Source organism: Ostrea edulis, chromosome 7 (assembly GCF_947568905.1).
Source record: "Ostrea edulis chromosome 7, xbOstEdul1.1, whole genome shotgun sequence".
In the NCBI taxonomy this organism is placed as follows: domain Eukaryota; kingdom Metazoa; phylum Mollusca; class Bivalvia; order Ostreida; family Ostreidae; genus Ostrea; species Ostrea edulis.
This window is the reverse complement of record NC_079170.1, coordinates 60,266-132,354: the sequence shown is the minus strand read 5'-3', so window position 1 is coordinate 132,354 and position 72,089 is coordinate 60,266. Positions and strand designations below refer to the sequence as shown.

Genomic DNA, 72,089 nt, shown 5'->3' with positions numbered 1-72,089 from the left:
AGAACGGCCTAACAATCAGTATGAAACATGTCAGACAGCATTTAACCCAAAGATATGTTGTATTGACGAGCTAGATCGTTAAAACGACCATAGAATTTGCGAAACGCTGACTTCAATCACGACTGTTAAAACCCCTGTATCATGAACTTGTTTATTGTCAATGAGGAACTCCAGCATAATGTATAGGTTATCGTTCTTCTAGTAGTTGCCCTTTTCCCTGTTGATAAAGTTTTGATTTTTTTAAGGAAAATGGGGACGGTATTGGTGTGATCTAGATACGTTGACCCCTTAACTTGAATGATATGACCAGGGTCATACACTGAATTTTGAACCATTTGGAAATATCGTAAAACACAATTGTGAATATGAACGAGAATAGGGGATGCTTACTCCTCCTAGGCACCTGATCCCGCTTTTGGTATGTCCAGGGGTCCAACTATCTATTTTGTATTGCTTGTAGGAGTTATGAGATTGATCAGTGTTCGTTATATTCGCCTTTCATAAGGGGATTTGCAAATTGTAAACAGCAAGCAAATTATTCTGCGCAAGATTTCCAATGTAAGTCTTCAGCATACATGTTACTATGTCTTAGTACAACCTGGACTTTTCAAAGTACAATGACTGAGTCTAGTCAGGGAGGGGGGGGGGGGGGGTGCGTAGCTTGCTAAAATAAGATAACCCAGATTGTAAGATGCAACGGTGTTGATAGAAAGTGTTTAAATATCAAGTATGACACGAAATATACAAGTTTGATAGGATTGAAACCACGGTATTAGACCCTGCAAAAAGAGTGAGAAAATTCAATGTAGTGTCATACAATTTCCTGGTAATATTAGTATTGGAGTAACAAGAACTCTTAGGGCCTACGTTGTAAATCACTTACAGAAATAATTCAGGAATTCTTGTTGATTATTTTTCCACTGACTCCGGGAATACCGTCCAGAAACGAGACCGTTGCTATCGAGAAAGGGAATCAGTTTTAACATAATACCGGCCTGTGATATGCAAGGTGAAGATAACGAACAGTGATCAATCTCATAACTCCTACAAGTAAAACAAAATAGATAGTTGGGCAAACACAGACCCCTGGACACACCAGAGGTGGGATCAGGTGCCTAGGAGGAGTAAGCATCCCCTGTTGCGTCGCCTTAAACTGAATGTTGTACATTAACCTATCTTTGCAGAACCAACTTCCTAAGCAAAATGTATGACAATGATTTGGATGTTCAGGAAATGGGATACAGGGGTTTATTTAAGGATGTACGGGACTGACGATTTGAAATTACCGCGCAACTCCGAATGACGTGAATAAATCCAATGTCGTTCGCATCTCCTGTTTGATTCTGAGTATATCTTAGATAATATCTACAATGAAATTAATTTTATAGATATATTTTACATAAACTATGAGAAAAATATCATTAGAATCGAAATAAAAAAAAAATCGCGTAAATTTTACGACTTTAATTACTTTTCGGCAATGTAAACATAGTGAGATTTTTGACACATTGAAATGCGGGGAAAACGCAGATTTCAGTCAGCTAAAGCGATTTAGCGTTACAGCAAGGTTTCTTTGACCCAAAGAAGACGATGGAAAGCTACCTCACCAAGAGACCAGACGCTGCATCATCTATATCCGCAATCACAGACGCATGACATGTGTTCAGTACAGACGCATGACACGTGTTCAGTACAGATGCATGACACGTGTTCAGTACAGACGCATGACATGTGTTCAGTACAGACGCATGACACGTGTTCAGTACATACGCATGACATGTGTTCAGTACAGATGCATGACATGTGTTCAGTACAGACGCATGACATGTGTTCAGTACAGACGCATGCCATGTGTTCAGTACAGACGCATGACACGTGTTCAGTACAGACGCATGACACGTGTTCAGTACAGACGCATGACATGTGTTCAGTACAGACGCATGCCATGTGTTCAGTACATACGCATGACATGTGTTCAGTACAGACGCATGACACGTGTTCAGTACAGACGCATGACATGTGTTCAGTACAGACGCATGACATGTGTTCAGGTTTGTCAATCACTGTTAACAGGTTAATAAATCAATGCAGAGTACGCACGTACGTCAAATAAAAAGAAAACAAATTTCAAGTGCAAATCTTCCCAAAAATTCCATGAAAATCGATGCTTGAAAACAATATTGAAATAAGGTATGAATTAACCGGTGCTTATTAAATTGTCAATGTCAGCTGATTGTTCATATACTTTGTAGATCTAGACCAAGCTAAATTATTTAGCGTAACATACAAAGTGTATGATACAAGCATCTGAGTATGAATATGTTCAAGTATTTGTCAAGGTTTAATATACATTTCTAAAAATTTAAATATCTTTTGGAGGGGTTATACATGTATAAAGCTAGGATATACACAATAAATCAGTGGTGGATCTTTGGTTTTACATAAATTGATGAGTGAGATTTTTCTTCCTTAATTGATGTGTGCAATACAGAAAACAGAGACAGGACATTATAAAAAAAATACCACCACATACAAATTATACAAACCCAGTGACATGCTTTGATTTATTTTCACTTTGAGCAACATATACAGCATAATGTCATAAATGGATCAACTTTGTTTTATTTTACTATATAATTGATTTTGAAATCATTTTCATCTACTTATTAAAATTCAATTCATAGTAACCTTTACACCATTAACAGACAAATATCTTCAGTATCTTGTTTCAGTGTCTTATTTTTTTCCCCTGAACATTGCAGCCATGCACATATCATATGACTGTGTTCCACTCTTACAAAGGAATATATAAGGAAATGGAATGATAAATTTCATTAATCATGCATGTTTTCTGCATCTAATTTTGCTAAAAGTTTTTGAAATCATGAATAGAATTCATGTCCAGATCAAATGTTTTTTTGATAAATGTTTTAGATTTCATAAAAAATGATTTTAGAATGATTATTTAACAAAGGTTATTTTTCAATGAGTTGCAGGCCATTAGGCCTAGCATAAGATGTGGAAGTTGACTCATTTACGGCAGTATACTGCAATTGTATGCCAGCATGAATGTGTTGAACAATAAAAAGAATATGAATTATCACTCAGTTTCCTTAGGCCCCAATATTAACACTTCATGTAAATAGCCGAGGTTCATTGATGTATCAGTATTGTTTTTCAGTTCAGTAATTCAAATACCCCTCCCCGAGTAACAAAAAAAGTAATTTTATTGCAAAGGAATAGTAATACAGTAATTGATAGCTGATTACAATAAAATCGTAAGATAACCATGACCTTTTTCGATCATGCAGGAAGATAGACGCTAGATATTTTCTTCCAATTAAGTCTTTAAATTCAGCCCAACAATTCCAACACTATGTCACTACTATTATACATGTACAACACTAAATATTTTTTTTACCAAGACGTTTCATTAAAGAAATGTATTTAAAATCATTACTTTTCTATTCACCTAATGTATTATCTAGTTTCTTTGGGCTGAAGTGCCCACTATCAAATGTCAGGTACACCATGTAGACAAATTCAATGATGAAATCTAGTTGTATTCACCTTTTTTGTGTTACACATACCATGTGAGAGTAAAATATAATTGACCTATCTATGCGCAAATGATAGTCATATTGTCTGCACGTGCGTGCATGCACATGCATAACATTTTTCGTACATGGATTTGTAATCAATGTAACTTTTTTGTTGCTCATTCGAATGGTTTGATATTCATATCATAGGTAGGTATTGAGATCCTTAACTGATCTGCATTGTTAAAATTACCAATCTGCACGCGCATGCACGTGCGCTTCTTTTTGATTGGATAATACATCTACTAAAACATCTGTAACTCTCTTATTAATGAAGCGAATGAGTTCATATTCACATCATAGGTAGATGATATGTGTATCTATATATTGGTGTAACAAAAAATGCCAATGCACATGCATCATATTTCAAAAGTTAATTTTTTGAAAGACGATAATGTTTTTGTTTTTCATCAAATTCTTTTGATTTTGAGGTTTTAGGTGTGTCTTGGTACTCCTTACAAACTGCTGTGGTTAAAATTACTGGTCAGCACGTGCACACACGTGTGCTGATTTCTGATTGGATGATTTTATGGGTATATGGTAAAAAGGCCTGTACTAGAATGACATCAACAAAAGTACGGAATCATCCTCGTGTGTGCATGTATGCACGTGCATTGCTTTCTTTTATTTCTTTGCACTGAAATGACCATAGTAAACGTACTACATGTAAATAAAGGCTAAAATAAAATGATTTTTGTTATAGGTTTACAATGACATTACTGGTTAACCGGGGGAGGTTTGGGGAACATATGTAATGGTCCCCGTTACAGTCGTACCTTTCCATTTTTTACAGGTTTTGAACATGATGTCTCCAGCAAGGATATGTTTGATGACGGTTACCAAGGACACGAACTCACGGACCTATGCCAAAAATGTCTTTTTCTGATAAAATAAATATGATCCTGTCCATTTCATTCAATTTTAGAATTTTTTAAATTATTCTGATGTCAGCCATACATTTCCGGGTTCTCTACAGGTTTTATATATGATGTCTCCAGCAAGTATATGTTTGATGATGGTTACCATGGAAACGAACTCACAAGACCTATTTAAAAATGACTTTTTTCTGTTAAATTAAAACTAATTCTAATTACTTTAATCACTTTAGTAATTTTTTCATTGTTCTGATGTCAGTTCCATTCCCCCTTTTAGACAAATAATAAATTTCAGTAAATTATGATGTCTCTAGCAAGGATATCTTTAATGTTCGTTACCATGGAAACGAACTCACGAACCTATCTAAAAATGTCTTTTTTCGATAAAATGAGTACAATACTATCTATTTCACTCATTTTAAGGATTTTTTGATTACTCTGATGTCAGTCCCATACATCCTTAAGTGTATGTAGAATTACACGCTTGCCAGCAAATTTCTTACCCCAAATATCGAAGGCCATAGCTATTGGTACTAACTCGAGGAATACATGTATACTATTTTTATCTTTCCGACGATTTCTACTGTACTGACCAACGCACAAATGCCCATTGCTTACCTAAACTAGCACCACAACATTAGTTCACACCTTCTGCACTATCAATAAACAAAGACAATGTAAAATCATTTGTACAATCAAATATTCTTTTCAATGTGACTCCATTAAAACATTCTAGAAATATTATGCAAGTTTGAATGTCCGCCATCATTTCTAAACTGGCCTTGCGCTTGTTGTTTGATCTTGACATTATTGCATAAGTAGGATCACAACCCTACCAGTTGGGATTACCCTAATACAAAACTTGGTGCTCTTTCAGTTTGACCTTGCATTTCATTTATATGTTATATTATATATGTATCTTTTTCCATATTTAAAGGAGGGACAAACTTTCAATCTCAGGAAGAACTCTTAGAGCCATAATTCATGTACATAAGCAACACATTCAAGTACCTGAATACCTGAGTACCATGTCCATCCAAATTTCATAGAAAACCCAATTCCCGAGTCAACAGATGCAAAGATCCCCGGTGTGGAACTTGTCCATATTTAAAGGAGGGACGAAATTTCAATTTCAACGGAAAGAAATTCACCGTAAATGTGGGTGTGTCTTGTGGCTTTAAGAATTAAATATATGTTATTACATGCAAGGCGAAGACAACGAACAGTGATCAATCTCACAACTCCTACAAGCAATACAAAATAGATAGTTGGGCACACACGGACCCCTGGACACACCAGAGGTGGGATCAGGTGCCTAGAAGGAGTAAGCATTCCCTGTTGACCGGTCACACCCGCCGTGAGTCCCATATCCTGATCAGGTAGACGGAGTTTTCCACAGTCAAAATCAGTGTGCCAAGAACGGCTTAACAATCGGTATGAAACACATCAGACAGCATTTGACCCAATGCGAGGTTGTATTGACGAACTAGATCGTTATAACGACCATAGAATTTGCGAAATGCTGACTTCAATCGAGACTGTTGAAATCCCTGTACCATCAACTTGTTTGTCAGTAGCTTACCTCGATTTAAAAACTGACTATACCCAGAACAAGCTCTTGCATATCGAATCAGTTGAGATATATAAACACCATATGCAGGTGATAATGGAATATTGCTAAATAAATGTGGGAAGTTGACGATATAGAAGCTGAAATCATCTCGTTTGTCATACAGTTGAGTTGTCAGTTTGCCGTTAATGTCTACTTTCAATAAAATATCTAAGTATGAAGCAGAAGTGGACGACTTTTTGGTGTCCTTTATTTCGAGCTCACAGGGATATATCAAATCGACATATGAATGAAAGCTAGCATTGTTCATAGACAGAACGTCATCGATTTATCTAAAAGTCGAATTGAAGGTCACAGCGAGAGATTTTGTCTTCTCACGTAGAAGTTTTTGAATAAATTCTGCTTCATATGAATATAAAAATAGGTCAGCTAACAAAGGAGCACAATTCGTGCCCATGGGAATTCCAACAGACTGTTGGAAGACCTGATCACCAAAGACCACGAAGATATTGTCAATGAGGAACTCTAGCATATTTTTTATTTCAACTTCAGAGTACTTGTGCGTGGAATCAGAGTGGTGTTCAACAAAGTAAGTTTTTGAATAACTGATCACTAGATATGAATATTTCCGTTTTCCTTTTTTGTTGACGAAGCAACTGTCTATGATGTCAAAAAGTCTAGTCTTTAATTTATCGTGAGGAATGGTCGTGTATAGTGTTGAAAAGTCATACATGTAGCGGATATAGGGAAATCTATATCGGAGAGATGGAAACAACTTTCAGAGTCATAATTCGTGTTGAACTTGTTGACTCGAAATCGACTTCAACCTGCACTGGTCCTATCCAACTTCCATTGGTCCTAACGCCAATGCCTAGAATTTTTTTTATAATTGATATTTGCACAGTTAGGCCTATTATATCATTGAGTAATTAGACAACGTGAATTTCAAAATTGTGTCTCAACACATATTCAGTGAAAATTTAAATTTAAAATTATATATTGCAATATGAGATTGGCATGTTTTCATAAAGTGCCATAGACTCTGAACATATCTGTTTTCTATACAAAATGTGGGTCAAGAGAAGAACATACACGTAATATACACATTCTACTTATACATACAATACATACATTTGCCTTTGAGGGGGCACATTCATACTTGTAATTAATTTACATTATACAACTGTATTGAAGTTTTGTCACCCTACATGTTTGTGTGAAACTCGAAATCTCAGGATTGATATATTTCTTAGGTCACCGAAATTTCAAATTTCTAAGTAGCACAGAGAATTATAATTTAACACATGTCCCCTTCCACTTTCTATCCGGTTCCCCAATACCCCGAGATAGTACACAGATATTTGTTTTTCATTACGTTGATGCATGTAGTTCAAAATATGTTGATTTAATAACGATATTTTCATAATGAAAGAGACAAACTTGTGAGACCCCGTGTTTACAAATGTGGTATACATCACCATAACATCTGTTTACAATTACATGGACAGGTGGGAGTTATATTAGGCACACATGGAATACATAAATACATACAAAATACGTCCACTGTATGTCGTTTGTTCAAACTATGAATCGCGTTGTGAAATATCAGAGGAAATGTGAGTTGAACTGTTGAATATAAATTTATTGCATTTTTTCACTTACCAAACGAAATAAAGATTTCGATGTCCTAGTTGAATGTAACTACCAAATTTCTTTTCTTGGAAGAAACTTTTTTTAGCCTCTCAATAACTGCAAAACAGTATTTGTTTTGACAGCATGCAGCACTCGAACATTACGATGCATTAATCAACAACTTTGTTTACGTAGCACATCTATATATGGATTGGTGGGTTAACATTTCGTTTGGCAAAATGTTCCACACAGGTGAAACATTTGATCTACCATTATTACTGACATCTAGTTCGTCAATACAACCTATCATTGGGTCAAATGCTGTCTGACGTGTTTCATACCGATTGTTAGGCCATTCTTGACACACTGATTTTGACTACGAATAACTCCGTTTGCCTATTCAGGATATATGGCTCACGGTGGGTGTGACAGGTCGACAGGGGATACTTATTCCTCCCAGGACCCTGATGTCATCTCTTGTGTGTCCAAGGGTCCGTGTTTGCCCAACTCTATTTTGTATTGCTTATAGGAGGTATGATATTGATCACTGTTCGTTATCTTCACCTTTCATTAGCAACTTGATATATTTCTTAACAGAATCCTAACACAGATGTCAATATAGCCAATAAACATCTCATATGTATTTTACAACATTCCATTATCAAAGGTGTTTATTCTATCTCAACGGATTTGATACGGGAGAACTTGCTCTCCGTATGACGAATGTCTAAACCGAGGCAGTCTTCAGATAAATGCGTTGGTGTTACAGGAGTTTCAACACTCGCGTTTAATAACATCATTTCGCAAATTCTCTGTTCATTATGATGACCTTCTTTGCAAAAACAACCTATCATTTGATGAAATCTTGTATGATGTTTTTTATGACAGGGTAAGTGTCTAAGTCTATGTTTTGATGTACGTTACAATACGACCGTGACAGAAGCAAATCCAAGGAGTTCGTTTTATGGAACAAAAAGAAAAAAATCTTTGCTTTTTCCGCGCCAAAAAATAAGAATTGCACAAATATATTGACCAGTTTTAAATCCTTGGCACGTCCTGCTATTGAGACAGAACATCGAGCCTCCACACTTCCCAGGAGTCACTTAAATTCAGGATAAAATATTAATGTTACTTGTATCGAGAAGTCTCATTTTAAAAATCATAATCTTTAAATAAAAAAAAAATCGCTTTCTTATTAAATTTATTGAATTAACATTGCATTTTGTTCACTTTATGTGCACTATATTTTGACGTGCAAGTTCACATTCCAGGACGCTGTTCCGATAAGCAAATCGCCCCGATGAATATTTCTTGACTGATTCATTAAATAAATATAAACATAAGAATTGAACAGCACTTTTGAGCTGTTCATGGTCACTATGAACGGATTTGGATTTGAGGCAAATCCTCTGTGAATCTTGCGTGACTCACCGAATTTGCCTCAAATCCAAATTCCTAGACATTAACCTTGAATAGTTCAAAACTGTTGCTCAATTCTTAAATATGTGTTTCAGATGAAGATCACATTGGTGGTTATTGCATGCCTCGTCTGTGGAATCATCGCTGAAGACCGCTGCTCAGAGAGAGACTACAGAAAGGCTTCTGGTTGGTAAACGACACATGAAGTTCAATGTTTTAGATTTACATTCCCAGTTGGTTGCAGTTAAATTGATCAAGAAAATGAAATCTAATTGAGTCACACCGAGAGTATGAATATGGATGGGTTATTTCGTTCTAATGAACATTCTATCAAAATTATTTCTTTCTTTATGGTAATAGATAATCATGTATATCGGTTTAACAGTCCTGTTGACAGATAGTAGCTCTACTATAGAAAAATGTGAAGAACGGACAGTTCGATAATGTGGAGTGCAACGGAATATGGGGGATTGTTTTGAGAACAGAACAGAGCTAATCGAAGCTAAAGTTCATACCTTTATGAGTCGTGTTCAAGCTGTCCTGCCACAACCAGTGCATACTAAGGTACGTGTCCAACAAATTCAGAGAAAATCTGGCAAATATTCTTCCTGGAATATGTGAATTTAAGGACATTTAGAATTGAACACTCCTCTAAAGTAGAACCATATTGTTGGAGGTTTAGCATTGCTTATCTGTTGCTTGTTTTTCTTCATACATCCATTCATAAACATTGTAAAGGCAGACAATTGAACACTAATATAAAGGCAAAAAATTCAAATAAAAATAACAATTATCAAATATCATATATGAAGAACACTAAATCGAAATAAGGAATAACACGGATCATTGGAGGATATCTAAGGTTGGATCAGGTGCCTAGGAGGAGTAAGCATCTCTTGTTGACCGGTCACACCACCGTGAAGCCTTTGTCTTGATCAGATGAACTAAGTAATTTGTAATCAAAGTTTGTACGAAAAGAACTCCCTAAATAGTAATATAAAGAACAAAACATGTTCTAATGTATCGAAACTGTTGGGGGACATATTGAGAATGCTCAGTTTCACATTATTATCAGGTGACTTATGGAAGGGAAAACTATTGATATCACTGATATAGTACAGACCCGCAAATTTGATATTACTCTGCTTGCAAAGAACGATACGAAACGATTCTATTAGTGACCGATGAGGACAGACCTATGATAGCTAAGCAGGAAACGCTGTTCACTAAACTCGGCCGACTTTGGTAACGGTGTGAACAGATTCAGCTTCAACAAGTCGTTTGGCCTGATTTGTGAAATGTTCAATTTAAACGAGACTGTTGAAACCCCTGCACTATCAGCTTGTTTGTCAGTAATCTGCTTCGATTTTAAAAACTCAGAACCAGCTCTTGCGTATAGAATCAGTTGAGATATATAAACACCACATGCAGGTGATAATGGAATATTGCTACATCAATATGGTTCAGTTTATCATAAAGTTAAGTTGCTAGTTTGCTGTTAATATAGATTTTCAATTAAATAAACACTATCTTTTTAATTGAGCATTTCGAAAATATATTGTCAAATGCTGTCTGACGTGTTTCATACCAATTGTTAGGCCGTTCTTGGCACACTGAATTCTCCTACGAAATACTCTGTTTACCTGATCAAGATATAGGGCTCATGGCAGGTGTGAGTGGTCGACAGGGGATGTTTCCTCCTCCAAGGACCTGATCCCACCTCTGGTATTTTCAGGAGTCCGTGTTTCCCCAACTATCTATTTTGTATTCCTTTTAGGAGTTATATGATTGACCCTGTTCGTTATTTTCACCATTTCATTTATGACATGAGTTGGATCTCATTGAAATTATCAAAATATATTGTGCATAATTTTTGTTATACTCGTCGCCACCATATTGATGCAAGGTGAAGATAACGAACAGTGATCAATCTCATAACTCCTATAAGCAATACAAAATAGATAGTTGTGCAAATACGGACCCCTGGACACACCAGAGGTGGGATCAGGTGCCTATAAGGAGTAAGCATCCCCTGTTGACCGATCACACCCGCTGTGAGCCCTATATCCTGATCAGGTAAACGGAGTTATCCGCAGTCAAAATCAGTGTGCCAAGAACGGCTTAACAATCGGTATGAAACACGTCAGACAGCATTTGCTGCAGCACATGAGTGTTTAAAAAATGGGGAAAAAACTTTCCAATATGATCATCCAGATCTTTTTACAAATAGTTTGATGAATGTAGAAATTCCTTATATATTTTTGGATCAATGTTTAAAATATCAAATATCACATTCACCTGATGTTCTGCATAATTTTGTGCATGTGACATGAACAAATGTTTTGTTAAAAGTGCTTCTTGCACGGGAGAAGTTTTGCACAAGAAAGTTGGCTCGAAAAGCTGAAAGATCTACCAACTGTTTGTACGGAATGATAAGACGTTTTCACAGAACGAAGTGGAGCTTTGTAGGTATAGTAGCATGCTTCGTTTTCATTGATTGATATAGTAATCAAACATGCCTACTAATAAAACAAAAGCATGAAAAACTAGTTCTAATTGTAACGGGGACCGTTACATATGTTCCCCAAACCTCCCCCAATTAAAAAGTGATGTCCTTGTGAATCTATAGCAAAAAATCATTTTATTTTAGCCTTTAATTACATGTAGTACGTTCAATATGATAATTTCAGTACCAAAACATGAAAGAAAGCGTTACACGTGCATACACGCGCACGCGTGTATGATTCCGAATTTGTGTTGATGTCGTTCAACAGGCATGTGTATCATATACCCACAGTGTAAATTTCATAACGTTTCCACCAAATATAAGGAAATTATAGCGATTTTAAAATCGTCCAATCAGAATTCAGCAAACGTGCATGCACGTGCTGAGCAGTAGTTCTAACCACAGCAATTTGTAAGGAGTACCAAGACACATTTAAACCATTAATATCAATAGAATTTGATGAAAAACAAAAACGTTATCGTCCTTTAAAAATTGAACATTTAAAAAACGTTGCACGCGCATGTGCGTGTGAGTTGGCATTTTTTGTTAATCAATATATAGATACACATATTGTCTACGTATGCTGTGACTATCATCTGATTCGCTTCATAAATAAGATAGTTACAAACGTTTTAATATTATCCAATCAAAATGAAGCGCACGTGCATACGCGTGCAAATTGGTAATTTTGACCATGCAAATCAGTTAAGGGTCTTAATATCTACCTATGATATGAATTTCAAGCCATTTCAATGAACAACAAAAAAGTTAGACTGATTCCAAAGTTAGTGTACAAATTTTGTAATGTGCGTGCATGTGCATGCGTGCGCGTGCTGACAAAATAACTATTATTATTCATATGTACAAATGATATACTATCATCCTATTTAGGTCTTATATCGCTTCCTTCAATATTCTGATTTCGTGCATGCACGTGCAGACAAAATGAATATCACTATGCACATCTACAAACGCTATACTATCATCCTGGAAAGTTTCATATCGATCCCTTTTGTAGTTTCTGAGAACACTACCGGACAAAAAAGTACCGGAGAAAAAGAATAATAACTAGACACTCATTACTAGTAATGAGTAGGTCTTCCGTTAGACCACTTCCGGTAAAGAGCTTTCTATTCCTACGAAAACCATTTAAATGTATCAGAAAACGTGCCTTAACAATCAATGAGAAATGTATTATCGAATATTTTACTCCTTTCTCGTAACTTCCGGTGACGACCGGAAGTACTATTCAGATGCGTTTTCCTATAAATGACAACGACTCTTTACTGTCTATATTCCCTGAAAATTTCACGTCTCTATCTGAAAGAGTTCTCAACAAAAAGAAGTAGACTAAAGAAAGAAAAAGTAGTAGGTTACTACCGACCGGAAGTCAATTTTGAAAAACAAAATTATCAAAACTTTAGAAGTTGATACTTTTATTAAGACATGTGAAAATCATATGAAAGACTTCAAATCTAAGGGAGATTTATGGGGACAAAGAGACGAAAAGTAAAAAGGTATTTTATCAAGAAACCGGAAGTAGTCGTTTTGACTACCGACAGAGTCAATATTCTTTTGACACTTTGAAAGAGAGTTAAGAAACTAGTATAGGTTTCAATTTAGAGGAAAAAGTTTGAAATTTGCGATTCTTTCCATCACTTCCGGTGACGACAGGAAGTGACGGTCGACATGTTCAACCCCCTACTGCACGCTTACAAACGGAGATTCATCATCCCTGAATATTTGATGAACCTATATTTGACCTCTTGCAAGGAAAATGCTGGACAAAATTCCTTTTGAGAAACAGAAAATCGGCCATATTTTCTGACCGGAAGTGAATTTTTTAAAAACAAAAATAATTATAGTAAGGTCATTTCATAAGACATTATTCCTGAAAATTTCAAGAAAATATATCCAGCCATCTCTGAGAAATCACTCGAAGAATTTGGAAAATTGATTTTTTTTTAAATACTTCCGGTATAGACCGGAAGTGACGGACAAAAAAATTGAATGTAGGTGTACAATGGACTCATGTTAGTTGATCAACTCTACAAGTTTCAAGCGTCTATCTATATTCACTATTGAGAAACTGAAAAACAAGGTTTGAATATGTCCACCCCATATCTCACGACCGGAAGTGAATTTTACAAAAATATTTAAATATACTCTAGACATTTACAGTGTCTATAACATATGTAAAATTCAAATCATTAACTTGTTTTATGACCGATTTATGGCACTGAAAAATGAGAGAATTAATAATCTTTCTTTGATATAACCGGAAGTTGGAGATTCAACTTCCGGTGGGGTCAACATTTTTTGAGAATTAGAACGAGACCTAATAAACCAATATAGGTTTCAATTTGAAAGAAAAAAGTTTGAAATTTATGATTTATTAATCACTTCCGGTGACGACCGGAAGTGACGGCCGACATTCTTAACCGCCTACTGCACGCCTACAAAGTGGGATCTATTAACTATGAAAATTTGGTGACTCTATCTTTTACCGTTTCTGAGAAAAACGCTGGACAACGAAAACAGCTAATACGCCGTATTTGCCGACCGGAAGTGAATTTTACAAAAATGTTTAAAATTACTCTAGACATTTATAGTGACTATAATATATGTAAAACTCAACTCATTAACTAGTTTCATGACCGATATTTATGACACTGAAAAATGAGAGAATGAATAGTCTTTCTTTGATATAACCGGAAGTTGGAGATTCAACTTCCGGTGGGGTCAACATTTTTTGAGAATTAGAACGAGATATAGTAAACCGAAATAGGTTTCAATTTGAAAGAAAAAAGTTTGAAATTGATGATTCATTTAATCACTTCCGGTGACGACCGGAAGTGACGGCGACAAAAAATATTACGTGCATGCACCATAGAGAAAATAGATCTATCATCCCTGAAAGTTTCAATCGATTATCTTTAGTGGTTTTGAAGTTTACCCTCGGACAAAGTTGCTGACAAAAACCGGAAAATCGGACGAATCTCACGAACGGAAGTGAATTTTGAAAAAATGAAAAAAATTCCTCGAGGTACACTCGTTCTCTTCAATCTGTAAAAGTTTCAGGAAAGTCCATCCAACGGTCTCGGAGACGAAAGGGGAAAAAAAAATAAACAGTAGAATCACTAGAAGGTCTTCCGTTGGTAACGGAAGACCTTAATAATAATCATTCATTACTAGTAATGAGTAGGTCTTCCGTTAGACCACTTCCGGTAAAGAGCTTTCTATTCCTACGAAAACCATATAAATGTATCAGAAAAGGTGCCTTAACAATCAATGAGAAATGTATTATCGAATTTTTTACTCCTTTCTCGTAACTTCCGGTGATGACCGGAAGTACTATTCAGATGCGTTTTCCTATAAATGACAGCGACTCTTTACTGTCTATATTCCCTGAAAATTTCACGTCTCTATCTGAAAGAGTTCTCAACAAAAAGAAGTAGACTAAAGAAAGAAAAAGTAGTAGGTTACTACCGACCGGAAGTCAATTTTGAAAAACAAAATTATCAAAACTTTAGAAGTTAATACTTTTATTAAGACATGTGAAAATCATATGAAAGACTTCAAATCTAAGGGAGATTTATGGGGACAAAGAGACGAAAAGTAAAAAGGTATTTTATCAAGAAACCGGAAGTAGTCGTTTTGACTACCGACAGAGTCAATATTCTTTTGACACTTTGAAAGAGAGTTAAGAAACTAGTATAGGGTTCAATTTAAAGGAAAAAGTTTGAAATTTGCGATTCTTTCCATCACTTCCGGTGACGACAGGAAGTGACGGTCGACATGTTCAACCCCCTACTGCACGCTTACAAACGGAGATTCATCATCCCTGAATATTTGATGAACCTATATTTGACCTTTTGCAAGAAAAATGCTGGACAAAATTCCTTTTGAGAAACAGAAAATCGGCCATATTTTCCGACCGGAAGTGAATTTTGTAAAAACAAAAATAATTATAGCAAGGTCATTTCATAAGATATTATTCCTGAAAATTTCAAGAAAATATATCCAGCCATCTCTGAGAAATCACTGGAAGAAATCGGAAAATCAACATTTTTTCGAATACTTCCGGTATAGACCGGAAGTGACGGACAAAAAAATTGAATGTATGTGTACAATGGACTGATGTTAGTTGATCAACTCTACAAGTTTCAAGAGTCTATCTATATTAATTATTGAGAAACTGAAAAAACAAGGTTTGAATATGTTCACCCCATATCTCACGACCGGAAGTGAATTTTACAAAAATATTTAAATATACTCTAGACATTTACTGGACGCCTACAAAATGAGATCTATTAACTCTGAAAATTTGATGAGTCTATCTTTTACCGTTTCTGAGAAAAACGCTGGACAACGAAAACAGTTAATAAGCCGTATTTGCCGACCGGAAGTGAATTTTACCAAAATATTTAACGTTACTCTAGACATTTATAGTGACTATAATATATGTAAAACTGAACTCATTAACTAGTTTCATGACCGAGATTTATGGCACTGAAAAAATGAGAGAATGAATAGTCTTTCTTTGATATAACCGGAAGTTGGAGATTCAACTTCCGGTGGGATCAACATTTTTTGAGAATTAGAACGAGACCTAGTAAACCGATATAGGTTTCAATTTGAAAGAAAAAAGTTTGAAATTGATGATTTATTTGATCACTTCCGGTGACGACCGGAAGTGACGGCGACAAAAAATATCACGTGCATTCACCGTAGAGAAAATAGATCTATCATCCCTGAAAGTTTCATTCGATTATCTGTAGTGGTTTTGAAGTTTACCCCCGGACAAAGTTTCTTTCAAAAACCGGAAAATCGGACGTATCTCACGACCGGAAGTGAATTTTGAAAAAATGAAAAAAAAAGTCCTCGAAGTACTATCGTTCTCTATAAGCTGTGAAAGTTTCAGGAAAATCCATCCAACGGTCTCGGAGACGAAAGGGGAAAAAAATAATAATAACGAGCTATAACTGTGTTGGGATGCCAACACAAATGTCTCCGAACACCTCACCATGTCAGAAATGGCTTTTGATGCCAGATCAGGATTCTCAAAAAACCCTAGAAACTAAATTTGGTTGAAATCCGACGGACTTGATTTTTTGGCCGCCATTTTCTTTAATGGCGGCCATTTTGAAAAATCTGAAAATAGATTGGAAGGAAATACTGAAGCTAGATATGAATTGTGGACCCTCCATTTACCCCAGAACCCAAATGTTGTACAGATTTTAACACTTTCAAATATTTCAGTATATGGCGGCCATTTTGAAAATGGCGGCTCAAAAAAAAAATTGATGGTGGAAATGGACTCGGGGTCACCAAAATACCCTAGAAATAGAATTTGGTTGAAATCCGACAACCTTAATTTTTTGACGTTTTTTGGCCGCCATTTTGAAACGGCGGCCATTTTGAAAATTTGGAAAGTTGATTGCACCCCTCCTCATGACCCCCTATCAGTTCACATAGTTTGAAGTGGGTCTGTCGAAACACTTTCATACAATCGAGCGGACAAATTTCTCAGGAAAGAAGAGGAATAATAAGAAGAATAAGAAAAAGAAGAAGAAAATAAGAATAATAAGAAACGGAGCAAAAACAATATGTCTCCGACACTTTGTGTTCGGAGACATAATAATAAAAAACAGTAGAATCACTAGAAGGTCTTCCGTTGGTAACGGAAGACCTTAATAATAATAAGAAACAGAGTAAAAACAATATGTTCCCAAACTTTGTTTGGGGAACATAATTATCCGTGCTGCTAGACTGAAGTTCTGATGCACACAAAAAATGCTGACTTCTGATCTAAGAATCTTTTTTAACCATCGTGATCATATGTAGTTTTTTATGTTTTGCCATACAGATCAACAAAAGTTTTTATAATGAATGTTGATTTCTTTGTACAGCCAATAGAGAGATAATGTATTTAAGAGAAGACGAATGCTGGACCAAGCTCAGTTTATTCTCGTTGTAATCAATATCAACTGGAAGAAAGAGATACAAAACTACACATGAATGATTCAAATTTGGTAAAATAAAGAACCACATCTGTTTCGATACAAGTATGACCTAGAAATAATCACTGTAAGTTGTAATAAATTGCTTTTCATCATGAAAAATTGCTTCATGTAAATCAAAACTTCCTATAAAATGTATATTGTTCACATGATAACACCAAAGGCTGGAAAATGGGCATTGGGGGGGGGGGGGGGTTAAAAGTGCTCGTGCATCAGAATTTATTGCAAAATTCTTGATATTTAAAAATCTTTGCTTTGTCGATTTTATGATCTAAAGAAGATTGAAATTATTTCCCATTACGTCCGTTGAACTAGGGTAGATCGCATTATAGATTTATGATAGTTTTGTGTAGGAATATATTTGACATCTTCACTATATTTTCTCAAGACATAGAAGGATTCGTAATTTCTTAAATTTCCTAATTTTTGACCACAGGGGATGCTTACTCCTCCTAGGCACCTGATCCCACCTCTGGTGTGTCCATCGATCACACCCGCCGTGAGCCCTATATCACTGTTCGTTATCTTCACCTTTCACTTTATATACAAAATGCAGCTGTTAAAATCAAGGATGTAATGGTTATTTCCGTAATTGTAAGTGGTACTAGGTATAACAACAAGGAAGCGAGCGTGTTTGGCACGTAGAAATATTCATAATTCAAATTTGGATGTGGATATGTTTACGTTTTGCCATATAATGAATAAATGATACTCTAGATTAGACAGACAGCCATGATGAGAGGAATGGAGTTAGTCGGTAAGTAACTGGTTATCTCAATACAGTTACTTTGTTTTAGTAATATCTATCAACGTAGGTCTAATTCAACCGAAAATCTAATACATTGTATCTCTATAAAACTCTGTTCTGCAAAATTTCTTTCAATAGTTTTACTTAATCACACTTATAAATTGTCACAAAATGAACTGAAGATATTGATCAGCGATGAATCTAAAAAATTCCATCGAATGCAAAATTAAGAGAAGGGCAAATTCAGAACGTGGTTATGCCAGAGATGGGATCAAGTACCTAGTAGGAGCAAGCATTCACTTTTGACCAGTCACATCCGCCGAGATTATGTCAACAGAGTATTCCGCAGTCAAACGCAAACTCAAATTAGATCATCATCATGTGTAAATGTATTTTTATTAAACACCATTATGAGAAATTTACATAACGCAATATATTGTTGAGTATTGATATCTAAGCACCGAATGTGATTAAGCCAGGATATACGGATCAAGGCGGGTTTGACCGTTGAACAATGGATGCATACACCTCCTAGGCACCTGTTCCAAACTCTGTTCTTTTCAGGCACCGTGTTTGATTTTTTATATCGATCCCTGTTTTTTAACTTCACTTTATTCAAACTAAATTTTACAAGAATATGTTATTTGTGATTACAAAATATTACAATTTTAATTTCGAGTTTGATATTTAATGACGAAAGCCCTTACAATTAAACTTGCTTTATCTCCACTTCGCAAAGATGTTTGACAGATTTTGCATATTTGTTCGAGTTTTACATTTATGTCAAGTCATATTTATTTCATTGTTTCCTTGTCGATTTACAGATATATTTCTATTCTTGATCGGTCTGAATGGGATTTTATTGTCGACCAGCTCGATGTTTTCTCTGCATTTCCAAAGGTAAGAGTTTCCTTTGAAATACCTTGTTTAAAGAATTTTTATTTTTCGTACACATTGATACTAAATGTTTCAAAATCGTCGATGGACAATATAAAACAAAAAGGGGATATTTAATTAATTTGTGCCGAAGCTGCATCAGGGATCCACGACATGATAAACAATTCTTGCATTTGAAGGAAATTCAGCATTCAAGACATTATCCGGTTTGTACAGAGCGATCAAAGTTGTGATTTTTTTCTACAGGAAATTCCATCACTAATTCGACAAGGTATTGTGTAATAACAAATAAAATACAAAAAAAAAAAAGAAATGATAAATGATATTTAGGTGTTTAAAAATCTCTACACCATGTTACACACCATTCTTAACATTCCAGACAACTTGACATCTGATCAAAATGAGGGGACTTGCATACTTCTCACTTCGTTCGACAATTCGTCATCAAATGAAACGATCCGGCTTAGCAGTGTTGTTGTGAAGGTTTATGCCAATGTAAAGAAATACGAATTTTCTGTGATGCCTAACCAATGCAAAGGAAATAATTCCTTCAACGAAATTCAGATTCACGTCTTATGTCTACTTACAGAAAGTAATTTATACACATGCATTATCCTAATAACGATTCAGAATATACATATATATGAAATTAGATTCATGCATTTGCATTATACCATTGTGTTGACGTCCTTTCCTTGTATTGCAGTATATAACGTAACTATATGCGATGATGTAACAAGTTGTAACGCTGAAAAAGAATTCTGCAGAAAGCTATTTGAAGGTGGAAATGAAATAGGGCTTTGCATTGGTACATAATACTTTATCATTGACTATTTGAATTAATATATTATAGAATCATAGTTAGATTGTGACTCATCAAAGTGTTTGAAATCAAACCGTGAATTGCCAACATAAAGTTTAGTCGATAGTAAATTTCTTGGGAAGATACTTTATGTTCGTTTTTGATGATTTGTTTTTTTTAGTGAGAGGTGAAAATATGATAAAGCCATTCTTTATCCCTATCACTGATCAATACTATACAGACACATCTATTTAGCCCGCTAAGGAAGAGTGCGCAAGGTTTTCAATACTTTAATTCTTATTTTGATATAAGCACAGCGCAATCTCTTTGAATCCTGTGACGAGGATATGATATGTACACAGACCACTAAATGCGAGAATAGGACATGTCACTGCAAGAACGGATTTGAAGTAATGGGTGGTACATGCTTGCCTGGTTAGTAGAAACTACACATAAAGAGAACAAAAGATATGAACCAGTGTTCTGTTATGTTTATTTGCAAGTTTGGAAGTAAAACAATTCCTGAAATAAACATAATGGTTTTTATTTTTTTACCTTGTACAGTTGGGATGTCTTTAAATGAATCATGCTCTCACGACCGTCAGTGCACTGGTACTACAAACGCCGGGAGGTGTCTACAGAATAACCAGAGACCAGGTGGTGTCTGTTCCTGTAATCCAGGATTCCTGCAAGAGGGTTTCGATTGTTTACAAAGTTTGTTTGTTTTAAAGACACTATCTTTTAACAGTTTTTAGTAAGGAAACATACCCATGTGGACACATATTGGACGGTAATTTACTTGCATGCTACTTCTGTGATGCTATGTTTATGCTATATATAGTATTTTACAATATGATATGACGATAATTTCTTTAGATCATGAAATGCGATCACCAATATATGTAAGATTTCATGTATTGTACATGTAAATATTATGATAACAAATGACACCGATCTTCAATAGTTTGCAGTAGAAAATTGAACTTTAAATAGTATTTACCGTGGAGGATCATAGTATCATAAACAAAATGGCATCATCGCATTATTAGCTATAAATATATCCCTTTGAACCCCCAGCAAGTTAGTGAATATGAATGAATGAAAGGCTAAGGTAACGAACCGTGACCAATCTCATGCCTCCTATAAGCAATACAAAATAGAGAGTTGGGCAAACACGGACCCCTGTATTTACCAGATGTGGGATCAGGTGCATAGGAAGAGTAATCGTCCACTGTTGACCGGTCACACCCGCCGTGAGCCCTATATCTTGATCAGGTAAACGGAGTAATCTGTAGTCAAAGTCAATGTGCCAAGAACGGCCTAACAATTAGCACGAAACACGTCAGACAGCATTTGACTGATGGAATATTGAAATTATAAAATATGAATTAATTGAAATAGATAAAAGTTACCTAGTACATGTACATGTACTTTTTGATAGACTCCTCTGATTGTATTATCTTGACAATTCGTCTAGAAAGTGACTTGTATAAGTTCTCTAGATTATGAATAGGAATAGATGTCCATAATCGTAGAATAACACAATTTTGGATTATTCTTTAAAACAATAACCAGCAGTTTTCAATGATATTAGTATCCAATGATTGTATTGGCCACAACATACTACGAATATCATTCCGATTTATGACACCTGGTATTCGATGCATTTGCGCATTGTCGTCTTGAAAAGTAGTCATGGGGGAATTTCCGACCACAAATTGTTATATGTCATTATACAGGTATATAGGAATCTCTCTGTCTGTATGTTTGTCCGTTTGTCCGTCCGTCCGTCTGTCTGTGCAGATTCGTGACCGGACCATAACTTCTTTGTTCTTTGATTTAGGCATACCATATTTGGCACACATGTGAATCACCATGAGACGATGTGTCGAGTACCTTCATGGCCTCTATATGACCATGACCCTTGACCTTAAGGTCAAAATTAAAGGGTTTTTTTTAATGGATTCGTGTCCGGACCATAACTTCTTTGTTCTTTGACATAGGCAAACCACATTTGACAAATGAGTGTATCACCATGAGACGATGTGTCATGTACGTTCATGACCTCTTTATGACCTTGACATTTGATCTCAAGGTCAAAATTATAGGGTTATGCCATGGATTTGTGTTCGGACTATCTCTTACATTTTCTTCAACAAATGCATACCATATTTTCACAATCAGGAAAGAGGTAATTTAAACCCTTTGGGAGATTGGGGTAAGCGGGGATATTCTTAGTGAGCACTGCTCACAATACCTCTTGTTATATAATCTATTATCTTTATATACTTTTGGACATTTGAATGACCTTTATCAGCTACCAAAGAATGATAACAGATACAACTCCAAACACAATGTTGAATTTTTGAGACGTGACCAGGAATGACTTATTGAAAAAATGTTAATATAACCATTAGTAATCAATCTCATAACTCCTATAAGAATTATGAAATAAGAGTATGGTAAGAGCGGACCCCTGGACATACCAGAGGTGGAATCAGGTGTTTAGGAGGAGTAAGCATCCCCTGTTGACCGGTCACACCCGCCGTGAGCCCTGTATCTTAATATGGTAAACGTAATTATCTGTAGTCATACTGGGTGCCAAGAATGGCATAGCAATCGGTATGAAACACGTCAGACGGCATTTGACCCAATGATATGTTGTTTTGGCAAACTAGATCGTTAAAACGACCATATAATTTCTGAATTGCTGACGTTGAATGAGATTGTTGACACCTGTACCATAAACTTATTTGTCAGTATCTTGTCTTTATTCAAAAACTGACCATACGCAGAACAAGGTCTTGTGTATCGAATCAGTTGATATTTCGGATTTCAAACATTTCGGTTGAGCATCACTGAAGAGACATTATTTGTTGAAATGCGCATCTGGTGCATCAAAATTGGTACCGTATAAGTTTTACATATATAAACACCATATGCAGTTGATAATGGAATATTGCTACATGAATATGGAAAGTTCACTATGGAGAAGCTGAAATGATCCCGTTTGTCATAAAGATGAGTTGTTAGTTTGCCGTTTATATCTACTTTCAATAGAATATTTAAGTATGAAGCAGAAGTGAACGACTCTGTGGTGTCTTTTATTTCCAGTTCAATGGGATATATTTAATATATGAATAAAAATTATTATTGTTAATAGATAAAACGTCGTCTATATATAAGTGTGTCGCATTGAATGCCACAATATATTTTTCTTCTCACGTAGAAGTTTTTGAAATTATTCTGCTTCATAGGAATATACAAACAGGTCAGCTAACAAAGGGGCGCAATTTATGCCCATGGGAATTCCAACCGACTGTTGGAAGACCTGATCACCAAAGACTACGCAGATAATGTCAATGAGGAACCCCAGCATTTTATAAAATTTCAACGTCAGAGAACTTGTGCGTGAAATCAGAGTGTTGTTTAACAAAGTAATGTTTTGAATGACTGATCACTAGATATGAATATTTTCGTATTCCATTTTGTTGAAGAAGCAACTGTCTATGATGTCGAAAAGTCTAGTCTTTGATTTATCATGAAGAATGGTCCTGTAAAGTGTTGAAAATTTATCCGTCTTGATATTCATTTGTCAGAGAATTTGTTATTGATGTTTTTATGAAGGAATGTTTTTTAGTAATGAAAAAGGGCTAATATGACATGATTAAGATCCCGTTGTAATATCACACGATTTCCCCATATCGCATTAATCACCCCGTATTCATGATAAGGATTCATTCGTTGTATAAATTGTCATACAGGTATAATTCTGTAATAATGCTAAACGAATCTAGGGGCTGTTAGCTCGCAAACCAGATGACGCGAAATTTGAGTACTTCCGGTGGTCATTGCTGATCATTGCTGATATAAGACCAATTCACAGCCGAATAATCATACATTAAAGGAGTTTTTAAAAAAATGTTTAATGTAAAATATAATTGTGCAATAATGGAATACCGACAAAATTGGATGGGTATCGTAAAATTATACCAAAGTATAATGATTGTAAAGGTAAATATTCGTTCATATTTGTTCAAGTGTTAACAGTTAAGTCAGTCGTAGGGGAATCTTGTATACCTGATAACTGTAAAGAATGTACCGGTACATAAATAGAGGGTGTGTGTTATAGCAAATTTATAGAAGTTCATACAGCGCGTGCGATGAATGATTGCTACAAAAAGTTCAAGTTGTCTACTAGGTGAAATAGTTTAGATATATGGTATTTTTGTCGATTTTAATGTGGAGAATTTCCACCTTTTGAAAGCTGTTCATTTCATGATTTACAGTTAACAAAACGCTTTTTGAGACCTGTGAAGTAGACAATCAGTGCAATGTCACATTGGGTTTGGGGATATGCAACACAGTTGGTGTTAGAAAAGTGTGTGTCTGTGGACCTCAATACACAGAGAATACCACCTCCTTAACGTGTCAGAAAGGTATTGCAAAGAATATTAGAAACACACAATATTGTTCAGTTTATTTCCATATATAAGTAGCAGGTTGATTAGATCAAAAATATATTTCTTGAATGATATGACAATATGCATGCCAAATTCATCCTAAATCTAATGAAAATAAAAATATAACTGATGATAGGGAACTCAGTCGTATGGTATTGTCGGTTAAATTATGCAGTTTTAACATTTACTCCCTTTTCAATTTCAGAACAAGGTCTATGTCTTTAATGCCCCGGTCACAAAGTGGTCGGGATATAGTTTTATCCTTGTCCGTCTTTCTATCATTCTGTCCTTCTGCGAACCCCACTTCTTTCTAAATGTCTTAAGATATTGAAAAGTGCTTTTTTTTAATGTAGATGTATATTGATGCATTACGGACCGAGTTTGAATTTTTACCCGATTTCTTGATTGTTGGAGGAGTTGTGCCCCTTTAACGTAGAAAAATTAAAGCCAGGACCAGTTTTCCGGACTTTTTTGTAAATGCCTTGAGATATCGATTTTTTTTTTTTGCATACAAGTATAGGTTGCTAAGTTACAGATAAAATTTGAGTTTTGTTCTGGTTCATTGATTGTTGATGGAGTTGGGTCCCTTTAACGTAGAAAAGATCAATGTTAGAACCAATTTTTCGGAATTTTCTAAACGCCTTAAAATATTGAACTGGTGTTTTTTTAAATGTATTTATTGTAGTTATAGTTACATGTGTGCATATCGAACACGTGCTTTGTTTATATATTTACCGGAAACCAAATTTCATTGGTTTCTATTTAAGTTTCTGTTACCTGTTATACAGGTACTTAAATTAGAGAAACATGACTTCTCGTGATTTTGCAAGTAAGGAATTGGCCCCATTCGAAGGCACTCTTCCTGTACGTTTTAACCTGGCACCCACCCACCCAGAAAGCATTCATGAATTGTTTTATTACTGATCTTATTTTCTCATTTCTTCTTTTGTTATTAAACATAACATTTGATTTTTGATGTCAATAAACTGCATTCTTGAGAGCGCTTCTGTGCCTTCACACTGTTTATTATAGTATAAATCATCTATGTTCGGTTGAGTGTAACGAATTAGAACATAAACAGGTGTATATAGATGAGTTACAGATCGCATACGAGATCTGTTCTGGTTCGATGATTGTGATGGAGTTGTACCCCTTTTATAAAGTATGTATTTACTCTATATGATGACAAAACATATACAAGATTATCCTAGAGTTCTGCTCTGTACTAAAAGCGTGTTACACACAATATGAATACCACATTCAATGCTATATGTCGATGAATTTCACTGTACTGGATGCGGAGGCATATATCTAGTATGAATTATAAAATCAATGTAACATTATCTACAATTTATTTCGATAACAAACTTAAGGTAAAAACAATGTTAAAGCATTATTACTATACATTATCAATGCAATATAATTAAATGTAGTGGTTTCTGGCCATTGTTTTATTGTGATTTAGAAAAAACAATGGAAAAAATCGTTTATTCAGCATCTCGCATCAATTTGTATACTAGGCATTGTGACCTTAACCAGGTCTGTCTCTGTTCTGAATAGAAATAGCACTATGTAATAGAAAATGGCTACATTTCAAGTTGATGATTTATCAAATTATCAGTTGGGAAGAAAATATTTGAGACGTGCACAATGGATGCCCGATGCACCAGGACAAAGAATGCAGATGTGTGTAAATACAATACAGAGACACAAGCTAACAGCTGTGCTTGCAGGGATGGATTTGAATGTGTGAATGCATCATGTGTACCAAGTAAGACAATGCAGAATCTTTAATAGTATCCTTTGGTCATAAATACTACCATTATACTTCTAAGATTTGTACTTAATTGAATTATGAACATTTATTAAAACATTCTATTGACTGCACCGGGAATGACATTGCATGTAATTAATTCGCATTTTGACTGCGGATAACTCCGTTTACCTGATCAGGATATAGTGCTCACGGCGGGTGTGACCGGTCAACAGGGGATGCTTACTCCTCCTAGGCACCTGATCCCACCTCTGGTGTGTCCAGGGGTCCGTGTTTGCCCAACTATCTATTTTGTATTGCTTGTAGGAGTTATGAGATTGATCACTGTTCGTTGTCTTCACCTTGCACTTATACTAATATAGCCAATGTACTTGCACTATTGACCCTGTCAATGAAAATATTAAAAATGTTTCTTATTGAAATACTGCTTCGCTTCTTAGATATGTATAATGAGGAATTGTTGATACAGCCCTTGAACACAACATAAACAAACAAAACATTACTAACTTTCATTCGTTATTATTTCAGTTTGTAGACAGTTGCTTGAATCCTGTGAGTATGATTTGCAATGTAACGGGACAGCAAATGTAACTGTTTGTGAATTGTTTGGAAATATATCACTATGCTTTTGAGAGAGAGAGAGAGAGAGAGAGAGAGAGAGAGAGAGAGAGAGAGAGAGAGAGAGAGTTATGTCTTACAAAGTATGACAATGATAATGTATCTAGCAGTAGCAGAAATATTTTTTGGAATTTAAATTGATATGTACAGGTGAACACATTGATAGACAACATGTGTTAGGAAATGCTGTGGATTTATATAATGCGGGATTGTATAGAATCTGTTGTACGTTAGACACTATTTTTGCTGCAATTATTTTTAACCCAAGAGATCGGGATAGCAAACTAAGCTTTTGAGTTTGAAATTTAATGTGATTAGTGTTGATATATTGTTACTAATACTATTTCGATAGAAAAGGTCTTGGTGAACCATGTGAAATTGACAGAGTACAGAAACATTACATGCTGGTGTTTGTGGTGAAAACATTTCGTGTTCCTGCAATAGAGGGTTCCTCAGAGAAGACAGGGACTGTATAAGAGATTAAATATTAGAATTACACAGCCTTAGGTATATTGACGAGTTATGAGATTGATCACTGTTCGTTATCTTCACCTTGCATGAATTTGTTATTATTTCAGTTGGTAGACAGCTGCTTGAATCCTGTGAATATGATTTGCAGTGTAATGGGACTGCAAATGCAACTGTGTGTGGATTGTTTGGAAACAGATCAATATGCTTTTGTAATAAAGGCATGTTTGAGTTTAATGGGACATGCATCGAAGGTAACCGTAGCTCTGTATATCTTCAAATTACAAGAGAGCGATAATTATCTATATCTCTCAACCTCTGAAGTTGATAATGTAATCGGCAGTAGTAGAACTATTGTTTTGGATTTGATTGGTAGTTACAGTTGTACATATCAAGAGACGAAATATCTTAGGGAATGTCGTGAGTTACATGATTCAGAAATTGATAAATCATTTTCTATTTGGAGGCATTATTTTCTTTTTTATCTCAAAATATTGGCATAGCATGTTTCAAAATTTGAAAAAAATATCTGCAACTGTCATGTTTTTGTAGATGATAAGATGGTATTTTAAATCCCCTTTTTGTATTCAATGTAATTAGTATTCATATATTTTTTACATTGCTATTGATACGCTTCCAGCTGGTAAAGGTCTTGGTGAATCATGTGAAATCGACAGACAGTGTACCGAAACATTACATGCTGGTGTTTGTGATGAAAATAGTTCGTGTTCCTGCGATATCGGGTTCATCAGAGAAGACAAAGACTGCATTAGAGGTTAGGTTTGAGAATAATTAAAAGGACTGCGTAACAGGTTAAATTTTACTATTACATATCCTTAAGTATAATAATGAGCCATTCATTTTTTCAGATTCATTTTAATTGGACATTATTCATTATATTCATCGTACCTATACTGGGTTCCTAAACTACATAAAACCCTTACAAACAAAGATACATTGTTGGATCTAGTAAGTGCTCTACCAAGCCCCTATCTTTGCTCCTCACGAAAATGTTAACAGCTGTGAAGGAAAAACTTCAAACTTACTGTGCGACTACATATGCCAGAAGTGGTGTTAATCAAATGTGGATTCTAAAAAATTCTAAAGAACTTTTAGTAAACTTGAAATCACAGAATTTTTCCCAAATCAATAGCATTAAAACATATGACTTTTCAACACTATATACGACCATTCCTCACGATAAATTAAAGACTAGACTTTTTGACATCATAGACAGTTGCTTCGTCAACAAAAAAGGAAAACGGAAATATTCATATCTAGTGATTAGTCATTCAAAAACTTACTTTGTTAAACACCACTCTGATTCCACGCACAAGTACTCTGAAGTTGAAATAAAAAATATGCTAGAGTTCCTCATTGACAATATCTTCGTGGTCTTTGGTGATCAGGTCTTCCAACAGTCTGTTGGAATTCCCATGGGCACGAATTGTGCTCCTTTGTTAGCTGACCTGTTTTTATATTCATATGAAGCAGAATTTATTCAAAAACTTCTACGTGAGAAGAAAAAATCTCTCGCTGTGACCTTGAATTCGACTTTTAGATATATCGATGACGTTTTGTCTATTAACAATGATAGCTTTCATTCATATGTCGATTTGATATATCCCTGTGAGCTCGAAATAAAGGACACCACAGAGTTGTCCACTTCTGCTTCATACTTATATATTTAATTGAAAGTAGACATTAACGGCAAACTGACAACTCAACTGTATGACAAATGGGATGATTTCATCTTCTCCATCGTCAATTTCCCACATTTATGTAGCAATATTCCATTATCACCTGCATATGGTGTTTACATATCTCAACTGATTCGATATGCAAGAGCTTGTTCTGGGTATAGTCAGTTTTTAAATCGAGGTAAGCTACTGACAAACAAGTTGATGGTACAGGGATTTCAACAGTCTCGATTGAAGTCAGCATTTCGCAAATTCTGTGGTCGTTATAACGATCTAGTTCGTCAATACAACCTCGCATTGGGTCAAATGCTGTCTGACGTGTTTCATACCGATTGTTAAGCCGTTTTTGGCACAAGGATTTGACTGCGGATAACTCCGTTTACCTGATCAGAATATGGGGCTCACGGCGGGTGTGACCGGTCAACAGGGGATGCTTACTCCTCCTAGGCACCTGATCCCACCTAGGTGTGTCCAGGGGTCCGTGTTTGCCCAACTATCTATTTTGTATTGCTTGTAGGAGTTATGAGATTGATCACTGTTTGTTATCTTCACCTTGCATTCAGTTGTTCATAAATAGTTATAACTATCAATTCCATATTCAACATTTACAATGATGTATTACTCCTCCTTAGCACCTGATCATATCTCTGGTGTGTTCAGGGGCCCGTGTCAACCTTGTTTTTAATTTTGCATTCTTTATAGGAGTTATGAGATTGATCACTGTTCGCTAGTTTCACATTTTCATGTAGTTTGCAAAATATTAATGCTAAAACAAATCTCTAGTGAATTCTATTTCTAAAACATATATGTTGAGACGCAGTACTGGAAAAATACGAAGGAAATCAGTCATAGGTAGTTGATGGATGTAACTGTTATTCCAGCTTGATCAATTGATATTGAGATATACATGTAAATGTTCAGGTTTTTGAACCATGTAAAAAGATAAGAACTGCCTTTATATAAGAACTGTTACTATTGCATCTAAACGTTTTAATCATAAACAGACTTTGCAGTGCCTAGATATAGACCATCTTGTAGGCAATTAACCAATGTATTCTTCTTCTTCATCTTCTTTCAACTATAGTCCAGCTGGACGTGTCATTACTGGTGATGTTGATATAGTTGGAAATGAGGACCTCAAATCACTTATTCATTCTGAAAGTCCTAAATACAGAGAACCTCGGTCTTTTAATTGGCGACAGAGTTTTATCTCTATTATGCATTATGTCGAAGATTATGCTAGACGATGGGCTAAATATGAAAAAGAAGAACTTGATACATTGTCAGAATGGGTTAAGAGCATAAGAGGAATACTAAGACCCCGCATTAGATATATTAATACAAAACTACGTACTGTCTATCATTCTGTATTTAGTAAACCAAAAGTGATAAAAAAAAAATAGATAGGTTACATGAGGAATATAATTTGGTTCCAGCTGACAAAGCTAGTAACAACGTTGTCTCTGTAAGGCCCATTATTATAACTGTATTTTAAACGAACTTGGCATTAATTCCATATTTGGTAATCGTACTTATACCCCAACTGCCCTTTCAAAACAGGAAATTCTTTAAAAGCATGATTCAGTGTTAGACATAATTGATATCCCAGTCAATGGGTCGAATGAATATGAGTTATTGTACCTATACTGGATTCCCAAACTACATAAAAACCCTAACAAACAAAAATACATTGCTGGATCCAGTAAGTGCTATACCTAGCCTCAATATTTGCTCCTTACAAAAATATTAACAGCTGTGAAGGAGAAACTTCAAACTTACTGTGCAAATACATATGTCAGAAGTGGCGTTAACCAAATGTGAATTCTAATTTTTTTATAGAACTTTTAGTAAACTTGAAATCGCAAAACTTTTCCCAAATCAATAGCATCAAAACCTATGACTTTTCAATACTATACACGATCATTCCTCAGGATAAATTAAAGACTAGACTTTTTGACATCATCGACAGTTGCTTTTTCAACAAAAGTGGAAAAAAGAAGCATCCATATCTAGTGATGAGTCATCCAAAACCTTACTTTGTGAAACATCACTCTGATTCATGCACAAGTACTCTGAAGTTGAAATAAAAAATATGCTAGAGTTCCTCGTTGACAATATTTTCGTGGTCTTTGGTGATCAGGTCTTCCAACAGTATGTTGGAATTCCCAACGGCGCAAATTGTTCTACTTTGTTCGCTTTTGTTATATTAGTATGAAACAAAATTTATTCAAAAACGTCTACGTGAGAAGAAAAAATCTCTTGCTGTGGCCTTCAATTCAACATTTAGATGTATGGACAACGTTTTGCATATTAATGATAATAACTTTCATTTATATGTCAGTTCGATATATCCCTGTGAGCTCGAAATAAAAGACACCACAGAGTTGTTCACTTCTCCTTCATACTTAGATATTTTATTGAAGATAGACATTAACGGCCAATGGATCACCCAACTGTATAACAAACGAGAAGATTTCAGCTTCTCCATCGTCAACGTCCCATATTTATGCAGCAATATTCCATTATCGCCGGCATATGGTGTTTATATCTCTCAACTTTCTCAATTGATTCAATACACAGGATGTTGTTCTGCATATAGTCAGTTTTTAAATCGAGCCAAGCTACTGACAAACAAGTTGATGATAAAGGCGTTTCAACAGTCTCGACTGAAGACGGCATTTCGCAAATTATATGGTCGTTATAACGATGTAGTTCATCAATACAACCTATCATTGGGTCAAATGCTATGTTACTTGTTTCATACAGTTTGTTAGACCGTTCTTGGCACACTGATTTTGACTACAGATAACCTGATCAGGATATAGGGTTCACGGCGGGTTTGACCGGTCGACAGGAGATGCTTACTTGTCCTAGGCACCTGATCCCATTTCTGGGGTGTCCAAGGATCCGTATTTGCCCCTATTGCTTATATGAGTTATGAAATTGATCGTTGTTCGTTATATTTACTTTTCACATTACCGTAGTTATGTGATCAATAATATATGAGTAAAACGAGGTACATGCAAAGCTCTGTTTGAGAATAACATTTATAAAAGAGCGGAAATAATGAAGAATAATCAATCTGATAAAACTTATAAAAAGATACAAATTTACCAATAGGGCAAACATGGACCCCTGAACACATCAGAGGTGAGATCGAGTGTTTTGAAGGCTTAAACATCACATCAGACAGAGAGCTTGTATTTGCAAAATAAGTTCATTATAAGACCAAACAATTTGGGAAAAGCTGTCTTCAAACGACTTTGAAAATCTGTAAAATATAATCTTGTTTGTCAGTAGAATGTCTCAAATTAAAAATTAATCTTACGCAGAACGTTCTCTCCTAATTTCATAAACTGGAATTGTACACACGGTAGCCTCTTGTTCTGCATTTGATGATGTATTAACAAAGGACACAAATACAAATATATTACGTATTAAGTGGTGGAGGATCATGTATCATTTCCGTAACGTAGCAGTGTTGTCTACTTATTTTGTGGAAGGCAACTTTCATTTTGAAACTATAACAACAGTCTCGTTTAAAGCGAACATTTCATAAACCCTATGACCGTTTTACTGCTTTAGCATGCCAATACAACCAAATGCCGTTTGATATGCTCCAATTGGATAGAATAACTCTTCATCGTTCATCAAACTTGCTATATTTCATCAAGATATAGAGCCCTAGACTGGTGTGACCAAAGGGGATGGTTACCTCCTAGGCAGCCGAGCCTACCTCTGATACATTCAGAGTTGGTGTTTGCCCAAGGTTAAGTTATGAGATTGATCACTGTTCGTTATCTTTACCTTTCATAGATCGATATCGAATCGACGTATGAATAAGAATGACAGGTATCATTTTACACAGAATTCCAGTTTTACATTATCATGTTATTCAACCCTCCGAGAATGAGATTTTAACATTATTTGTTTTCCTTTAGGCGGATGGAATGAAGGTATGTAAAACCTGTTGAACTTCTTGTTTTACGTTGTTTTTTATATCTATAATACACGTAAAAGTAAAAAGGATAATTTTTGATGGTGATTAATTATATTGCTTTTATTTCAGAAATAATATATCGATTTATGTTTGTCGGAGCAGGCGGGCTTCTCTTTGGAATATTTTACTGGATTGTATTACTTGTACGTAAATGTAGAAGAAACCTACTATACAGAGGTGGAAGGTGCAGTATTACATTTCCTTAATCTTTATGTTTTTTCATAGTTATCGATTGTACACTATTTTCATTCATTTTTGATAGGATTACTGGTTCGTATTGTGTGAATGACAGCTTTGTGTGTATAATTGTTCTACATTTGCTACTTATTGAACGTCACCAGTGTTTTACCTCTGAACGATTTTTTTGTGACCAGGTTTGTAGTACAGTCTGATCAAGAAACCATCAATCGTCAATCCACTTTGTATGCTGTGCCCAGTGATATTAGGAATGATGTGGTATGACATAAATATCAAAAGATTACGTGTAGCATAAGTCATTTTAGAATTAATATCAATTTACGAATCTATTTATGACATGCTAGATTGGTTTCCAAATCGATTGGTAATAGGTATATGAAAATAACTATTAAGCTTCTATGAATGAAAACATTCAAGATATTATCACCCATATGTATGTAATAAATCACGTTTGTTAAAGCGAGTTCATTTCCATCTATGTTTATTGTGCCCCCTTCAAAGAAGAGGGGCATATTGGTTTGCACCTGTCGGTCGGTCGGTCGGTCGGGTGACCACATGTTGTCCGCTCAATATCTTGAGAACCATTCACTTGATCATAATGATATTTCATATGTGGGTTGGTTATGAAAGGAAGAGGACTCCTTTATTTTTTCAGGTCAAAAGGTTAAAGGTCAAGGGTCAATCTACTCTGGACATAGGAATATACTATCCGTTCAATATCTTGAAAACCCTTTGCTTGACAGACATCAAACTTGGTACTCTGGTACATCTTCAGGAGTTGATGGCCCCTATTGATTTTAGGTCACATGGTCAATCCACTCTTGAGATAGGAAGATATTGTCTGCTCAATATTTTGAATTGATGATGCTACTCTCAATTAAATGATGTGTGTATAACCCTTTTCAATTTTGCACCATGGGGACATATGTGTTTTACAAACATCTCGTGTTCTATATTGCTTTTTTAGGAAACTGCAACGCTTGTTGACCGAGATACCAGAAGAGTAGCAAATCACGCATGCAATCACCTCAACGAACTTTTGGAAAATGAAGACAATGCATTCTCTCAGCAAATTTTTGTAGAGCAGGACCCTTGTGATGACGTCTACAACCACCTCCATGAAAAGGAATCACCACTGTGTCAAGGCGTGTATGACGTCGTGGAAAATGTCTCTAAACGCATGTTCCAGAGTTCTGAATTTTGATGATGACCCCAAATCGGCTGATTTCTAAGATTTTGCTGGACCTATAGTTGCAAGCACGCTCTAAATATGCAATAGGTACATCTGTAAAGCTTTTCTATATATTGTATAACTTCATTTTGACAATTCTTCCACGTTTGGAATGTAAAACAAATAAATATGTACGTTGAATAACTTCTCGAATGTAAAATGTGGAAGTTGAAGCAGAATATAGATAGATGTACAACGGTGGGTTTTCTGGGAGGAAGGTTGATGCATGTTCACATACCAAGACACATCTTACTGAATCATGTACACGTTGGTACTTAATACAGGTATATCAATGCTGTAATATCTTATCAATAAAAGTGCAGAAGCGGTAGTGAGTGGAATATTTAAGTGCACACTAAGTTTCTTTCTGATTTATTCCCATCGTTGTGCGTTATATGTGCTTGTGATTAATTATCACATCCCGAGCTTCATTCGTTCTTTCCCTTAAGGGATTTTATTTCACCACACCATTTCTTATATTTTCACTCATTTTTCTCTTTTCATCGATCGTATATGCAGAAATCTCAGATCTCTTATGCATATTTTGTATTCAAATTTCATCCTTCAGCCTTCGAACGTTAGTATAATGAAATGGTGAGAATATTTATTAACTATTAGAAAACTGGAACATTAAATTTCTATAAATCATGAGGCCGTTTCACTAGATTGCTCTAACGAAAAATATATTTGTAGTATTTCTAAATATTGATATATCAAAGTTTAATCAAAACAAAATGTAGAATCCTGCTTTCCTCATCACTAATTATTTCACGTACATACATCTTAGTATGCCAATAATAGAGTGCAAATATCTTCACATAAGTGATACACTAAAATTCAATTAGAATTGTTATTGTTGCACTTCGATAAATCAAATCAAAGGTAAATTTGCAAACACTTTCATCCTTGAAATTCTTGAAAGGTTGAATAAATTTAGATACACTCGGATGTGAAACTTTAAACCCTCATATTTTGCCACAATTTTATTCCATATGTGATATTTCAATACTATTGGTGTACAACTATTATACATACTCACACATGTGCAGCAATGATTTGAAAAATGTGCATCATTGTGATTCTCTTATTCCATTTCTCATTAAAACCCGATTGTTATAAAGTTCTGCCCGGTGCCGTGTATTTCATATACAGTGTAGCCTAGATACCCCATATTATATGTACAGACCCTGAAACGTACAGCTACACCAAATGAACCGTTCAGTTCTCCACTAAAAACGTTCCCAAACAAAACCTTTCCATTCGAACCATGCAACGTACCATTCCCAAGCCAAAGCGTTTACTTCCAAGACAAAATCGTTCCCTTCTTATCTAAAACTGTTCGTCCTTGATTAAGGTTTGGTTTAGGTTTATGTTTAGGATTAGGTTTAGGGTTAGAGTTAGGGTAATAGGAAGACCAAGCGCTTTGATTTTTTAGTTTGATTTTTTTCTAAAAATAGCTTGCAAATTCCGATTTTAAAAATAGAGATATATCAATACAACCAGTTGCATTATGGGATCACATGCTTTTTGTTGCATTATGGGATCACATGCTTTCGATCGTGGAGTTAGCGATACTGCAGATGATTTTGTTTCACTAGAATTAGTTGTAGTAAGGTCCGTGGGATGGCAAGTGATGACACGGCGGTTGAAGCACTTTATATATCTGTTGAAAGAAGCCACGTGACTAGAGTGCAGAAAACAATGGAAGGGAGAAGAAACAGCGATTAGAAAAAAATGTAGGAAAATAAACGATGATATCTGACTGACGGCAAAATCATATTAAAAGAAATGTGCTACACGGGCAGATGAAAACAACCCATGGTCTCGCGCGGAAATGAGCGAAATGAAAGAGACGTATCCGGTAATTAGTATTTATCCGGAATGCTAGTGCGCAATGGCGGCAATAAACAAACGAAACGGATACGTTGAAGGAAAAACTTCTTTATTTCTTTCTTACCGTTATGTAGACCAGTGAAAATAATGAACAACGATTAATTGCATAAATCCCATGAAGAATAGAAAACTGAAAGTAGGGCAAACATAGATCCCTGGACATATCAGAGGTGAGATTAGGTAAGTAGGGCTATTCTATGCATGAATGAAATGCAAAACTCACTGTCTGAACCAAATTATCCTACTGGTTTCACAATCCCATTACATCGAAATGATCATTGTATTTTCGTCCAACCCCCAACAAAAAATCGGAAAGTAGACATTGATTTGGGGGAGTGGACATCAACCGGGGGGGAGGGGGGCGCTAAAGTGTTAAGAGGAAAATGGGGGGGGGGGGGCGAAGGATGTAATCAAATTCATCAGTTATAGCATGTATACCAGAACTAGTAAATGTGCACAATTGGCTGGGAAAAGAGCAATATGGACTTGTATAATTATATATATGTGTATGTTTAATTGTTCAGAATGCAAAGTTGCAGTATGTATTCACATAGACATATAACGGATAACATATCTGTTATATGTCTATGCCCGGGGCAGGGTTGGCAAAAAAGTGGTCGATATGAGGCCGGTGGTCAATACTGGTTAAAACTGGTTAATACTGGTCGATTGAAAATTGTTTGGTATAATAATAATATACTTATAAGTCATAATATTATATAAATAATGTACAAATGACTCTGTTGAATATTGGGGAGATGTAAAAGTTTCTGTTCAAATTCCTTAATTTAACAAGAACTACCTTAGTATAAGTATTGTTTCATCAATCTTCATTTTAACTGTTGAATACAGTTGAATAAACATTTGAGGGTGGGTTAGTGATGTTTTCATAACAATAACAGGTACACTGGACATCTCTGGTCCCAGCCTATGCTTATTAACACCTGTCCACTCTGCTTCCTGGGCTCAGGTAATGTTCAGCTACCTTTTATTCTTAATCTGTCCAGGTACATGTATTAGGAGGTCTGTCTCCAATAATCAAGCTATGTTATAGAACTGTGACCCTCTGGTATGTACTGAAGATATTTCGATCAGTTTTAGCAAACCAAATATATTAAACTTATGAAATTACATTTGATTTTATCTAATGAACAATATTAATCAACAATTGATCAATATAATGAAAAGACTTAATTTATCTTTATCTTTGCAAGAAATGTATAAAAATAGGAAAATGGACAGTTTAAATCACAATTGACCATTATTGACCACTTGGGGAGTATTGACCGGGACGGTTAAAACCACTGGTTAAAACCGGGGGCGGTTTTAACCGCCCAACCCTGCTATGCCTCTATGGTATTCCGAGATCATACTAATTACTTTTTCTTTAATTAAGTGAATTTATACATTACTTGTTTCTCCTAACTACTACTTTATGGCATAAATTGAAGATTCAGTCCCTGGTGTTGGAGATCTTTTATCTTGAAAACAATAGATGCTAGTGCCACACAACCAAAGAATGTAGTAAACATACTGCTACCTTTGCATGTATTAATTAGCAAATTAAGGTACTAGTAAATATAAATGTAAGGAGCAAATGTCTAGGGTGTTTTTTATCTATTAAAAAGATTGTATCAAACTCTAAATCTAATAAGTAAAATTTTGTAATATTCCAGCTTCAGGAAGTTTATCCTATGATAATGGAGGTGATTAGCTACTTTGAACCTACTTTCATGGATCTACCATATTTTTTTTTTTACTATGACATTTGACTTTATGTTACTTTTCAAAGAACGTGTAATTTATACGTATAACGTGCATCATATGCAATTGTAATGATGCAGGCAACTATTTTGATGCAATATAAAAGGCAAGCGTGAACTGTAGATCTACCCAGATTAGATTCAATAAGAATTGAAGGTCAAAACCATGGTGGTAACACAAAGCATCTGCATACAAGATTTTTTAGGCTTGTTAAATGAAAAATTATATGGGGGGGGGGCATTTAAAAATCTCCGCAAGAACCACTGGGCCAGAAAAGTTCAAATTTACATGACAGCTCTCTGACATAGTGCAGATTCAATTTGTTAAAATCATGGCCCCGAGGGTAGGGTGGGCCACAATAGGGGATAAAGGTTTTACATACAAGTATATAGGAAAAATCTTTTTTAAAAATATCTCTTGAACTATTTAAGCTAGGGCTTTTATATTTTGTATATACATTTTTTTATGTGATGCAACGGTATTCGATCTTGTGACTTTGACCTGGAAGGTTGACCTACTTTTGATAAAAATCTGACCTGAACAATATCTCAAACCTGAGTTTTGATAACATTGACTCGCACCTAGAATATTTTAATTTCTAACGTCCCCTATACAATGCAATTTATCATCGTATTTTCTCTCTCCATCTTTATACATGTATTATAGATTAAACAATCAGAAATCAAACAATAATAATAATAAAAAACAAAACAAACATAAGTTATTCTTTATTGGCGCAGCACATCAACATGTATAATGGTCACAGTAGTTAAAAAAATGCTTCTGTTTGAGATACCACATGGATTATAAATTACACAATCAGAAATCAAACAATAGTAAAAAAGCATAAATAAGTTATTGAGATATTTCTATTTATGATTTATCACGGCTTTATATTTAGAGAGAGAGAGAAAGAGTTACTGAGATATTTCTATTTACAATTTATCACGGCTTTATATATATATATATAGAGAGAGAGAGAGAGAGAGAGAGAGAGAGAGAGAGAGAGAGAGAGAAAGTTATTGAGATATTTCTATTTATAATTTATCCCGGTTTTATATTTATAAAGATAAAGAGAGAGAGAGAGAGAGAGAGAGAGAGAGAGAGAGAGAGAGAGAGAGAGAGAGAGAGAGAGAGAGAGTTATTGAGCTATTTATAATTTATCACGGTTTTATATTTATAAAGAGAGAGAGAGAGAGAGAGAGATGTGTAAAACTGTAGCAATAATATAGATGAAATAATATGACATGGCAGTAGTGTTGCATACGTATGACAATAATTACTCATTTAGTCAATGATTGAGAGTAAGGGAGAGAGAGAAAGGGGGTGTTAGACTAGCTATGTGTCAGCCTCTGTTTGGGATACCATCGTTACACAAACACTACGTCCACAGAAACCCTAAAGAGAGAGAGAGAGGAGTGGGTGTAGACTTCGTGTCAGCTTCTGTTTGGGATGCCATCGTTACACAAACACTACGTCCACAGAAACCCTAAAGAGAGAGAGAGAGAGAGAGAGAGAGAGAGAGAGAGAGAGAGAGAGAGCGAGAGAGAGAAGGGGGGGGGGTAGACTTCGTGTCAGCTTCTGTTTGGGATACCACCATTACGCAAACACTACAGCTACAGAAACCCTACAGACGGCCCATATTGAGGGGTATCTTGATCATTCTTCATTTGGTTGTACATATACACAGATCTACTTGGATTTATTCATTCTCTCGAAACATGAATATTTTACCTACTACACCCACGACACCGCGAACTCCCAGGACACCAGGAAGTGCCCGGAAACGCCGGGTAATATTATATTTAGGAAATTATTTATATACGATATATAACAATTTAATTAGAAGTTTTAAAAAGCAAAGGTTTAGAAATGGGCTAAACCTGTCATTTGCATTACATAAATATGACAAAGTTTGAAGGTTTACGGGAAATAGAAATGCGGTATGCATGTAGGTAGAAATTTTAATTATTTTTGTTTGCACAAATCAAGACACTAAGCATAATTTGTAATAACCTGAGAAATTTCCTGTGTATATCATAAAAATATACACAACAACCGATCTCTTGGCCAGGTAAATTCCAGGTAAATAACATTGACCATGGATAAGCTCCGCCCACATTCAGTGATCCGTGGAGCAACCGTACGGGGTTTTTTTTTTTGGGGGGGGTCTTTAAGACAGAGCTTTCATATTTGGTATATAGATTTCTTATGGCAAGATCTTTTGTATCATGCATGTACCATGATCAATTACCTTGTAACCTTGGTCTTATCCAGAACAACAAGATCTTGTCGATCATATTGGTGTTGAGGCATTTCTGTGTAATGTGAATTCATTTTCAGCAATGTTGTGATCCTTTGGGGCTCATGTAGGCTGGGGCCACAATATGGGATCAACATTTTTCATAGGAATAAAGACTGAAATCTTTTTAAAATCACAACAGCTGTACAATGGCAGGGCCAAGGTGACTCCGTTGAGCGATGTGGCTTTTTGGCCTCTTGTACTGTTTAAGACGCATGTATTTAAAATTTATCATAGGGTATATTTGCATTTATTTTTTCAGAAATTTTGCATATCCATGTCTTGGAAGGTGAATAGGTGAAAAGTCAATAGATGCTTACCATATCAGATGCTTGCAGAGGATACTGGGGATAAAGTAGCAGAAAATTATGGAAAACAGGAAGTGGCAGCCAGGACTGACATCAATGCAATAGACAATGAGCTGAGGAGACGGTGATGGAACTATATTGGACACGTGCTATGGAGGGGAGGTGACAATGACAGTGATATGACGTTAGATTGTACACCAGAAGGGAAGAGGGCATTTAAGAGACCGAAAACAACCTGGAGAGGAACAGTAGAAGCAGAAAGAAAGATTGCAGAATGGAGAAACTTGAATGAGATCAAGATGGTAGCAATAGAACAGAGTGGATTGGAGAGAGTCTCGGTCCTATGTGTTTTGGCATGGAGAGAACTAAGTAATATATAGATTGTTGGAGATAGGATGACCAGGAATATGAATGGATATGCTGGAAACTGTACTAAGACCCTTATGTATTTGGATAGATTTACATACCATCATGATTTTGCTATGAAAAAATCCTCAACTCATATTGTAGCTGACATTGTACATTTGTACTTATTAATATTTCAAATGAACATATTTTAGACATACAATATCTAAACTTTGGAGTCCATGTACATCTCCACATTGGATAATAGGTTATGATATATGTGTGTGAAATCTTTGCCTATGGTATGCACATGTTAACACATTAGTTTAAATGATGATGTATATCTTATGACTATGGAAGAGAATGTGTTCAGAACAGAATATGTGTCTAGAAGAGTTTTTGCATTTGAATGTAATTCATTATTTACATGGGGTTGAAAAATAATCCAGCACACAGTAGTACTAAATGCATTATGATAAAATACATTTATGAATGGTATAAGTGATACTGTCAATTACTGATTAATACACTTTGTGAAATCATATTATTGTTATGTATAATAAATTTCAAGGCTGCACCTTTGTACATTTTACAATATAATATTCTGCACTTTGGTATCAAATTCTCTTAACCTAATTTAAGAGTTACATATTCTTTAACAGCAAGTTAATTATGATATGCTATGTAGTTTGTGAAAGTGATGGCAACCTTTATATTCAAAATCGCTCAATAAGAATATATATTAATGCCTAATAATAATATTTATTTTGTACAAAAACATGATAAACCTAATAAAACGATAATAGATTGTCACTTTTAGTGTATAGAAATACATAAGGACGAATTATTATCTTGCAAGACAATAATCATTTAATTATCAAAATTCATGTGATATTCATACACATGCATGTGCCTGTTTTGGGGTTAAAAGGTGTTTGAAATAATTAAATACTGGTGTTATCACTGAAATATACATGTATGATATGGAGCAAATTTCATTTAATTAATTTTTTGGTATCAAAATGACATCTAATGCCCCTTTAAGAATAACTATTTTCAATGCACATCATAATAACCTTGTTAAGCTTGAAAGAATATTGGCTATAAGGAATCTTGATCATAAATATTAAAAATATTTCTAAATTTCTCTCAAAGAGTTCCTTATAAACAAGTATAAAATCATGATTATAGTACATTGACTCTTGTGTGTTTCAATCTGTTAGACTTTCCCATTTTATTGCATTTCTTGAAAGTTGTGTTAAAAGAATTGGTGGTCTTGAAAAAGGTTGTTGTAGTGAACAGCAAAGGTCAACTGCTATTCAACAGTCTGTATACCTAGTCACCAAGGGCAAGGATAGAGGTCATGTGGTTCTGCATTTCACAGGGCCAGTCAAGGGGCTAAAAGAATATAGTGTTAATGAAAATTATTTCCATGAATAATGAGAGACATCTCCCATCTCTTGTTATAGTGTTCTTTAAAGATTTTGTGGGAGATGAGAAATACTTTATTTGATGCACAGACACCAAATTAAAAGTGGAGCTTGTTGATCCTAAGTGACATCCCTGTCATTATCTTCAATGCAGTCTTTCATGTCTCTTATAAAGGTTTGCAAACACTAGTGCTTGCATAATGCACAGACACGTGAAGTGGGTAGTGTACGTGTACAGATGTTGTGTACACACCACCACCCCTCCACTGTCTACAAAATATATACCTGTATAACCAATAATATCACCAGAATATGTTATTTCCCCACCGATCACCTTCATAAGTCATTATGAAGTCAGTTCTACATTCTATGAGCTCTGGTGAGATATTGATACATACCGTACCACTGGATGTAAGGTGAAGATAACGAACAGTGATCAATCTCATAACTCCTACAAGCAATACAAAATAGATAGTTGGGCAAACACGGACCCCTGGACACACCAGAGGTGGGATCAGGTGCCTAGGAGGAGTAAGCATCCCCTGTTGACCGGTCACACCCGCCGTGAGCTCCATATCCTGATCAGGTAAACGGAGTTATCCGCAGTCAAATCATTGTGCCAAAAACGGCTTAACAATCGGTATGAAACACGTCAGACAGCATTTGACCCAATTCGAGGTTGTATTGACGAACTAGATCGTTATAACGACCATAGAATTTGCGAAATGCTGACTTCAATCGAGACTGTTGAAATCCCTGTACCATCAACTTGTTTGTCAGTAGCTTACCTCGATTTGAAAACTGACTATACCCAGAACAAGCTCTTGCATATCGAATCAGTTGAGTTATATAAACACCATATGCAGGTGATAATGGAATATTGCTACATAAATGTGGGAAGTTGAAATTATCCCGTTTGTCATACAGTTGAGTTGTCAGTTTGCCGTTAATGTCTACTTTCAATAAAATATATAAGTATGAAGCAGAAGTGGACGACTCTGTGGTGTCCTTTATTTCGAGCTCACAGGGATATATCAAATCGACATATGAATGAAAGCGATCATTGTTAATAGACAAAACGTCATCGATATATCTAAATGTCGAATTGAAGGAAATCCGTTTTACCACCGTCCCATTCCAATTTGATATCCTTTAGTCTCATGCGCTTTAAATCAGAGACGGGATACTTTTAACTTTGATAAAGTTGAATTTTCCATTATATTCACATGCATAATAAATTATCATCCCTTGCGAATTATTATATACTGGGTCACACCTCCCCTCCAGAAAAAAAAAACCACGCTATGTGTCTGTCTGATGCTCTTAAGATTCTTATGTGCAACAAAAATGGAAGTTCAGTAAAATTTCTGGCAACTTTCTTGCATATTGTATGGAAGAAAAAAAAATTGATTTATACTCAATATTAGCCCTAAAATAATATATGTCTCTGATATAAAGCCTACTAAAAATACCGTGTAATTTCATTCCAAATGTACCTAGCCAAATTTGTCATGTAATTGGATATGTAAGGTATATTATTTTTATTAGAAAATATTTTATTAAGATTAACGTTTCGAATTTGAATATACGCTAACAATTATTCCGGAAATATATTATCTATTGGTGACGTTTCACGCAAGTAAGTATAATCTCGCGAGAATACCGCTTGTTTTCATCTGCCCGTGTAGGACATTCTATTAAAAGAAACTTTGTGAACATATTCTTTATCATAGATTAAATAAAGAAAGATTTGTATCGGTTGTCTTGTAGTCATTTTCTAAGTTGTACTTTTGATTTCTTGATCGATGTTAGAGTTAAGGTTAAAGTCTTCCTGCAACTTGTAAGTCATTTTGATATAATGTTTACATTTTTCTAAGTTAATGAAAGCCAATAGTAAATAAACATGTAAAAAGTTAAGTAATGAAATTGTAGAATATATATCCATTTAATGTACTCATCTCATATTTCAATAAAAAAGATGTTTATCTGTATTTAAGGTATGTTTTCTTCTAACAACCCATTTATCTGAAGATCTCAAAGTGCGACCACCCTGCACCTCACACCCTGTGCCCTACACCCTACACCCTGTACCATATACCCTGCACCTACACCCTGTATCCGCACCCTACACCCTGTAACATATACCCTACACCCTATACCCTGAAAGTACACCCAACACCCTGCACCCTGAACCTTATACCCTAGACCCTGTACCTTATACCCTAGACCCTGTACCTTGTACCCTGTACCTTGTACCCTGTACCCTATACCCGCACCCTATACCCTGCATCTTATACCCTGTACACTACACCCTATACCCTGCATCTTATACCCTGTACACTACACCCTATACCCTGCACCTACACCCTGCAACTTATACCCTACACTCTAGACCCTGTAACTTCTACCCTACACCCTGTACCTTATACCCTGTACCCTATACCCACACCCTGCACCCTGTACCTTATACTCTATACCCTAGACCCTGTACCCTATACCCGCACCATATACCCTGCATCATATACCATGTAGTCTATACCCTAGACCCTGTACCTTATACCCTACACCCTGTACCCGCTCCCTGCCCTCTGTACCTTATACCCTACACCCTGTACCTTATATACTGTATCCTGTATTCTATACCCTACACCCTGTACCCGCTCCCTGCACTCTGTACCGTATACCTTCCACCCTGTACCTTATACCCTGTATCCTATACCCGCTCCCTGCACCCTGTACCGTATACTCTACACCCTGTACCCTAGACCCTGTACCTTATACCCTACACCCTCTACCTTGTACCTTGTACCCTGTACTCTATTCCTGCACCCTATATCCTGCATCCTATACCATGCACCCTGTACCCTACACCTTCGACCCTGTACCTTATACTTTACACCTTGTACCTTACATACTGTATCCTGTATTCTATACCCGCACCCGGTACCTTATACCCTACACCCTGCACCCTACATCCTACACGGTTAAGGTTAGGCTTAGGGTTAGTTAGGGTTAAGTTTAGGGTTTAGGGTTTAGGGTTAGGGTTAGGGTTATAGGAAGACCAAGCGCTTTGATTTTTTAGTTTGATTTTTTTCTAAAAATAGAATAGAAATTCCGAATTTAAGGGTTAGGTTTAGGGTTTAGGGTAAGGGCACTTTGACGTGTTGCGGGTGCGGGATTGCGGGACTCCGCCCACGTTTTGTCATGTGACTTTCTAAGCGTGTTTATTCTTGACTTGATAAGGGCACTTTGACGTGTTGCAGGTGCGGGATTGCGGGACTCCGTCCACTTTTTGTCATGTGACTTTCTAAGCGTGTTTATTCTTGACTTGATAGCTGTTTGATGGAATCTGACGTCTTGCATAGAGATGCTATATGGAACATTAAAACCAAAGATGAATTAGGATTGTAGGAAAGCGATTTCATGGTAAGTATATATTGTCATATGTTTATGATTTATGATAACAATATAGGCCTACATTAATTGTATGTACTTAACCAAAGTGAGTGAATATGATTAGTATGTAAATTTATATGTGACATTTAATAATACTTAACACGATAGCTAATCGTTATAACATTGAACAATACTATTATGGGTTGGAATATGATAGTGAACAATGACAAGGGAAAGAATGCGTTTTTTGTTGTATAATATTATATATGCATTCGGAAGACATATATATGTTGGTATAATAATAAGAAAAGTAGAAATGGAGTATACCTAAGGCATATTCAGGGTATATCCAGGGTGTACCCCATGATATACCCTGGGTATACCGGAGATATAACCCAGGGTATACCCAGGGTGTTAGGGTTAGGGTTAAGGGTTAAGGGTTAGGGTTACGGTTAGGGTTTAGGGTTCAGGGTTAAGGGTTAGGGTTAGGGTTTGGGTTAGGGTTATAACATAATTACGAGTTCATTTGGAGGTTCATCTCGTCACTGTCAAGTGAAAATCACGTGTTGTATGTGGGCGGAGTTAACTATTAGCATAAATATAAAGCTCTGGCGTTGAATTCGTCCATTTTGTTTCTTCGGTTATATGAATAGGCAAAAAATAATCAGGTATTGTTTTTATCTTAATTCTTGTGAGACTTTGAAATGTAAATGACCACGTGATTACTAATTGAAATATTTGAATTTGATAAACTGGAACTTATCTGGTTATAATTTTTACTTGTACAAATTATTCTTTTTCCGTTTTCTGTAGTTAACATGTGTGAAACAGAAGTTTTCATAACAACTGGACAAGAAAATACGCAATGCCTTGTTGCCGAGTTTGAAAGTAATAATTTTGAAGCTGAATCTTTCTTGAAAAACGATTCAACCCTGTGTATAAGATACTATAGAATAGGCAATATCGCCCAAGATCTGTGGCTGCGTTTCACTGGGGACATTGATGGTATAGTAGGAATTCTCAACAATTTTTCAGATATTACTGCTCCGTTTTCGTATATCAGTATATTACCGAGAGGAGAGAGAAGTTTAATTGATGTATACCCAGTATTGAGAAAACATTTACCGTTACAGTTGTACAATTCTGACGGTATGCAGTATTTGAAATGGACAAAAAGTTTTAAATGTTTAGAAGGGGATGGCTTTGATTTTCACTTGACTCTCTTAGCAAGAGAAGGAAATTTGCATTATTAGTACAACAGACGTAAATTTCAGAAACTGCAGTATGCTTATTATGAAGATTTTAGAAAGCAATTTTCAAATACTATAATGAATTTGGATGAAAAAAGTTTGTCCAGAAGTACAATGAAGAAAAACGTAATTTCCGATATAAGAGAATTGCATGTTTTACCAGATGACCGAGAATTTATTTTGAACACCCTCGACAAAAGTCTTCAAAAGATGCACAGAATTGACAATTTTAATATATGTATCATTGCATTCAAATTTGGTGATAGAGATCATTCAAGTCCAATAGAAATAAATGCTTTTAATGTGTACGCAGCTGATGTGAGCATTCATGCTGCCTTTACCATTTCATCGCCTATTTTGTCACAAAGTTTGTTTTGGTCGCGCTATGGTTTACAGGACCTCGTTGGTGATAGGGGAAATGTTGTTCCAACATTTACCCTGCGATCCAAGACTTGCACGATAACTGATTCATTATCTTCCTCTAAAGAAAGCAATCAGTGAAATCAATGAAACGAGTTTGATTTTTGTTAAAACTACTGCTTTCATCCTATTTAGAGGTGGAATACTCAAAGCCTAAGTGAACTGTAATACACAATTTTCAATTGTTCGTTCAATTTTTAAATATTAAAAGTAAGCATTATTTTTGAAAACAAATAGGTCAATTATGAAATATGTTGCATGTGATAACACTTACAAATCAAGGGTTTCATACTAAGTATTTATGTAACAAAATAGTACTATTTAATGATACCTACCTCTTTTGCTTCTCTGCTCTTCTCTTATTTCTGCAAAAAGCTGTTGAAGCGAAATACCCAATATAAATAAGAAATAATATCTTAAAACAAAGATACCAAATATCAGATATTGACATCCTAAAACAAGCATAGATATATCTTGCTTGTATCCTCTCTAAAAACATGCCTACCGTAAGAATGAAATGCTGATAGCCTTGACCGTGTTTACCTATACAACTAAGCAAAAGATATTCTACTATTTAATGATTTTCGTTTTTTCTTCTCGTTTTAATACAAGCATATTAAAATAAACAAATAAACTCTCTGTAAAATACACGTCCCTACCCTTCGGTGTCTTTGATCTAACATTGTGCAATCGCACAATCGTATACTAAATGTATCTCTTGATCAAACAAGTTAAGCAACATCGAACGTGGTTAGTACTTGGATGGGTGACCGCTATATGTTGCTACATAATGCATACAAGTATAATTTTTTTTAACCTTTTTGTTCTATTACATTTTTCATTATTTAACGAATGTTTTTGCATTTCAGTACCATTTTTTAACCTCTCTTTTAAAAAAAAGTATAGAATAGTAGTTCATTTTCAGCACCTCAGGGGTTGGGGAAAATGCAGCAAAACTGCCAAGGGACCAGGGGTCGTCAGGGTAGGGGCTGACATTTTTTGACTTCTCACTGTGTCCCCTTCGATGCCACCAGACCAGACCCTTTTTGTGGGATCAAAGGGCTGGCCCCACTCTCGGGCCCCATGGGGCCAGTTAGGGGCGATCGGCCCGAAATATTTTCCTGACGTCACCCTTTTAAAGAGGTGAGGCCAATCCCTTTTTTCGCCCTTGTTGGGACTTGCCCTTCAAGAGGTCAGTAAAGGGCCACCCAGGCTGGTCTTGTTGAGAAAAAGGGGTCCTTAGGTACTTCCGGTCCCGAGGTTAAGGACACTCGAAAACTTCCTTCGGGGTTCCCTGGGAGACTCCGCCCCCTCTCGGGTCCTTTTGGGGTTCCCCGGACCCTTCGAGGGTCTGACTCCTGTGCCCGGGACCCTCCGCCCCCGGCCCCTCCGTTCCGACCCAATAAAGGGCAACCCTAATTAGGGTCCGATTCGGGCCACTTTGGCTACCCTGTTTTAGGGTGAAAAATGACTAAGTCTTTTAAGGCCATGTTCCCATTTGGCCCGATGCCCTTAAAGTTTTAGTGACTTTGAGGGGAAAGGGTTCCGCTTTGAGGGCAAGACTGGTTATTATCAGGGTTAAAGTGGTTATCTACAGGGCATAACATAATTAGGGTTAGGGTTTAGGGTTAGGTTTAGGTTTAAGTTTAGGGTTAGGGTTAGGGTTTAGGATTAGGGTTAAGGGTTATAGGAAGACCAAGCGCTTTGATTTTTTAGCTTGATTTTTTTTCTTAAAATAGAATAGAAATTCCGAATCTAAAATTAGAAGATATGATTAGAAGCAATTGCATTATAGGATAATCACATGAATTTTGAAGTCATTGCGTGGCGTTTGCAATATAGAATTGAAATTGCTGTTTCAATTCGTGCTAATACAGGTTGTTTTGGATAAAAAAGATATTTTAGATATGTGACAAACAACACAGAGTGGCAGTAATTTGTAGACATTTAAAATGTACATGTACTGGTATTGATAAATATTTATCCCAATTTAACGTGCTTTGAACATGCATTGTACGGATCGGTATTATCACTATGTTGAGCACTGTACATAATAATTGAAGATGTTTTTAAAAATCATGGCCCGAGTAGTACATATAGAATAGGTAATTGCACAACCATTTTAGAGATTATCCTCTATTTGACTGGATTTGTCCAAATTTCTAAAGATTTGTTAGTGTAATTAGATAGATACACAGTATGAAAAGGCACAAGGAATAAGGTACAGAGTGTAAGGTATAGGGTACAGGGTGTAAGGTACAGGGTATAGGATACAGGGTGTAGGGTACAGGGTATAAGGTACAGGGTGTAAGGTACAAGGTATAGGGTATAAGGCACCCTGCACCCTGTACCCTATACCCTGCACTCTGCACCCTATACCCTGCACCCTATACCCTGCACCCTATAACCTATGCCCTGCACCCTATACCCTATACCCGCACCCTATACCCTGCACCCTATACCCTATACCCTGTACCCTATACCCTATACCCGCACCCTATACACTGTACCCTACACCCTATACCCTGTACTTTACACCTACACCCAACACCCTGTACCCTGTCCCCTGTACGTTATACCCTACGCCCTGTAACCTGTCATCCTACAATTTCTTAAGGAACATAATTATATCCCTTCATTAAAGTATGAATCACAGCTGTCATCATATTTAGAGATCGATTACTGAAAGCCTAACTAAACTGTACAACGTAATTTTCACTTGATCACTCAATTGTTAAATATTAAATGTAGGTATTACTTCTGAAAACAAATAGATCAATTATAAGATATGTTACATTTAATAACACTTACAATTCATGGATTTGGTACTATTTATTTGTGTAACAAATTACTACTATTTAATGATACTTACCTCTTTTGTTTCTCTGTTCTTCTATTATTTTGGCAAAAGCTGTTGAAGTTAAACACCTATTAGAAATAATAAATAATATCTTAAAACAAACATAGATACATCTTGCTTTTATCCTCTCTAAAAACACGTCCTTACTCTTCAGTGTCTACCGAAAGACTGAAATGCTGATATCCTTGACCGTGTTCAACTTTACAACTATGTAAAAGATATTCTACTATTTCATGATTTTCGTTTTTTCTTGTCCTTTTAATACAAGCATATTAAAATAAAGAAATGAATTCTCTGTTAAAAAAACACGTCCTTACCCTTCGGCGTCTTGTATCCAAATGAAATGCCGATCGCATATAGTACACTACGTGTCTCTCTTGATCAAAGAAGTTAAGCAACATCGAGCGTGGTTAGTACTCGGATGGGTGACCGCTAAATGTTGCTTCATAATGCATGCAAGTATAAAAAAAAATTATATATTTTTTTAAAAACCTTTTTGTTCTCTTATTTCCCTAAACATTATTTAACGAAACTTTTTTTCATTTCAGTGCCCTGCAGGACGCTTTGCTTGGCAATATAATATTCTAATATTTTTATATATTCTTTTTTTTTTTTAACTTTCTTTTAAAAACAAGTATAGAGTAGTAGTTCATTTTCAGCCCCTTCGGGGATCGGGGAAAATGAAGTAAAACTTTGAAATTGGTCAAATTTGAAGCCTGTTGCATTGGGGTTAAGGACTTAGGGTTAGGGTTAGGGTAAGGGCACTTTGACGTGTTGCGGGTGCGGAATTGCGGGACTCCGCCCACTTTTTGTCATGTGACTTTCTAAGCGTGTTTATTCTTGACTTGGTAGCTGTTTGATGGAAGAACATCGAATACAAACGATGAATTAGGATTGTATTACTTTAAGGGCTAGGCTTGTTAGTTTTAGGGCTAGGGTTGCTACTTTCAGGGCTAGGATTGCTACTTTCAGGGCGAATTGGCTACTCTTGGTGAGAGTGAAAAATTTCTAAGTCCTGATACTCCGGGCGAAGTGGCTAAATTAAGGGTTGCATTATGTACTTACAATATAAATATCAAGCCATTTCGACGAACAACAAAAAAGTTAGATTGATTACGAATATTTTGTACCAAAAACTAAATGCATGTGCATGCACATGCTGACAAAATTACTATTATTCTGCACATCTTCAAATGATATACTATCATTCTATTAAGGTTTCATATCGATCCCTTGTGTAAACTGATTTTGAATATTTTGTACCAAAAACTAAACGCATGTGCATGCGCATGCATGCGAGTGGAGACAAAATGACTATCGGGCTGCACATCTACAAAAGCTATATTATCATCCTACAAATTTTCTATAGGGAACATATTTATATCCCTTGATAAAAGTATAAATCGCAGCTGTCATCATATTTAGAGGTCGATTACTCAAAGCCTAACTAAACTGTAATACGCGAATTTTAATTGTTCACTCCATTTTTAAATATTAAAAGTATTACTTTTGAAAACAAATAGATCAATTATGAAATATGTTACATGTGATAACACTTACAAATCAAGGGTTTCATACTAAGTATTTATGTAACAAAATAGTACTTATTTCATGATACTTACCTCTTTTGCTTCTCTGCTGTCTCTTATTTTGGGAAAAGCTGTTGAAGTGAAATACGTATTAGAAATAAGAAATAATATCTTAAAACAAAGATACCAAACATAAAATATTGACATCCTAAAACAAGCATAGATACATCTTGCTTTTATCCTCTTTAAAAACATACCTACCGTAAGAATGAAATGCTGATAGCCTTGACCGTGTTTAACTATACAACTATGTAAAAGATATTCTACTATTTAATGATTTTCTTTTTTCTTGTCGTTATAATACAAGCATATTAAAATAAACAAATAAACTCTCTGTAAAGTACACGTCCTTACCCTTCGGTGTCTTCGATCTAACATTGTGCAATCGCACAATCGTATACTAAATATATCTCTTGATCAAACAAGTTAAGCAACATCGAGCGTGGTTAGTACTTGGATGGGTGACCGCTATATGTTGCTACATAATGCATACAAGTATAATTTTTTTTAACCTTTTTGTTCTCTTACATTTTTCATTATTTAACGAATGTTTTTGCATTTCAGTACCATTTTTTAACCTCTCTTATAAAAAAAAGTATAGGATATTAGTTCATTTTGAGCCCCTCAGGGGTTGGGGAAAATGCATTAAAACTGCCAAGGGACCCGGGGTCGTCAGGGTAGGGGCCGACATTTGTTGACTTCTCACTGTGCCCCCTCGATGAGGCCAGACCAGACCCTTTTTGTGGGATTAAAGGGCTGGCCCCAATCTCAGGTCATATGGGGCCAGTTAGGGGCTAAAGGCCTGAAATCTTTCCCTGACGTCACCCTTTTAAAAATGTGACGCCAATCCCTTTTTTATCCCTTGTTGGGGCTTGCCCTTCAAGGAGTCTGTAAAGGGTCCCCCAGGCTGGTCTTGTTGAAAAAAGGGGTTTTGGTGACTTTGAGGGCATAGGGTTTCGCTTTGAGGGCAAGACTGGTAAGTCTTTAAGGGCATGTTGCGTTTTGGCCCGATGCCCTTAAAGTTTTGGTGACTTTGAGGGCATAGGGTTCCGCTTTGAGGGCAAGACAGGTAAGTCTTTAGGGGCATGTTGCCATTTGGCCCGATACCCTTATAATGTTGGAGACTTTGAGGCATAGGGTTCCGCTTTGAGGGCAAGACAGGTAAGTCTTTAGGGGCATGTTGCCATTTGGCCCAATGCCCTTAAAGTGTTGGTGACTTTGAGGGCATAGGTTTCCGCTTTGAGGGCAAGACTGGTAATTCTTTAAGGGCATGTTGCCATTTGGCCCGATGCCCTTAAAGTTTTGGTGACTTTGAGGGTATAGGGTTCCCCTTTGAGGGCAAGACTGGTAAGTCTTTAAGGGCATGTTGCCATTTGTCCCGATGCCCTTAAAGTGTTGGTGACTTTGAGGGCATAGGTTTCCGCTTTGAGGGCAAGACTGGTAATTCTTTAAGGGCATGTTGCCATTTGGCCCGATGCCCTTAAAGTTTTGGTGACTTTGAGGGTATAGGGTTCCCCTTTGAGGGCAAGACTGGTAAGTCTTTAAGGGCATGTTGCCATTTGGCCCGATGCCCTTTGAGGGCAAGACTGGTAAGTCTTTAAGGGCATGTTGCCATTTGGCCCGATGCCCTTAAAATTTTGGTGACTTTGAGGGCATAGGGTTAGGGTTAGGGTTAGGGTTATAACATAATTACGAGTTAATTTGGAGGTTCATCTCGTCACTGTCAAGTGAAAATCACGTGTTGTATGTGGGCGGAGTTAACCATTAGTATAAATATAAAGCTCTGGCGTTGAAATCGTCCATTTTGTTTCTTCGGATATATGTATAGGCAAAAAATAATCAGGTGTTGTTTTTATCTTAATTCTTGTGAGACTTTGAAATGTAACTGACCACGTGATTACTAATTGAAATATTTGAATTTGATAAACCGGAACTTATCTGGTTATAATTTTTACTTGTACAAATTATTCTTTTTCCGTTTTCTGTAGTTAACATGTGTGAAACAGAAGTTTTCATAACAACTGGAGAAGAAAATACGCAATGCCTTGTTGCCGAGTTTGAAAGTAATAATTTTGAAGCTTAATCTTTCTTGAAAAGCGATTCAACCCTGCGTATAAGAGAATGTAGAATAGGCAATATCGCCCAAGATCTGTGGCTGCGTTTCACTAGGGACATTGATGGTATAGTAGGAATTTTCAACAACTTTCCAGATATTACTGCTCCGTTTTCGTATATCAGTATATTACCGAGAGGAGAGAGAAGTTTAATTGATGTATACCCAATTTCGAGAAAAGATTTACCGTTACAGTTGTACAATTCTGACGGTATGCAGTATTTGAAATGGACAAAAGGTTTTAAATGCTTAGAAGGGGATGGCTTTGATTTTCACTTGACTCTCTTACCAAGAGAAGGAAATTTGCATTATCCTAAGTACAACAGACGTGAATTTCAGAAGTTGCAGTATGCTTATTATGAAGATTTAAGAAAGCAACTTTCAAATACTAGAATGAATTTGGATGAAAAAAGTTTGTCCAGAAGTACAATGAAGAAAAACGTAATTTCCGATATAAGAAAATTGCATGTTTTACTAGATGACCGAGAATTTATTTTGAACACCCTCGACAAAAGTCTTCAAAAGATGCACAGAATTGAAAATTTTAATCTATGTATCATTGCATTCAAATTTGGTGAATTAGATCATTCAAGTCCAATAGAAATAAATGCTTTTAATGTGTACGCAGCTGATGTGAGCATTCATGCTGCCTTTACCATTTCATCGCCTATTTTGTCACAAAGTTTGTTTTGGTCGCGCTATGGTTTACAGGACCTCGTTGGTGATAGGGGAAATGTTGTTCCAACATTTACCCTGCGATCCAAGACTTGCATGATAACTGATTCATTATCTCCCTCTAAAGAAAGCAATCAGTGAAATCAATGAAACGAGTTTTATTTTTGTTAAAACTACTTCCTGTGAAATGTTTATCCTAGTTATAAATAAAACTTTATTTTTTCTTGATGAGTAGAGTATTTTCAATGCCAAGAAATGTGTTATCCATAAACCATTTCAGAAAAAGAGTTAAAAAGAATTTATCTCTTCAATACAAGAATTGGAAGTTTAACGTTATCTTAGATAATTTAGATAAATATGGTGAGGCGAATGACATTCAAGAAAATCAAATACTTACCTATTACTTTAGATAGTTAAACAAATTTGATGCAAATCTGAAAGAAAAATTAAGCACCAACTATAATATTTAATAAGAATGTGTACAGGACCGCTATAAAGGAAACCTACTTCTAACCCAGGTCCTCTACAGCTAAACTCTAACTGATTGAAATGTGATGCTTCCGCACTTATATATCCCAGCCCCAATGAGGGTTGAGGATAAAGGTAAGGATTAATTTTTAGGGGTTGAGGATAAGTGTGTGAAGGTGAAGGAAAACCAATTGAGAACTGAGGATAAAATAGTGAGGGTTGAGGGTTAATTTTTAAACGTTGAGGATAAGTGTATGAGAGTTGAGGATAAGCAATTGAATGTTGAGGATAAATTTATGAGGGTTGAGGATTAGTTTTTAAGCGTTTAGGACAAGTGTCCACGGTTTGAGAATAAGCTTTTGAGGGTTGAGGATAAAATTATGAGGGTTGAGGATTAATTTCTAAGCGTTGAGGATAAATGTTTGAGGGTTCAGGATAAGCAATTGAAGGCTGGGGATAAATTTCCATGAGTTGAGGATTACTTTTTAAGCGTATAAGATCCATGTCTGAGGGTTGAGGATAAGCTTTTGAGGGTTGAGGATAAATTCTGAGGGTTGAGGATTAGTTTTTAAGTGTTTAGGATCAGTGTCTGAGGGTTGAGGATAAGCTTTCGAGGGATGAGGATACAATTCTGAGGGCTGAGGATTAATTTTTAAGGGATGAGAATAAGTGTATGAAGGTTAAGGATAAGGAAGTGAGAGTTGATGATAAATTTCTGAGGGTTGAGGATTAGTTTTCAAGCGCTGAGGATAAGTGTTTGATGGTTGGGGATAAGCAAGTGAAGGCTGAGGATCAATGTAAAAGAGTTGAGGATAATTTTTAAGTGATGAGGTTAAGTATCTGAGGATTGATGATAAACAAGTGAGGGTTGAGGGAAAAATTCTGAGGGCTGAGGATTAATTATGAAGGGATGAGAATAAGTGTATGAGGGTTAAGGATAAGGAAGTGAGGGTTGAGGATAAAATTATGAGGGCTGAGGATTAATTTTTAAGCGATGAGGATAAGTGTCTAAGGGTTGAGGATAAGCTTTCGAGGGCTGAGGGTAAAATTCTAATGGCTGAGGATTAATTTTTAAGCGACGAGGATAAGTCTCAAAAGGTTGAGGATAAGCTCTTGAAGGCTGAGGATAAAATTCTGAGGGCTGAGGATTAATTTTTAAGCGTTGAGTATAAATGTATGTGGGTTGAGGATAGGGCACTTTGACGTGTTCCGGGTGCAGGATTGCAGGACTCCGCCCAGTTTTGGTCAGGTTACTTTCTAAGCGTGTTTCTTCTTGTCTTGGTAGCTGTTAGAATATATAAAAATATTTGCAATAAATTAATGAAGTATATGGAAAAACCTGGCCGGTATGGACGGAGCTCGACAAAAATACTACTCTAAAACTGATGGAATAGACTGGTTGAAGTGGCACTATCTCCTAAAATACTTGAAGTATTTTAATTCGGTCAAGTTTCCGCACATATGTGAAACCATGGCTATTAGAATATATAAAAATATTTGAAATAAATTAATGAGGTATATGGAAAAACCTGGCCGGAATGGACCGAGCTCGACAAAAATACTACTCTAAAACTGATGGAATAGACTGGTTGAACTGGCACTATCTCCTAAAATACTTGGAGTATTTTCATTCGGTCAAGTCTCCGCACATCTGTGAAACCAGGGCTATTAGAATATATAAAAAATATTTGAAATAAATTAATGAGGTATATGGAAAAACCTGGCCGGAATGGACCGAGCTCGACAAAAATACTACTCTAAAACTGATGGAATAGACTGGTTGAAGTGGCACTATCTCCTAAAATACTTGAAGTATTTTAATTCGGTCAAGTTTCCGCACATATGTGAAACCAGGGCTATTAGAATATATAAAAATATTTGAAATAAATTAATGAGGTATATGGAAAAACCTGGCCGGAATGGACCGAGCTCGACAAAAATACTACTCTAAAACTGATGGAATAGACTGGTTGAACTGGCACTATCTCCTAAAATACTTGGAGTATTTTCATTCGGTCAAGTCTCCGCACATCTGTGAAACCAGGGCTATTAGAATATATAAAAAATATTTGAAATAAATTAATGAGGTATATGTAAAAACCTGGCCGGAATGGACCGAGCTCGACAAAAACACTACTCAAAAAGTGATGGAATAGACTGGTTGAACTAGCACTATCTCCTAAAATACTTGTAGTATTTTCATTCGGTCACGTTTCCGCACATCTGTGAAACCAGGGCTTAGGGTTATGGTTAGGGTTAGGGTTAGTGTTAGGGTTTAGGGTTTAGGGTTTGGGTTTAGGGGTTAGGGTTAGGGTTAGGGGTTAGGGTTAGGGTTAGGGTTAGGGTTTAGGGTTAGGGTTAGGGTTAGGGTTTAGGGTTTAGGGTTTAGGGTTAGGGTTAGGGTTATAGGAAGACCAAGCGCTTTGATTTTTTAGTTTGATTTTTTTCTAAAAATAGAATAGAAATTCCGAATCTAAAATTAGAAGATATGAATAGGAGCAATTGCATTATAGGATAATCACATGAATTTCGAAGTCATTGCATGGCGTTTGCAATATATAGATTGCTGTTTCAATTCGTGCTAATACAGGTTGTTTTGGATGAAAAAGATATTTTAGATATGTGACAAACAACACACAGTGGCAGTAATTTGTAGACATTTAAAATGTACATGTACTGGTATCGATAAATATTTATCCCAATTTAACGTGCTTTGGACATGCATAGTACGGATCGATAGTATCACTATGTTGAGCACTGTACATAATAATTGAATATGTTTTCATAAATCATGGCCCGAGTAGTACATATAGAATAGGTAATTGCACAAACATTTTAGAGATTATCCTCTATTTGACTGGCTTTGTCCAAATATCTAAAGATTTCTTAGTATAATAAGATAGATTCACAGTATGAAAATGCAGAAGGAATAGGGTACAGGGTGTAAGGTATAGGGTACAGGGTGTAAGGTATAGGGTACAAGGTGTAGGGTAAAGGGTATAAGGTACAGGGTGTAAGGTACAGGGTATAAGGTACAGGGTGTAAGGTACAGGGTGTAAGGTACAGGGTATAGGGTATAAGGCACCCTGTACCCTGCACCCTATACCCTATACCCTACACCCTGCACCCTATACCCTATACCCTACACCCTGCACCCTATACCCTATACCCTACACCCTATACCCTGCACCCTATACCCTATACCCTGCACCCTATACCCTATACCCTGCACCCTACACCCTATACCCTATACCCTGCACCCTACACCCTATACCTTATACCATATACCCTATACCTTATACCCTATACCCTGCACCCTATACCCTATACCCTATACCCTACACCCTGCACCCTGCACCCTATACCCTGCACCCTACACCCTATACCTTATACCATATACCCTATACCTTATACCCTATACCCTGCACCCTAAACCCTATACCCTATACCCTGCACCCTGCACCCTATACCCTACACCCTATACCCTATACCCTGCACCCTATACCCTATACCCTGCACCCTATACCCTATACCCTATACCCTGCACCCTATACCCTGCACCCTATACCCTATACCCTGCACCCTATACCCTATACCTTATACCCTATACCTTATACCCTATACCCTGCACCCTATACCCTATACCTTATACCCTATACCCTGCACCCTATACCCTGCACTTATGTAAAAGATATTGTACTATTTAATGATTTTCTTTTTTCTTGTCCTTTTAATACAAGCATATTAAAATAAACAAATAAACTCTCTGTAAAATAGACGTCCTTACCCGTCGGCGTCTTCGATCTAACATTGTGCAATCACACAATAGTATACTAAATGTATCTCTTTATCAAACAAGTTGAGCAACATCGAGCGTGGTTAGTACTTGGATGGGTGACCGCTATATGTTGCTACATAATGCATACAAGTTTCCTTTTTTTTTTTTTTACCTTTTTCATCTCTTACATTTTTCATTATTTAAGGAATGCTTTTGCATTTCAGTACTATTTTTTAACCTTTCTTTTAAAAACAAGTATAGAATAGCTGTTCATTTTTAGCCCCTCAGGGGTTAGGGTTAGGGTTAGGGTTAAGGGTTAGGGTTAGGGTTAAGGGTTAGGGTTAGGGTTAGGGTTAGGGTTAAGGGTTAAGGGTTAGGGTTAGGGTTAGGGTTAGGGTTTAGGGTTTAGGGTTAGGGTTTAGGGTTTAGGGTTTAGGGTTAGGGTTAGGGTTATAGGAAGACCAAGCGCTTTGATTTTTTAGTTTGATTTTTTTCTAAAAATAGAATAGAAATTCCGAATCTAAAATTAGAAGATATGAATAGGAGCAATTGCATTATAGGATAATCACATGAATTTCGAAGTCATTGCATGGCGTTTGCAATATATAGATTGCTGTTTCAATTCGTGCTAATACAGGTTGTTTTGGATGAAAAAGATATTTTAGATATGTGACAAACAACACACAGTGGCAGTAATTTGTAGACATTTAAAATGTACATGTACTGGTATCGATAAATATTTATCCCAATTTAACGTGCTTTGGACATGCATAGTACGGATCGATAGTATCACTATGTTGAGCACTGTACATAATAATTGAATATGTTTTCATAAATCATGGCCCGAGTAGTACATATAAAATAGGTAATTGCACAAACATTTTAGAGATTATCCTCTATTTGACTGGCTTTGTCCAAATATCTAAAGATTTCTTAGTATAATAAGATAGATTCACAGTATGAAAATGCACAAGGAATAAGGTACAGGGTGTAAGGTATAGGGTACAGGGTGTAAGGTATAGGGTACAGGGTGTAGGGTACAGGGTATAAGGTACAGGGTGTAAGGTACAGGGTATAAGGTACAGGGTGTAAGGTACAGGGTGTAAGGTACAGGGTATAGGGTATAAGGCACCCTGTACCCTGCACCCTATACCCTATACCCTATACCCTACACCCTGCACCCTATACCCTATACCCTACACCCTGCACCCTATACCCTATACCCTACACCCTATACCCTGCACCCTATACCCTGCACCCTGCACCCTATACCCTATACCCTGCACCCTATACCCTATACCCTGCACCCTATACCCTATACCCTATACCCTGCACCCTACACCCTATACCTTATACCATATACCCTATACCTTATACCCTATACCCTGCACCCTATACCCTATACCCTATACCCTGCACCCTATACCCTATACCCTGCACCCTACACCCTATACCTTATACCATATACCCTATACCTTATACCCTATACCCTGCACCCTAAACCCTATACCCTATACCCTGCACCCTGCACCCTATACCCTACACCCTATACCCTATACCCTGCACCCTATACCCTATACCCTATACCCTGCACCCTATTCCCTATACCCTATACCCTGCACCCTATACCCTGCACCCTATACCCTATACCCTGCACCCTATACCCTATACCTTATACCCTATACCCTGCACCCTATACCCTGCACCCTATACCCTATACCCTGCACCCTATACCCTATACCTTATACCCTATACCTTATACCCTATACCCTGCACCCTATACCCTATACCCTGCACCCTATACCCTATACCCTATACCCTATACCCTACACCCTATACCCTGCACTTATGTAAAAGATATTGTACTATTTATTGATTTTCTTTTTTCTTGTCCTTTTAATACAAGCATATTAAAATAAACAAATAAACTCTCTGTAAAATAGACGTCCTTACCCGTCGGCGTCTTCGATCTAACATTGTGCAATCACACAATAGTATACTAAATGTATCTCTTTATCAAACAAGTTAAGCAACATCGAGCGTGGTTAGTACTTGGATGGGTGACCGCTATATGTTGCTACATAATGCATACAAGTTTCCTTTTTTTTTTTTTTTTTTTTACCTTTTTCTTCTCTTACATTTTTCATTATTTAAGGAATGCTTTTGCATTTCAGTACTATTTTTTAACCTTTCTTTTAAAAACAAGTATAGAATAGCTGTTCATTTTTAGCCCCTCAGGGGTTGGGGTTAGGGTTAGGGTTAGGGTTAGGGTTAGGGTTTAGGGTTAGGGTTAGGGTTAGGGTTAGGGTTAGGGGTTAGGGTTAGGGTTAGGGTTATAGGAAGACCAAGCGCTTTGATTTTTTAGTTTGATTTTTTTCTAAAAATAGAATAGAAATTCCGAATCTAAAATTAGAAGATATGAATAGGAGCAATTGCATTATAGGATAATCACATGAATTTCGAAGTCATTGCATGGCGTTTGCAATATATAGATTGCTGTTTCAATTCGTGCTAATACAGGTTGTTTTGGATGAAAAAGATATTTTAGATATGTGACAAACAACACACAGTGGCAGTAATTTGTAGACATTTAAAATGTACATGTACTGGTATTAATAAATATTTATCCCAATTTAACGTGCTTTGGACATGCATAGTACGGATCGATATTATCACTATGTTGAGCACTGCACATAATAATTGAAGATGTTTTCATAAATCATGGCCCGAGTAGTACATATAGAATAGGTAATTGCACAAACATTTTAGAGATTATCCTCTATTTGACTGGCTTTGTCCAAATATCTAAAGATTTCTTAGTATAATATGATAGATTCACAGTATGAAAATGCACAAGGAATAAGGTACAGGGTGTAAGGTAAAGGGTACAGGGTGTAAGGTATAGGGTACAGGGTGTAGGGTACAGGGTATAAGGTACAGGGTGTAAGGTACAGGGTATAAGGTACAGGGTGTAAGGTACAGGGTATAAGGTTAGGGTTAGGGTTAGGGTTAGGGTTATAGGAAGACCAAGCGCTTTGATTTTTTAGTTTGATTTTTTTCTAAAAATAGAATAGAAATTCCGAATCTAAAATTAGAAGATATGAATAGGAGCAATTGCATTATAGGATAATCACATGAATTTCGAAGTCATTGCATGGCGTTTGCAATATATAGATTGCTGTTTCAATTCGTGCTAATACAGGTTGTTTTGGATGAAAAAGATATTTTAGATATGTGACAAACAACACACAGTGGCAGTAATTTGTAGACATTTAAAATGTACATGTACTGGTATTAATAAATATTTATCCCAATTTAACGTGCTTTGGACATGCATAGTACGGATCGATATTATCACTATGTTGAGCACTGCACATAATAATTGAAGATGTTTTCATAAATCATGGCCCGAGTAGTACATATAGAATAGGTAATTGCACAAACATTTTAGAGATTATCCTCTATTTGACTGGCTTTGTCCAAATATCTAAAGATTTCTTAGTATAATATGATAGATTCACAGTATGAAAATGCACAAGGAATAAGGTACAGGGTGTAAGGTAAAGGGTACAGGGTGTAAGGTATAGGGTACAGGGTGTAGGGTACAGGGTATAAGGTACAGGGTGTAAGGTACAGGGTATAAGGTACAGGGTGTAAGGTACAGGGTATAAGGTTAGGGTTAGGGTTAGGGTTAGGGTTATAGGAAGACCAAGCGCTTTGATTTTTTAGTTTGATTTTTTTCTAAAAATAGAATAGAAATTCCGAATCTAAAATTAGAAGATATGAATAGGAGCAATTGCATTATAGGATAATCACATGAATTTCGAAGTCATTGCATGGCGTTTGCAATATATAGATTGCTGTTTCAATTCGTGCTAATACAGGTTGTTTTGGATGAAAAAGATATTTTAGATATGTGACAAACAACACACAGTGGCAGTAATTTGTAGACATTTAAAATGTACATGTACTGGTATTAATAAATATTTATCCCAATTTAACGTGCTTTGGACATGCATAGTACGGATCGATATTATCACTATGTTGAGCACTGCACATAATAATTGAAGATGTTTTCATAAATCATGGCCCGAGTAGTACATATAGAATAGGTAATTGCACAAACATTTTAGAGATTATCCTCTATTTGACTGGCTTTGTCCAAATATCTAAAGATTTCTTAGTATAATATGATAGATTCACAGTATGAAAATGCACAAGGAATAAGGTACAGGGTGTAAGGTAAAGGGTACAGGGTGTAAGGTATAGGGTACAGGGTGTAGGGTACAGGGTATAAGGTACAGGGTGTAAGGTACAGGGTATAAGGTACAGGGTGTAAGGTACAGGGTATAAGGTTAGGGTTAGGGTTAGGGTTAGGGTTATAGGAAGACCAAGCGCTTTGATTTTTTAGTTTGATTTTTTTCTAAAAATAGAATAGAAATTCCGAATCTAAAATTAGAAGATATGAATAGGAGCAATTGCATTATAGGATAATCACATGAATTTCGAAGTCATTGCATGGCGTTTGCAATATATAGATTGCTGTTTCAATTCGTGCTAATACAGGTTGTTTTGGATGAAAAAGATATTTTAGATATGTGACAAACAACACACAGTGGCAGTAATTTGTAGACATTTAAAATGTACATGTACTGGTATTAATAAATATTTATCCCAATTTAACGTGCTTTGGACATGCATAGTACGGATCGATATTATCACTATGTTGAGCACTGCACATAATAATTGAAGATGTTTTCATAAATCATGGCCCGAGTAGTACATATAGAATAGGTAATTGCACAAACATTTTAGAGATTATCCTCTATTTGACTGGCTTTGTCCAAATATCTAAAGATTTCTTAGTATAATATGATAGATTCACAGTATGAAAATGCACAAGGAATAAGGTACAGGGTGTAAGGTAAAGGGTACAGGGTGTAAGGTATAGGGTACAGGGTGTAGGGTACAGGGTATAAGGTACAGGGTGTAAGGTACAGGGTATAAGGTACAGGGTGTAAGGTACAGGGTATAAGGTTAGGGTTAGGGTTAGGGTTAGGGTTATAGGAAGACCAAGCGCTTTGATTTTTTAGTTTGATTTTTTTCTAAAAATAGAATAGAAATTCCGAATCTAAAATTAGAAGATATGAATAGGAGCAATTGCATTATAGGATAATCACATGAATTTCGAAGTCATTGCATGGCGTTTGCAATATATAGATTGCTGTTTCAATTCGTGCTAATACAGGTTGTTTTGGATGAAAAAGATATTTTAGATATGTGACAAACAACACACAGTGGCAGTAATTTGTAGACATTTAAAATGTACATGTACTGGTATTAATAAATATTTATCCCAATTTAACGTGCTTTGGACATGCATAGTACGGATCGATATTATCACTATGTTGAGCACTGCACATAATAATTGAAGATGTTTTCATAAATCATGGCCCGAGTAGTACATATAGAATAGGTAATTGCACAAACATTTTAGAGATTATCCTCTATTTGACTGGCTTTGTCCAAATATCTAAAGATTTCTTAGTATAATATGATAGATTCACAGTATGAAAATGCACAAGGAATAAGGTACAGGGTGTAAGGTAAAGGGTACAGGGTGTAAGGTATAGGGTACAGGGTGTAGGGTACAGGGTATAAGGTACAGGGTGTAAGGTACAGGGTATAAGGTACAGGGTGTAAGGTACAGGGTATAAGGTTAGGGTTAGGGTTAGGGTTAGGGTTATAGGAAGACCAAGCGCTTTGATTTTTTAGTTTGATTTTTTTCTAAAAATAGAATAGAAATTCCGAATCTAAAATTAGAAGATATGAATAGGAGCAATTGCATTATAGGATAATCACATGAATTTCGAAGTCATTGCATGGCGTTTGCAATATATAGATTGCTGTTTCAATTCGTGCTAATACAGGTTGTTTTGGATGAAAAAGATATTTTAGATATGTGACAAACAACACACAGTGGCAGTAATTTGTAGACATTTAAAATGTACATGTACTGGTATTAATAAATATTTATCCCAATTTAACGTGCTTTGGACATGCATAGTACGGATCGATATTATCACTATGTTGAGCACTGCACATAATAATTGAAGATGTTTTCATAAATCATGGCCCGAGTAGTACATATAGAATAGGTAATTGCACAAACATTTTAGAGATTATCCTCTATTTGACTGGCTTTGTCCAAATATCTAAAGATTTCTTAGTATAATATGATAGATTCACAGTATGAAAATGCACAAGGAATAAGGTACAGGGTGTAAGGTAAAGGGTACAGGGTGTAAGGTATAGGGTACAGGGTGTAGGGTACAGGGTATAAGGTACAGGGTGTAAGGTACAGGGTATAAGGTACAGGGTGTAAGGTACAGGGTATAAGGTTAGGGTTAGGGTTAGGGTTAGGGTTATAGGAAGACCAAGCGCTTTGATTTTTTAGTTTGATTTTTTTCTAAAAATAGAATAGAAATTCCGAATCTAAAATTAGAAGATATGAATAGGAGCAATTGCATTATAGGATAATCACATGAATTTCGAAGTCATTGCATGGCGTTTGCAATATATAGATTGCTGTTTCAATTCGTGCTAATACAGGTTGTTTTGGATGAAAAAGATATTTTAGATATGTGACAAACAACACACAGTGGCAGTAATTTGTAGACATTTAAAATGTACATGTACTGGTATTAATAAATATTTATCCCAATTTAACGTGCTTTGGACATGCATAGTACGGATCGATATTATCACTATGTTGAGCACTGCACATAATAATTGAAGATGTTTTCATAAATCATGGCCCGAGTAGTACATATAGAATAGGTAATTGCACAAACATTTTAGAGATTATCCTCTATTTGACTGGCTTTGTCCAAATATCTAAAGATTTCTTAGTATAATATGATAGATTCACAGTATGAAAATGCACAAGGAATAAGGTACAGGGTGTAAGGTAAAGGGTACAGGGTGTAAGGTATAGGGTACAGGGTGTAGGGTACAGGGTATAAGGTACAGGGTGTAAGGTACAGGGTATAAGGTACAGGGTGTAAGGTACAGGGTATAAGGTTAGGGTTAGGGTTAGGGTTAGGGTTATAGGAAGACCAAGCGCTTTGATTTTTTAGTTTGATTTTTTTCTAAAAATAGAATAGAAATTCCGAATCTAAAATTAGAAGATATGAATAGGAGCAATTGCATTATAGGATAATCACATGAATTTCGAAGTCATTGCATGGCGTTTGCAATATATAGATTGCTGTTTCAATTCGTGCTAATACAGGTTGTTTTGGATGAAAAAGATATTTTAGATATGTGACAAACAACACACAGTGGCAGTAATTTGTAGACATTTAAAATGTACATGTACTGGTATTAATAAATATTTATCCCAATTTAACGTGCTTTGGACATGCATAGTACGGATCGATATTATCACTATGTTGAGCACTGCACATAATAATTGAAGATGTTTTCATAAATCATGGCCCGAGTAGTACATATAGAATAGGTAATTGCACAAACATTTTAGAGATTATCCTCTATTTGACTGGCTTTGTCCAAATATCTAAAGATTTCTTAGTATAATATGATAGATTCACAGTATGAAAATGCACAAGGAATAAGGTACAGGGTGTAAGGTAAAGGGTACAGGGTGTAAGGTATAGGGTACAGGGTGTAGGGTACAGGGTATAAGGTACAGGGTGTAAGGTACAGGGTATAAGGTACAGGGTGTAAGGTACAGGGTATAAGGTTAGGGTTAGGGTTAGGGTTAGGGTTATAGGAAGACCAAGCGCTTTGATTTTTTAGTTTGATTTTTTTCTAAAAATAGAATAGAAATTCCGAATCTAAAATTAGAAGATATGAATAGGAGCAATTGCATTATAGGATAATCACATGAATTTCGAAGTCATTGCATGGCGTTTGCAATATATAGATTGCTGTTTCAATTCGTGCTAATACAGGTTGTTTTGGATGAAAAAGATATTTTAGATATGTGACAAACAACACACAGTGGCAGTAATTTGTAGACATTTAAAATGTACATGTACTGGTATTAATAAATATTTATCCCAATTTAACGTGCTTTGGACATGCATAGTACGGATCGATATTATCACTATGTTGAGCACTGCACATAATAATTGAAGATGTTTTCATAAATCATGGCCCGAGTAGTACATATAGAATAGGTAATTGCACAAACATTTTAGAGATTATCCTCTATTTGACTGGCTTTGTCCAAATATCTAAAGATTTCTTAGTATAATATGATAGATTCACAGTATGAAAATGCACAAGGAATAAGGTACAGGGTGTAAGGTAAAGGGTACAGGGTGTAAGGTATAGGGTACAGGGTGTAGGGTACAGGGTATAAGGTACAGGGTGTAAGGTACAGGGTATAAGGTACAGGGTGTAAGGTACAGGGTATAAGGTTAGGGTTAGGGTTAGGGTTAGGGTTATAGGAAGACCAAGCGCTTTGATTTTTTAGTTTGATTTTTTTCTAAAAATAGAATAGAAATTCCGAATCTAAAATTAGAAGATATGAATAGGAGCAATTGCATTATAGGATAATCACATGAATTTCGAAGTCATTGCATGGCGTTTGCAATATATAGATTGCTGTTTCAATTCGTGCTAATACAGGTTGTTTTGGATGAAAAAGATATTTTAGATATGTGACAAACAACACACAGTGGCAGTAATTTGTAGACATTTAAAATGTACATGTACTGGTATTAATAAATATTTATCCCAATTTAACGTGCTTTGGACATGCATAGTACGGATCGATATTATCACTATGTTGAGCACTGCACATAATAATTGAAGATGTTTTCATAAATCATGGCCCGAGTAGTACATATAGAATAGGTAATTGCACAAACATTTTAGAGATTATCCTCTATTTGACTGGCTTTGTCCAAATATCTAAAGATTTCTTAGTATAATATGATAGATTCACAGTATGAAAATGCACAAGGAATAAGGTACAGGGTGTAAGGTAAAGGGTACAGGGTGTAAGGTATAGGGTACAGGGTGTAGGGTACAGGGTATAAGGTACAGGGTGTAAGGTACAGGGTATAAGGTACAGGGTGTAAGGTACAGGGTATAAGGTTAGGGTTAGGGTTAGGGTTAGGGTTATAGGAAGACCAAGCGCTTTGATTTTTTAGTTTGATTTTTTTCTAAAAATAGAATAGAAATTCCGAATCTAAAATTAGAAGATATGAATAGGAGCAATTGCATTATAGGATAATCACATGAATTTCGAAGTCATTGCATGGCGTTTGCAATATATAGATTGCTGTTTCAATTCGTGCTAATACAGGTTGTTTTGGATGAAAAAGATATTTTAGATATGTGACAAACAACACACAGTGGCAGTAATTTGTAGACATTTAAAATGTACATGTACTGGTATTAATAAATATTTATCCCAATTTAACGTGCTTTGGACATGCATAGTACGGATCGATATTATCACTATGTTGAGCACTGCACATAATAATTGAAGATGTTTTCATAAATCATGGCCCGAGTAGTACATATAGAATAGGTAATTGCACAAACATTTTAGAGATTATCCTCTATTTGACTGGCTTTGTCCAAATATCTAAAGATTTCTTAGTATAATATGATAGATTCACAGTATGAAAATGCACAAGGAATAAGGTACAGGGTGTAAGGTAAAGGGTACAGGGTGTAAGGTATAGGGTACAGGGTGTAGGGTACAGGGTATAAGGTACAGGGTGTAAGGTACAGGGTATAAGGTACAGGGTGTAAGGTACAGGGTATAAGGTTAGGGTTAGGGTTAGGGTTAGGGTTATAGGAAGACCAAGCGCTTTGATTTTTTAGTTTGATTTTTTTCTAAAAATAGAATAGAAATTCCGAATCTAAAATTAGAAGATATGAATAGGAGCAATTGCATTATAGGATAATCACATGAATTTCGAAGTCATTGCATGGCGTTTGCAATATATAGATTGCTGTTTCAATTCGTGCTAATACAGGTTGTTTTGGATGAAAAAGATATTTTAGATATGTGACAAACAACACACAGTGGCAGTAATTTGTAGACATTTAAAATGTACATGTACTGGTATTAATAAATATTTATCCCAATTTAACGTGCTTTGGACATGCATAGTACGGATCGATATTATCACTATGTTGAGCACTGCACATAATAATTGAAGATGTTTTCATAAATCATGGCCCGAGTAGTACATATAGAATAGGTAATTGCACAAACATTTTAGAGATTATCCTCTATTTGACTGGCTTTGTCCAAATATCTAAAGATTTCTTAGTATAATATGATAGATTCACAGTATGAAAATGCACAAGGAATAAGGTACAGGGTGTAAGGTAAAGGGTACAGGGTGTAAGGTATAGGGTACAGGGTGTAGGGTACAGGGTATAAGGTACAGGGTGTAAGGTACAGGGTATAAGGTACAGGGTGTAAGGTACAGGGTATAAGGTTAGGGTTAGGGTTAGGGTTAGGGTTATAGGAAGACCAAGCGCTTTGATTTTTTAGTTTGATTTTTTTCTAAAAATAGAATAGAAATTCCGAATCTAAAATTAGAAGATATGAATAGGAGCAATTGCATTATAGGATAATCACATGAATTTCGAAGTCATTGCATGGCGTTTGCAATATATAGATTGCTGTTTCAATTCGTGCTAATACAGGTTGTTTTGGATGAAAAAGATATTTTAGATATGTGACAAACAACACACAGTGGCAGTAATTTGTAGACATTTAAAATGTACATGTACTGGTATTAATAAATATTTATCCCAATTTAACGTGCTTTGGACATGCATAGTACGGATCGATATTATCACTATGTTGAGCACTGCACATAATAATTGAAGATGTTTTCATAAATCATGGCCCGAGTAGTACATATAGAATAGGTAATTGCACAAACATTTTAGAGATTATCCTCTATTTGACTGGCTTTGTCCAAATATCTAAAGATTTCTTAGTATAATATGATAGATTCACAGTATGAAAATGCACAAGGAATAAGGTACAGGGTGTAAGGTAAAGGGTACAGGGTGTAAGGTATAGGGTACAGGGTGTAGGGTACAGGGTATAAGGTACAGGGTGTAAGGTACAGGGTATAAGGTACAGGGTGTAAGGTACAGGGTATAAGGTTAGGGTTAGGGTTAGGGTTAGGGTTATAGGAAGACCAAGCGCTTTGATTTTTTAGTTTGATTTTTTTCTAAAAATAGAATAGAAATTCCGAATCTAAAATTAGAAGATATGAATAGGAGCAATTGCATTATAGGATAATCACATGAATTTCGAAGTCATTGCATGGCGTTTGCAATATATAGATTGCTGTTTCAATTCGTGCTAATACAGGTTGTTTTGGATGAAAAAGATATTTTAGATATGTGACAAACAACACACAGTGGCAGTAATTTGTAGACATTTAAAATGTACATGTACTGGTATTAATAAATATTTATCCCAATTTAACGTGCTTTGGACATGCATAGTACGGATCGATATTATCACTATGTTGAGCACTGCACATAATAATTGAAGATGTTTTCATAAATCATGGCCCGAGTAGTACATATAGAATAGGTAATTGCACAAACATTTTAGAGATTATCCTCTATTTGACTGGCTTTGTCCAAATATCTAAAGATTTCTTAGTATAATATGATAGATTCACAGTATGAAAATGCACAAGGAATAAGGTACAGGGTGTAAGGTAAAGGGTACAGGGTGTAAGGTATAGGGTACAGGGTGTAGGGTACAGGGTATAAGGTACAGGGTGTAAGGTACAGGGTATAAGGTACAGGGTGTAAGGTACAGGGTATAAGGTTAGGGTTAGGGTTAGGGTTAGGGTTATAGGAAGACCAAGCGCTTTGATTTTTTAGTTTGATTTTTTTCTAAAAATAGAATAGAAATTCCGAATCTAAAATTAGAAGATATGAATAGGAGCAATTGCATTATAGGATAATCACATGAATTTCGAAGTCATTGCATGGCGTTTGCAATATATAGATTGCTGTTTCAATTCGTGCTAATACAGGTTGTTTTGGATGAAAAAGATATTTTAGATATGTGACAAACAACACACAGTGGCAGTAATTTGTAGACATTTAAAATGTACATGTACTGGTATTAATAAATATTTATCCCAATTTAACGTGCTTTGGACATGCATAGTACGGATCGATATTATCACTATGTTGAGCACTGCACATAATAATTGAAGATGTTTTCATAAATCATGGCCCGAGTAGTACATATAGAATAGGTAATTGCACAAACATTTTAGAGATTATCCTCTATTTGACTGGCTTTGTCCAAATATCTAAAGATTTCTTAGTATAATATGATAGATTCACAGTATGAAAATGCACAAGGAATAAGGTACAGGGTGTAAGGTAAAGGGTACAGGGTGTAAGGTATAGGGTACAGGGTGTAGGGTACAGGGTATAAGGTACAGGGTGTAAGGTACAGGGTATAAGGTACAGGGTGTAAGGTACAGGGTATAAGGTTAGGGTTAGGGTTAGGGTTAGGGTTATAGGAAGACCAAGCGCTTTGATTTTTTAGTTTGATTTTTTTCTAAAAATAGAATAGAAATTCCGAATCTAAAATTAGAAGATATGAATAGGAGCAATTGCATTATAGGATAATCACATGAATTTCGAAGTCATTGCATGGCGTTTGCAATATATAGATTGCTGTTTCAATTCGTGCTAATACAGGTTGTTTTGGATGAAAAAGATATTTTAGATATGTGACAAACAACACACAGTGGCAGTAATTTGTAGACATTTAAAATGTACATGTACTGGTATTAATAAATATTTATCCCAATTTAACGTGCTTTGGACATGCATAGTACGGATCGATATTATCACTATGTTGAGCACTGCACATAATAATTGAAGATGTTTTCATAAATCATGGCCCGAGTAGTACATATAGAA

General features: G+C 35.8%; 1 protein-coding gene and 1 long non-coding RNA gene across 2 annotated transcripts; one reads left to right on the top strand and one right to left on the bottom strand.

Annotated features, from left to right (window-relative positions):
* The first annotated feature begins 18,281 nt into the window (after positions 1–18,281).
* Positions 18,282–34,849, top strand: LOC125656176 (uncharacterized). The gene is made up of 16 exons (XM_048886770.2): positions 18,282–18,381; positions 19,197–19,272; positions 19,449–19,540; positions 19,649–19,861; positions 19,976–20,077; positions 20,384–20,506; positions 20,636–20,785; positions 24,361–24,510; positions 26,156–26,305; positions 26,837–26,860; positions 27,505–27,648; positions 28,035–28,169; positions 33,036–33,050; positions 33,164–33,278; positions 33,469–33,550; positions 34,260–34,849. The coding sequence occupies exons 1-16, from the start codon at positions 18,357–18,359 to the stop codon at positions 34,494–34,496; spliced, it is 1,833 nt and encodes a 610-aa protein (XP_048742727.1). The 5' UTR covers positions 18,282–18,356; the 3' UTR covers positions 34,497–34,849.
* Positions 34,850–47,314: 12,465 nt separating this feature from the next.
* On the bottom strand, positions 47,315–52,480 carry LOC125655304 (uncharacterized). Its single transcript, XR_007362689.2, has 5 exons — positions 52,114–52,480; positions 50,809–50,933; positions 50,504–50,559; positions 47,967–48,006; positions 47,315–47,692 (listed from the first exon to the last, which is right to left on the bottom strand). It is a non-coding gene; the product is annotated as an uncharacterized LOC125655304 (long non-coding RNA).
* Between the last annotated feature and the right edge of the window lie 19,609 nt (positions 52,481–72,089).

Excerpts from the sequence above, each read along its gene's own strand:
- LOC125656176 (XM_048886770.2), top strand. The coding sequence starts at position 18,357 with ATGATGAGAGGAATGGAGTTAGTCG. Across the intron at positions 20,786-24,360 it reads GGGTTTCGATTGTTTACAAA|TTAACAAAACGCTTTTTGAG; the intron begins GTTTGTTTGTTT and ends CATGATTTACAG. Across the intron at positions 26,861-27,504 it reads TAGACAGTTGCTTGAATCCT|TTGGTAGACAGCTGCTTGAA; the intron begins GTGAGTATGATT and ends TTATTATTTCAG.